The sequence below is a fragment of the Saccostrea echinata genome, unplaced genomic scaffold (genome assembly GCF_033153115.1).
Source record: "Saccostrea echinata isolate AGI-Se365-2 ecotype Australia unplaced genomic scaffold, CSIRO_AGI_Sech_v1 ptg000043l, whole genome shotgun sequence".
Classification (NCBI taxonomy): Eukaryota; Metazoa; Mollusca; class Bivalvia; order Ostreida; family Ostreidae; genus Saccostrea; species Saccostrea echinata.
The window spans coordinates 1,103,245-1,175,333 of NW_026889792.1; the positions used below are offsets into that span (position 1 = coordinate 1,103,245).

At 33.5% G+C, this 72,089-nt stretch overlaps 6 protein-coding genes and 1 long non-coding RNA gene across 11 annotated transcripts in view; 1 reads left to right on the forward strand and 6 right to left on the reverse strand.

The window, feature by feature from the left end:
* Positions 1–528: 528 nt before the first annotated feature.
* LOC133201319 (methylmalonic aciduria type A homolog, mitochondrial-like) lies at positions 529–11,216 on the reverse strand. Of its 2 annotated transcripts, none has more exons than XM_061337116.1 (7): positions 11,125–11,216; positions 9,055–9,543; positions 7,952–8,074; positions 5,764–5,934; positions 3,575–3,661; positions 3,188–3,336; positions 529–1,720 (listed from the first exon to the last, which is right to left on the reverse strand). In XM_061337116.1, exons 2-7 carry the CDS (start codon positions 9,476–9,478, stop codon positions 1,412–1,414), a joined length of 1,263 nt encoding a protein of 420 aa, XP_061193100.1. In that variant the 5' UTR covers positions 9,479–9,543; positions 11,125–11,216; the 3' UTR covers positions 529–1,411. The 2 variants fall into 2 exon arrangements, with proteins under 2 accessions (XP_061193100.1, XP_061193101.1); XM_061337117.1 differs by having other exon boundaries at positions 10,996–11,186.
* A 3,266-nt stretch (positions 11,217–14,482) lies between these two features.
* Positions 14,483–18,109, reverse strand: LOC133201252 (vacuolar ATPase assembly integral membrane protein VMA21-like). Its single transcript, XM_061337047.1, has 3 exons — positions 18,073–18,109; positions 16,871–16,989; positions 14,483–16,652 (listed from the first exon to the last, which is right to left on the reverse strand). Exons 1-3 carry the CDS (start codon positions 18,093–18,095, stop codon positions 16,510–16,512), a joined length of 285 nt encoding a protein of 94 aa, XP_061193031.1. The 5' UTR covers positions 18,096–18,109; the 3' UTR covers positions 14,483–16,509.
* Positions 18,110–20,677: 2,568 nt separating this feature from the next.
* LOC133201253 (uncharacterized) lies at positions 20,678–23,944 on the reverse strand. The gene is made up of 4 exons (XM_061337048.1): positions 23,914–23,944; positions 22,986–23,045; positions 21,674–21,871; positions 20,678–20,907 (listed from the first exon to the last, which is right to left on the reverse strand). The coding sequence occupies exons 2-4, from the start codon at positions 23,041–23,043 to the stop codon at positions 20,747–20,749; spliced, it is 417 nt and encodes a 138-aa protein (XP_061193032.1). The 5' UTR covers positions 23,044–23,045; positions 23,914–23,944; the 3' UTR covers positions 20,678–20,746.
* A 12,046-nt stretch (positions 23,945–35,990) lies between these two features.
* Positions 35,991–50,314, reverse strand: LOC133201320 (N-acetylglucosamine-6-phosphate deacetylase-like). 3 transcript variants are annotated; one of them, XM_061337118.1, is made up of 10 exons: positions 49,831–50,314; positions 45,591–45,801; positions 44,838–44,974; positions 43,952–44,006; positions 43,110–43,322; positions 38,634–38,722; positions 38,306–38,433; positions 37,421–37,564; positions 37,216–37,262; positions 35,991–37,012 (listed from the first exon to the last, which is right to left on the reverse strand). In XM_061337118.1, the coding sequence occupies exons 1-10, from the start codon at positions 50,293–50,295 to the stop codon at positions 36,825–36,827; spliced, it is 1,677 nt and encodes a 558-aa protein (XP_061193102.1). In that variant the 5' UTR covers positions 50,296–50,314; the 3' UTR covers positions 35,991–36,824. The 3 variants fall into 3 exon arrangements, with proteins under 3 accessions (XP_061193102.1, XP_061193103.1, XP_061193104.1); XM_061337119.1 differs by lacking the exon at positions 49,831–50,314 and adding an exon at positions 46,204–46,271; XM_061337120.1 differs by lacking the exon at positions 49,831–50,314 and adding an exon at positions 46,210–46,231.
* LOC133201313 (uncharacterized) lies at positions 39,696–41,251 on the reverse strand. Of its 2 annotated transcripts, none has more exons than XR_009723074.1 (3): positions 41,046–41,251; positions 40,111–40,207; positions 39,696–40,004 (listed from the first exon to the last, which is right to left on the reverse strand). It is a non-coding gene; the product is annotated as an uncharacterized LOC133201313 (long non-coding RNA). The 2 variants fall into 2 exon arrangements; XR_009723073.1 differs by lacking the exon at positions 41,046–41,251 and adding an exon at positions 40,994–41,041.
* A 10,252-nt stretch (positions 50,315–60,566) lies between the features above and the next one.
* On the forward strand, positions 60,567–63,497 carry LOC133201255 (uncharacterized). Its single transcript, XM_061337049.1, has 2 exons — positions 60,567–60,762; positions 62,042–63,497. The coding sequence occupies exon 2, from the start codon at positions 62,097–62,099 to the stop codon at positions 63,381–63,383; it is 1,287 nt and encodes a 428-aa protein (XP_061193033.1). The 5' UTR covers positions 60,567–60,762; positions 62,042–62,096; the 3' UTR covers positions 63,384–63,497.
* Positions 63,498–71,738: 8,241 nt separating this feature from the next.
* LOC133201256 (fatty acid-binding protein, adipocyte-like) overlaps positions 71,739–72,089 on the reverse strand; it is a 13,977-nt gene continuing 13,626 nt past the window's right edge. Inside the window, exon 4 of the mRNA XM_061337050.1 lies at positions 71,739–72,054. Within this exon, the coding sequence (XP_061193034.1) occupies positions 72,001–72,054 (54 nt within the window). The 3' untranslated portion in view covers positions 71,739–72,000. The remainder of the gene's footprint in view (positions 72,055–72,089) is intronic.

A 72,089-nucleotide genomic window follows, 5' to 3' on the forward strand; every position in this document is an offset into this window, starting at 1 on the left:
CGCACTCCTGAAAAATGTTCTCAGAAATTTTACAGTAACAAAACATAATATACTTCCAGAGCTTTTCAAAAATTATAGTGATCTGTAAAGTTATATGTTCTCTTTTTTCACCAGATTATGTGGCTTGGCCAAACATAAAGTTGTTTAACTATACGGTATCACTTCTTTAGTGAGAGAGGCACCTATTTAAGAAAAGATATTTGAATTTTGAAAGAAAAAGTGTGTGCTATTCTGTCAACCTATTCTGTGCTATTCTATCCTCAGCTGTCATTTTCCCTGGCTGACCCCCTCTTTGAAAAGCTATGCTACGTGCCAATGTTCAAGTAGTGTCACATCTTAAGAACAAACATGTCCTTGATTAAAATACTGACCTGGTTTTTAAATGCATGAAAACAGACCTATTTTGGTGAACAAGCTTTGTAGTGTAAAGCATTAAAGTATTAAAAAAAAAATACTGTATACTGCAATAGAAGATGGGCGAACAAGGCGAGCAAAATGCCTCTTAAGCAACAAGTAAGAGCTTAAATCTTAATTATAACAAAATTTTATTAAATATCAACGTATACTTTATGTGAAGTCTCCATAAATCGCAACAATCTCAAAAAGATTGAAATTATTTGTCTATGAAAGAGCATAAATATACCAAAGAGGACAAAAACACAAATTTTCTTTTTTGGAAAGGTTGTATTCAAGTACAAAAACATGGAGCAAAGACCCACTATGCCTTAAAAATACACTTTTATGACACATTTCTTTCTGAGAAATATTTTAGGTCCATTTTAGTTAACAGTCATATCACAAACATGATTTATGACTATATTTGTTACCTGATGTAAGATTTTCCGTTTTTGTTCCGTTCCACGTTTTTAGCAACATCCTCTATATGCCACCTCAACTGGCTTCATGATCACAAATATGAGTGTTTATGATATATCTTTTTCTTACATATCTTCAGAATATTTTATCCAAAATAATTAGTAATATGCAAGGAACATTTTCTTCATAAAAATTACATATCATGAAAATTACATTTCATGGCAAAAGCTCAAATAATACTTAAGTTATCATCTGGAAACCATTTTTTACAATATATTAATTTCTGACCTTGACTTTTGACCTCAAATTCAATAGTGGTCTTCTTTAAGTCATCTGAAGTCTCAAGATAATATTTCACTGCAAAAGCTCAAGGACTTTTTGCGATATTATCTGGTATCTAAAGCATTACACACAGAGTGACAGACAGAACCAAATTTATATTCACCATTTTCAATGAAAACGTTTAAATGGGAAGCAAAAATCAGCATATTTGATAAGCTTGATAATGATTCACACTTCAGATATACACACACATGCTTGACCAGGGATTATCAAATAAATTTTCAAGGCAAAAATCAGGAAAAAATTTTAAAACTTATGAAGCTGTATCTTCCACAACATATTCTTTTATAAAGTCCTTCATTAACAAGTCTGCTGCATCCCCAGGGGTGAGGACACCATGTGATACTCTCTCCTCCATCAGGGCAATCTTCTCCTTGACCACAGGGTGGGAGCGGAACAAGTCCATAATATTGTCTCGGATGTAATTCCACATCCAAATTTTCTTCTGATCAGCTCGCTTTCTGTCCAAGTCACCTGTACCTGAAACTATCTGTCTGAATTCACACATTTTGTCCCACAGAGCTGGAATTCCCTCTTTAGTTAATGACGATATTCTTAAAACCTGCAAAGACCAAATCCCTGTTGTACAGAAAAAAACTCCCCCATTGCAAAGAATACCCTAGGTGAATTGCTATATAGCTAATTCTCTACCATGGGGGAAGTTCTGCTATAAGCAAATATTCCAAATTGAAGACTTCTTACATTTATGTTTAAAATGATTCTTATTTTACATGTAACATTAAATGAACAAAATAACAAACCATTTCAATTTTAATTTCTTTCCATTTTCATAATGCATAGTATTGTGTTTCAAACACAGTCATCCAAACTCTGAGTATAAGTAGTCAATTAACAAATGAACTAAAAATCTGACCAGTCAGCAAGGGCCCCGCCGAGGGGTAGAAATATAAGGGTGCAGATTAGGGGATGAGAATTTTACTTGATTACAAAAAATTTTTAAATATATAAAGAATAAGCAACAGCAACTGCTAAATATCCAACAATCTTAAATAGTATCCTTGTATTTACATAAGGCAGTAAAAAACATCATATCTATAATAACTCAATTAAATGTATATTTAAAGAAGAATGAAGCATGTTTTTTCTAAAATGCCAGCCTTCAGTGAATGCAAATATCACCCAGGCTTGACCTTAACTTCAAAACAAATATCAGTTGCAGACAAAGGTGTTAATTAATCTTAAAGTGACAGAAAGATAACCCTCTAAAATTTTCTGCAAACCAGCAAGATAATCAAACCCACGAGATTAATTATACTGCTCTCTCAACCATTTCTTCAAAATTTACAATAAGAACTTTTTCAGCAATGATAGAATGGGGTTATTATCTGAATACCTGTTAAAATAAATAGTATTCTTGAATTTACATAAGGCAGAAAAAAAGAAAAAAAAAGAAGATAATAATAAAAAAGATATCTTTATCCTGTTTTTAGAATTCAATAAAATCATAACTCATTGTGTATTTTACCAAAATAAAGTATGAACATTATTTTAAATCCACATTTCAGAGAATGTAAACATCATTCAGAATTGACCTTAACTTCAAAACAAACTTCTTTTGCAGACAGAGGTGTTAATTAATCTCAATGTGGCAGATAAATATAAATGCTTTGGATTTTCTTCAAGAGGAAAGTTAATTAATCCCAAGAGACTCATTGCAGCCTTTCATAGTTTACAATAGGAACATTCTCAGCAGTTATCTCGCTTTGCCCATTCATTCTTATATAAAGTTAAGGAATCTACCCCACCACCCCAGCTCCAAACCGGATGACATAGAGAACCAAACTTAGCATCAAAATATGTCTAACTGCCTATTCAACCAACATACCAAATTTGAACTTAAAATTGGTCAACCCTAAAAAAAAAGTTATTAGAAAAAAACAGAAAATTTGTGGACGGAAGAATGACAGACGGACAGACGGACAGACAGAGTGATTACTATAGGGCACCCGCAAATCCTTGCCAGGCCCTAATTAAGATCTTAAACAATTCTCATTTTTAAAACAACTACCTCTGGACTCCAGTTCAGATTAACCTTCCTGATAAACTTCAAGGCACTCATGTATTCACTCTGAATATTGCGTGCAGCATTGACCAGGTCACCATCACACTTGTTGACCACCACAAGGTCAGCTACTTCCACAATGCCCTTCTTTATACCTGTCAATAGGACACAGCAATTAAAGTGTACCTAGTAAGTAAATTTATGTCACTGGTTCTCAATGAACTTAATACAGTGAAATAAGTACACGTACTGAAATGTTAACTTGTAAAAGACGCATACACAGAAGTGACCTTTTTTATATCACCAAGTATCATTAAGATCCTAGGTGTTACTGTATATATACATTATACTTATACATTATATATGTACATGTATGTGTGATTGTATACAGACCTTGCAGTTCATCCCCACCTGCAGGGGGAATTAATAAACAGAACATATCCACCATATCAGCTACAACAAACTCTGTCTGTCCAACACCTAGAAACAAAGTGAATTTAAAATATCAGAAACATGGTAAACTTAGAACAAACTTAGATCATCAGAAACATGGTAAACTTAGAATATCAGAAACATGGCAAACATAGAACATCAGAAACATGGAAAACATAGAACATCAGAAACATCTTAACTTAAAACATCAGAAACATGGTAAACTTAAAACATCAGAAACATGGTAAACTTAGAACATCAGAAACATGGTAAACTTAGAACATCAGAAACATGGTAAACTTAGAACATCAGAAACAAGGTAAACTTAGAACATCAGAAACATGGTAAACTTAGAACATCAGAAACATGGTAAACTTAGAATATCAGAAACATCGTAAACTTAAAACATCAGAAACATGGTAAACTTAGAACATCAGAAACATGGTAAACTTAGAACATCAGAAACATGGTAAACTTAAAACATCAGAAACATGGTAAACTTAGAACATCAGAAACATGGTAAACTTAGAATATCAGAAACATGGTAAACTTAGAATATCAGAAACATGGTACAACTTAGATCAGAAACATGGTAAACTTAGAATATCAGAAACATGGTAAACTTAAAACATCAGAAACATGGTAAACTTAGAACATCAGAAACATGGTAAACTTAGAATATCAGAAACATGGTAAACTTAGATCAGAAACATGGTAAAACTTAGATCAGAAACATGGTAAACTTAGAATATCAGAAACATGGTAAACTTAGAATATCAGAAACATGGTAAACTTAAAACATCAGAAACATGGTAAACTTAGATCAGAAAATCTGCCTTTGACTAATTCACAGCATTACTGTATTACAGCATTATTACATATTTTTTTTTATAAAATCATTATCTTTTTTTAATAAGTACTACAAAGTTTTATATTGTTGACAGCTTAAAATATCTGATCATTCAAATAAATACACATACAGCTGATAAACAATTTGATGATGACATTTTCTTGAAATTTCTACAAGTTAACAAAGGTAAATCAGACTAAAGCATCTGGCATCATAAAAGAGGAATTGGTTTTATGTAGTACATATATATTAAAAGAACAAAGAAACACATAATTGCCTTGATTTATGTTACTGTGAAATCACTTATTTTCATGGGATCAAATTTTCATTGTTTGAGGGAAAATTAACATGATTAATGGTTCATGGGGATTTGATTTTGTGGTTAAAGGAGAAAAATCATATCGAAGTATGGAATATTAAAATTTCATGGGGAACATGAATTCATGGGTATTTCCTTATACCAAGAAAACAACAAAAATTAAACCTCCACAAAAATTAGTGATTTAACAGTAAATTAGAGAAAATGAACAGTGAGTGATCAATTTACACTAGCTATCTGAACAGAGTGAATGCAAAGTGAACTATGAGCAACAAAGAGTTACTGGTGCACGGTGTAGTACCTAAACGGTTGCTATCAGAACAAAAAAGCGTTCATTGTTTCTATTCGTAAATTTTACATGGAAAGTACAGAGAGCCAGCTGTGAGGTGAGCGAATGTTTAAGATCGGGTTATAGAATGTTTCAGAGACTGTAGGACATAGCGGGATCCAATGCAAACATTACGTAACATACATGTAACTACAAAACAGATAACAGTCGTGATACTGTAAACATACCGGTAATTAATTTAGCAGTAATCATATTTTAGCAAATTCAGTCCTGCTTCTTTCTGCTAATTCAAGTACAATAAATATAGGATTAAGGACATACGCAACGTAGTTTGAACTTTATTGTCTTTTTCCCTGGAGTTGAAGAGTTCCAATACTTAAAAGAACTGTGTGCTACATTTTAATGTCTATATAGTCTGTACACTTCTTCTTAAACAAGTTTGGATAAACAAAACATCTTGAAAATATGTTTAGTAATTTTCATATATTTTTCTTTGAATTATACAAGAATTTTCAACAATTGGTATCTTTTTAAAATCCCTGGTTATGCATGCTGATTTTTTATCTATGAACATCTGATGGCACTATAATCTTAAATTAAGAATATCTTGAAAAATTATCAGTAGGTATGGTACGTTGCATATGTCCTTAAAGCAAAAACATATAGAAGCTTGGCTACAAATTCTTACTGACCTATTGTTTCAATCAGGATGATGTCATATCCTGCTGCCTCACAAACCAGTATAGCTTCATTAGTTGTCCTGGTAACACCTCCCAGGGTTCCTCTGGATGGAGAGGCTCGAATATAAGCGTTCATATCTTTTGAAAGTTCAGGCATCCTTGTTTTGTCACCAAGCAGAGAACCTGATTGGAACATTTATGAAATGTGGATAATGAAAGATTATAAAGCTCACATTGACAAATGTTACCAGTAAATGAAGGCAAAGTCTAACACTAAATGATCATTCTGGTAATGTGCATGCATCCCTAGATTCACATCCATGCAAGCTTGGTATTCGTAGAATTTATAGATTCTTGGGAATGAACCTGCTAAAAATCTTTGTTTCTGGAAAATGTAGGTCAGAGCATTCAGGTTGTTCAGATGCTGTGTCTGAAGAATGTCTGGTAAATATACATCCTTAGTTACATCATCTATGCAAGTTTGGTCCAAGTAGACTTTTTAGCTACTTTGGAATGGACCTGCTCCAAAAACTTCAATTTAAATCAATGGAAATGCAGGTCAGATACAGTATCTGAAACAAGTCTGGTAGGATTCATCCCTAGATGCATCATCATTGCAAGTTTGGTCACCATGGGGCCAAAACTTGTAGTAACTTGGACCAGCTCTAAAAATTTTACATGTAACCCATCCCAAAATTGTAGGTCAGATCAGCATTTTCTGATAGTATGCATCCCTAGCTGCATCTCCCATGCTAGTTTGGTCACCATAGTTCTATTAGTAACTTAGAAATGGACCTGTCCTAAAAACTTTAACCTGTTCAGTCATCCAGATCACTCATCAAGAAAATGTATGTCAGATCTAGCATCCGAAGCAAGTCTGTAGTGTGCATCCATAGGCACATCATCCATGCAAGTTTGGTCTATGTAGGGCTTATGATTACTTGGGCACTGAATTGTTCCTAAAACTTTAGTCAAGACCCCAATGTTGATGCAGGGGGTACAGCATAAGCTCATCTAGACTGTCAAGGTAATTAAGCTAAAAAAAAATATTTAAATATATTTTTAAAGAACAAGTCATAAAAGTCCAAAATGAAAACATGTCTACAATAGGACTTTTAAGTTACATAGTAAATCTTTTATCAACTTAAGATAAATGATAACCCACAAAGTCCAACAAACCTACATATAGCCCCAGCCACGTCAAAGAAGCTTAATCTGTACAGGTAATGAGGGGTACTTCTAAAGTCAAACAAGCCAACTAAGTATTCCCACTATAAAATGAAAAGTAAAGTCAAACAAGCCAACTATGTATTCCCACTATATAATGAAAAGTAAAGTCAAACAAGCCAACTATGTATTCCCACTATAAAATGAAAGTAAAGTCAAACAAGCCAACTATGTATTCCCACTATATAATGAAAAGTAAAGTCAAACAAGCCAACTATGTATTCCCACTATAAAATGAAAAGTAAAGTCAAACAAGCCAACTATGTATTCCCACTATAAAATGAAAAGTAAAGTCAAACAAGCCAACTATGTATTCCCACTATAAAATGAAAAGTAAAGTCAAACAAGCCAACTATGTATTCCCACTATATAATGAAAAGTAAAGTCAAACAAGCCAACTATGTATTCCCACTATATAATGAAAAGTAAAGTCAAACAAGCCAACTATGTATTCCCACTATATAATGAAAAGTAAAGTCAAACAAGCCAACTATGTATTCCCACTATATAATGAAAAGTAAAGTCAAACAAGCCAACTATGTATTCCCACTATAAAATGAAAAGTAAAGTCAAACAAGCCAACTATGTATTCCCACTATATAATGAAAAGTAAAGCTCTATTAAGTCAAACAAGCCTAGCCACAGAATGCAAAGAAGACTGCATACCAAGTCAAAAGGCTTACCTAAAGAAATCACATAAGCGTAACCTTGGTGTGTGAGACAGACTGCTAAAACAGCAACTCTTTGATGGCTATAAATGAACCTAACCCAACTTCATGATGAGGAGGGATCAACTGCTAAAACACAACTCTGTGATGGATATAAATAAACTCATCCCCACTACATGATGAGGAGGGATCAACTGACAAGATAGCGACTCTGTGATGGATATAAATAAACTCATAACCACTACGTGATGAGGAGGGATCAACTGATAAGATAGTGACTCTGTGATGGCTATAAATGAACTCACCCCCACTACGTGATGAGGAGGGATCAACGGCTAAAACAGCAACTCTGTGATCCCTCTCTGTGAGAAACTTTCCAAATGTTTCAATAAATGTGCTCTTCCCAGCCCCAGGTGGTCCAGAGAGTCCTGGAAAATAAAGAAATTACTGAGTGCTCAACAATGCCTAGTTACTGTTTTACATATATATATTCCATCAATTCAACAAAGTTTTTCTTTTTGTATTCCTACAAATTCGGAGGAAACTCGGAACATAATGGTTCTCACACTTATTCATCTATGCCATCACTCTGTACAACAAAATTTATGAATGTATCAAAGTAATATGTACTCTTTGATAACAATACATTACATGAACATAATATTGAAAGGGGGGGGGGGGGGCTGTCCCCTTCCCCTTTTTCCAAACATAACCTTTTACTCTTGACAGTGTTCATTGGAAGACTGGTTCCCACTCCCACTTTCTGTTGTAGCATAGCTAATTCATGGTAATTTGGTAATGTATTAATAAAATTTGGTTGTGAAAGGAAGTTGAAACTTAACATCCCCCCCCCCCAAAAAAAAGGATTTTCAAGTTCGAACAATTGCTGGCTCCCCCCCCCCCTTTCAAAAATGATGCTATGTGCCTGCATTACATAGACAATATCAATAAATTTACTGTCAAGAAAAGAGAGAAACTGGTTTTATTATTTACAATCATGAGAAATTTCCAACTTTTCCTATTTTTTTAAATGCTTGTAATCAAAAGACATGATACAAGACTTGAGTATTTTGAAGGATTTTTTTAGAGAAAATTTGCAGGTTATGGAATTATACATGTAAACTATTTATTTTGTGAGTTAATAATTCATAATTTATCATTGTGTGCATGGAGTTTTGTTTTTAGTTTTAAATTCCTGTTCAAATACACAACATTTTTGAAACAATAGAATTATAATGTATGAGTAAAGATTCATATTTTTGAAATAAAATGTTGTTACTTTCCAAAATTTATATCATCAAGAATAATGATATGCCTGTGCATCGATCTTTATTTTATCAAGAGAGTTTGCTTAACTAAACAAATAATGGAAGAAATACTCAGATTAAAAACAACAGAAATTACCAACCTATTCTGAAAGTTGGTGGACCTTTCATTGAATGAACAGCAACCATCTTCTGATCATGTAAAGTTAGGTTCAGTAATGCTTTGGCTTGAACCTTCTTCCTTGGGTTGCTAGTCTCTATAAGAGTTATTGCTCTTGCTAAACTCCCCCTATTCTGACTTTTCAGTCCTTTGAAAATGTTTTGAACATATTCATCAGGTTCTAAAATCAAGCCCTTTTCCACAGACTCTGTTTGTAGTAAAGATGAACATGAAATAAATATGTTTCTTGAACTGTTTTTGAAACACATTAAAGAAATACTTCTATCATTTCCTCTGTAGCTTTTGCTAAAAGCATGCCTATTAACATTTGTGAGAGAGTGTTTCCATCTTATGGTAGTCAATGCAGGCATCCAATTTTTATTAAGATACTTCCATTTTAACATCATGGATCACTTCTAACACCTGTCATCTACATCAACAAGCTCATCGAAACATCACGTTTCTGACCCACCTGTAAATGGAATAAAGTTTTACTCTTTTGTCACATTTCATTTTTTCATAGTTAAACACACATATCTTAATTCTTTTTGTTACTTTTGGTATTCTCATAATTAAAATAACAAACCAGCTAGTATCAACATGCCCAGCACAATCTTTGATTTAGCTATATAGCTTGAATTAGCTACATATCTTTATTAAGCTATTCAGAATAGCTTGGTTTAGCTATTTCATCACACTTGTTTCTTAAATATGTTATTTTTTCAGCATGTACAAAAAGTCACAGTCACCTTGGTGCAGTGATAGCATTCAACTTTGAACTCTTCTGAAAACAATGTATGTAAAAATCGTTTTCAAATTGCGCCATGAGAGACTTCGTAATCAAAATTCTAAAAGTTTTGGGGCTATATAAAGCAAGTGATTTGTGACCACACAGTTACTTCTTGAATTAATTTACAAAGGTGGTCATTTCTGGTCAACAAGATAAATGATTGTATATATTTCAGCACAATATGAAGCAATCATACTTATCCATGCCTCGACACACACAAGGTGGTGTGCAGTTATCCAAACAATGGAAAAACATCTTTTGCTTAAAAGTATTCAAAAGCTGCAATGTTAGAACTATTTTATATATGGGTTGCTTTTTTGATAGTCCATAGTACATATATATGAATAGTCAAATACTTGCGACTTTTTGGCTATTTCTTACAAAAAACTTGTATGTGAAAACTGCACATAAATAGCTTTATTGAGCTATTCTGAATGGCTTTATAAAGCTATTTGTAGCCAATTCAAGCTATATAGCTAAATCACATGCCTCTGAATTTCTATCACTAATCTGTTATAGCGAGCGCAGCAAGTGGCGCAAAGCGCACTCGTCAATCCGAGCTCTTAAAGCAATGCCTGGGTGAAGAAGAATTTCAGACTTTGCACATTGATCCAAATGATTTTTTTCCGCAATAACCTGTGGTCCCATAATGCTTTGCGAATTGCATCTCGCCACAAACTATGTTCTTGCGGTACCCAGAAGCCCCCCCCCCCCCAAATACTCAGCTTGATTTAATGGATATTGAGCAGATAAATAGTAGATTAAACCGAACGTTCTTTATTTAAAGAACCTTTAGCACTGTTCAGAGTTTGTTTTGGTAAATAAATACAAATTACATCTGACGTCAGAATCTTGATGTACCAAACGTCACATGCGGTTTGAAGACCCAATCTAAATTAAAACTGGAAAGGTATATATATATATATATATATATATATATATATATATATATATATATATATATATATATATATATATATATATATATATATATATATATATATACTCCCTCTATAATTATTATAGAGTCTATATATACAGAGGGGGTATATATATATCACTCTGATCAATCATATAACGGCTTATTGATTGAAATTCAGAGGCCTGTGGCTAAATCAAGAGATTGTGCTGGACCTGATCAAGGGTAGAGATTCAACAGCTTAACAGTTCAAAGGGTAAATGACTGTTTTCGCATCTCATGACCTTCCAAAGTCTTTCCTAAACAATCAAGGGAATTTTACAAATTTTTATCACAACGATTACCATTCACTCCTTTTATTATTTATATTTGTTCGTGATTTATTCTATAATAATAACCCTTCGGCCCTCCACTGCCTCCAGTCTGAGAGTCCTTTGTCAAATGAACCGGATACCGAGATAAGAACGCTAAGCTTTAAAGTGATATAGTCAACATTGACGACACTGCGAATCCCGATTAGGCATTACTGGGTACATAAGGGGATGGTTCCAGAATATAAACTCTTATAGTGGTGCAGAAAATTCACACCCCAAGAAATAATAATAATTAAAATAAATTAAAAAAACTCATAAGAGCAACACCATTTGACTCGGTGTGGGGAGTATTTATTTTCAAACAGGACAAAATTTCCAATTTGACCAAAAACAGATCACATGCATATACATGAATTTTAGGCCCGTAGGAAACAATGTCAGTTGGGGGGAACCAAACATTTTCCTTTTGGGGACACTCCGAAAAATTCAAAATTTTCTTAACAAGCGAAAAAAAGGGGAGGGGTCATCAGATGTTCTTACTGAGGGGCCAAAAGCTTATAGCAGCTATGTTTTCTAATAGTATACTATCTATCGGCAATATATTATTGGGGGCAACCCCCCCCCCCCCCGTTTCTTACGGCCATGTACATTGTATTTCTTTCCTTCCAAAAAAAATCTGCTGAAATCGACTAAAAAAGGTCACACACTGCTGGGTAGTTCGAAATATCTGACGTTTTCCAGGCTTTTTTCACGATTTTGATATTTTACGTGCCAGGTTTTCCTGTAAATATAAAAATAGTAAAAAAAAGCCAGGAAAACGTCAGGTATTTCGGACTAACTGCTGGGATATTTTTAAATATTGTACTATATAAGAAATAAGGTTAGATTTTATTTATATTTATTTGGTTTTTTCGCGATTTGTCAGTTTGAAAGCTTCCCGCGAAGGCTAATTTTTGCAACTGATGATTATATACAATGAAAAAAATATTTCGCTTCAAGAATTATTCGCGAGGAGAAGGTCCCGAAACTAACGAATATTTCTCGCACGCGAATACAGCTAGATTACAGTATTTTTCTGTGAACGCTATAGTAAATTACCTATATTTTCTTATTACTGGCAAAATTATTGAGAGGGCTCATCATCACCAGAATTAACTTTTTTTTCTATAGTAACGCATCTACTGGAAAAACACGGGCACCCCCTCCTACTGGCCTGATATGGTTGGTTTTCTCTTGAAGAATTTTTCACTTTCACAGAGACGCCACTAGTTGCCGGTAGAATGCTGCAAAGAAGGTTGTTGAACAAACCTAGAAAATTCCTAGAGTTCGATTGATTGATTTTATGCTGTTTTACGTCCCTTTCGAGAATTTTTCACTCATATAGAGACGTCGCCTTATACCGGTGTAGGGCTTCAAAGCTTTACGTATATACTTGGCACTCAGGGCCATTGGGCAGCGAGGGTTCTTTATCGTTCCAACGCCTATACCGTGAAACGGAATCTCGGTTTTTAAGGTCTCATTCGAAGGATCCGCAACTTCAAAATGCCGAGCGCTTGGCGAAGGAACAGTTGCTACCTATACTTTTTATCGACTTAGTTCAGTCGCGGCCATGATTCGAACACATGACCTTCCGATCACGGAGAAAGCCCTCTACCGACTGAGCTACCGTGACGGTACCTAGAATTCGACAAATAAGAAAGTGAAAATTTGTATCTCAATTACAACACATTTTCTTTGATATTTCAGTTAACAATAAAATATACTTTATGTAAAACCTGCACAATATGCACTGAACAATCTCAAAAGTGAAATGGTATGCACACACCAAAGATAGCAAATAATTATAATTTCTTTATACTTTGCCAAAATTTTTCTATATAAGTGAGTCTTCTATCCATTTTTTTTTTTTCAAAGAGCATGTGTGTGTTTAGATATACACACGTTCTGTATCTTTTTCAAAGATATTCATTTTCTTTTAAGTTTTTGCTTAAACAAACCATGGATCAAGGACCCACTCCAACTTAAATATACACTTTTATAACACAAAATCCGTATCTTTCCGAGAAATATTTAAGTCCAGTTATTCAACGGTCATATCACAAACAAGATTTAAATGCCTTTACGTTATGCGGGCAGCATGGTGTAGTGGGTAGCGTAGCAGTCTCTAAGACAAAAGAAACTGATACTCAGAATTTTCATCGCTAAAATTGGGTTCAAATCTAAAGAAATTATTAATTTTCCTTCACCGTAGAATAAGAGAATTTTTTCACAGAAAAATATTGTCAAAATATCATACATGTACTTTTCAATAATTAGAGATTTGCTCTAAATGCTAAGCTCTAATTGAATTTGATTTTTAGACATATGAAGATAAAGGCTTCTTCTTACTAGATTCATATTCGGTAATGATGGCAAATGGGCAACGAGGCTCGATTTTTTTTTTTCCTGTCAGCATCTACTGTGACACGGAACCAAGGTTTATTTGGATAACTGGTCTCCAAGTACTTCATATTCTTGTAAAAACATGCAGGTCTGCAGAAAGCTATTTGTTTGGGGAGGGGCAACACCTAACAAACAAGAGATGTTTGTAAAACATGCACTTATCCCCCCCCCCCCCCCAATAATTGGAATTTTTCTAAGTCCAAGGGGCATAACTCTGTCAAAAATTGCTCGACTGTACCCAACACAGAACTTGACATAGATATTTTTAACATAAATTTGTTTCATTTCAGTATGTGCAACCTCTGTGAAGAAAATGAATGGAAACTGTTGGTGGACTGACAGACAAAAACAAAGGCCATCAGACATTATTTTTGAGGGGGAACAACAATAAAATAACCTTTTTTACTGTATTGTATTTACTGGCAAAATTAGCAATGGGACAAAACCATAAATATTGCTTTGTTTTCTATTGTAAAGTATTAACTGTGACAATTGGGGGTGGAGGAGGGGGAGCACAGCCCCATCCTATAGACCTGACATAGAACTGTGATCATTGCTCAAATACAATACAATAAAAAAGGTTATTTTATTGTTGTTCCCCCTCAAAAGTAATGTCTGATGGCCTTTGTTTTTGTCTGTCAGTCCACCAACAGTTTCCATTCATTTTCTTCGCAGAGGTTGCACATACTGGAATGAAATTAGGTAATCAAATTTATGTTAAAAATATCTAGGTCAAGTTCTGTGTTGGGTACAATCGAGCAATTTTTGACAGAGTTATGCCCCTTGGACTTAGAAAAATTCCAATTATTGGGGGGGGGGGGGGGGATAAGTGCATGTTTTACAAACATCTCTTGTTTGTTAGGTCTGAAATTTCAGACTTGCCAAAATGTCCTGGGGTATGTATAGCCAAGTTGTGGTGTTATCAAAGAAATAATGAAGATAAGACTTCTATTTTGCATACTGGATTTTCTTTGATTTTTTTTTTAAATCATTAAACATTTACAAATAATAGTCAATACAAATGATAGAAAATGTACTTTAAAACTTATTGGTGTAACAATTATAGCAATGCCTTATGACATCATTGCCATGGAAATGGAACCATAAAAAGAAACAGATAAGTTTGGATGCAAACATCAAGAAATGAATAATGATTTCTTGAAAATCATCACTGTTTTATAAAGGATACATATTGGTATAAAATATAGTCATACTTGCATGTATGAAAATTTCATTAACAGGAAATCAAAGTTAGTAATAATATACATGTATCTCTCATTTAAAACATTGTAAGGCAAAAATCTTCATTTTATGGAATGTACATGTGAAAAAACCGATGAAGCAGCAAATCAAGTGTATTCAATAGTGAAGTTTCATTAGAATCACACAAACAAATCAAGAGACAGAGATGCTCATATATTAATAAAAGTACTATCACCAAACACCAATCTTAACAAGCCATTAATAACTGTTCTGTCCACATATCTAATACGAAGCAAATATAAACAATGTCTGGTTTTCAATGATAACTTGTAAACAAGGTAGTAAGATTTAAACTGTACCTGGTTTTCTTTAGGCCAAAAAAAAATTACATTGTAAATTTGTAATGAATATAAGTTTCTCAGGTCAAAAATTTCAAAATTCAATGCGGCAGGCAGTTTTTTTTGTTGTTGTTGTTGTTTTTTTTTTAAGCAAGTGTTTTATCTTTTTTTGTCAGTCGTTCAACAAAATGATGATTTCAACTGATTCTTACTTTTTTGTTCTCTTACATTTATCATATGTATTCAACTTTATATAATGTTATTCCAAACATTTGTTTAAAAGTTAATTAAAAAAATATTGTATTAACAAGAAATACCATATATACTCGCCTATAAGTCGGTTGTAATTTTTGAGGTTATTTTGGAGGGATTTGCAATTTACCCGCATATAAGTCAGTACAACTTTTTGCAAGAACCAACTGACAATTTCAAATCAATGTTTTAATGATGTTTTAACCTGGTTTAAGTTTTTTTTTTTTAGAAATGATGCCAATATTTAATTTTAAATCATTACAAAAAAATAACTAACGCACACTTAAGAGAAAAATTATATTATTGAAATATGTAAATACTTGTACTTCATGCATAATCTTAGAATACAAAAAATGATATAATATATCCAGACTTTATTCAATGATTATCGTCGGACAGGTTTATAAAATACTACATGTTGCCGTTCAAAATAATGCCAATTTTTTATGACTTGCCTATAAGTCGGACATAGAGTTTTGGACCAAAATTCAACTCCCAAAAAACCGACTTATAGGCGAGTATATACGGTATATTGTTTATCTAATAAAAACGTCTATCTATAAGCATTTATGACAAGGGGAATAACTCGATTTTCTTTCTCAACCTGGAAAATTAGAAAATTGAGTTATTTCCCTTTTCAATATTTCAATAAAATTGATCAATGGGGCAGTTTTTGACCTGACGCGGCGGTGCCTGAGAAACTATTAAATTTTTTGGCCTTATCAATCAGTCTGAACTTGTACATGGATAGATAACCATACATAAAACTGATATAATTATCATAAACTGTAATGACATGTATGTGTATGATGATACAAAGGAATTTAACATTGTATTTTATGACTTCTTTAAAATTTAAAACTTCAGACATTATGTTATGTTAATCCTCAATCTGTTTTCAATTTACTAATGATGAAATTGGACTGTCTAGCACACATCTGCTTTAGAAAGTACAAGGTTCCTGAACGTTATTTACACTATTAACCCTTATGATTGATATTTATAATCAAAAATGTACAACTGTATTCAAATACTTAATCAATATTGCACATACACTAATTGTTCAATCACCCATTTTCATCTACATGTATACATGTACATGTATACCCCTAATACATAGAAATCTACCCCTTTTATATTCAATCATACAGATGTATGATAGCTTGTAAGCACAATCTTCCTAGTCTGCCTTTAGATCTGAAGGCCTTGTAGTGTCCTCTGTAAATGCTGTGTACAAAAAAAGTCCTAGTATGATATGTACTGTTCCTATAGCAACAAATGCTGCATAGAAAGAGCTGTCTTGACTGGAAATCCCCATGACTCCTGAAATCAGACAGGTCAAAATACAGAATATTTTCTGTTTCATCCTGCATTTAAAATTAGTAGAAAATATAAAATAAGCTCAAAATCTATGTTTGATTTTTCATTCAATATTATTCCATTCATAACCATGAATAGGTTACTAGTACATTTAGATGATCTCATTTACCAATGTTAAAGGCTGATTTATTTGAAAATAAAACATTTGCCCATGATTTTACCTTGAAAGAACATGCTTTTGGAAAAGAAATACAAGAAAACTGGGAAGAAGATCATGGACAAGCTAAAGAGGATCATCGTCTTCATCACACTGTTTGTCCGTGCTTCATCACCCATTATTCTGTAGAAGAAATGAAAACTATTGAATTAAGGTATTAAAAGTTGTACATTATTGACAAATACATGTGATAGCTTAATTTAAAGAAACAAATTTTAAAAAAAAATACTATTAAAGTTCAACAATAATGGATAAAAGCATATATGATAACTTTTAAGTAAACTATTACATTTCACAATCTGTACTACCATGTGTACAGAAATTACTTAGTAGATCCTCTGTATGTATGATTCATAATTAACCTCTAAATAAGTGACCACCTAATAAATGATTATAAATAGTTAATGATTGTGATTTTAAAGATGACTTTTACAGAAAGAAGGGGAATACTTCTCCATTTTGAATATGTGTATTTTGAATGTCATTTGTCCGGTAAACTGAGATTCCTCAGACTCTAATTTCTACTTTTATAATTGTAACTTGTCTCAGCACACATTGTAATATGAAAGCAGGGGTTAGACTCGGAGAAATCTCAGATGTCCATGCTTTGTACCTTTACTTCCAAAATGTATTTTTATTACTTTTTTTTAATTTTACTGCAACCAGACATCTCTTTCTTTCTGCATTACCAGGAGTCATGATCCATATAATATCTTAAATTGGTTGTGACCTAATTCTGATACAACACATATACTGTCCTTTATATCTATATCAAACTATTTGTTAGAAATAGTAAACAGTATATAGTATACCACTGTATACACATCCAGGAGACACACTGATAATTTCATAATCAGATAATGATAATTTGATGGAGTTGCTTTTCCAATTGTGAAATCGTTTTCTGTTCAAAATGAGGAAAAAGTTTATTACTTCTCAGTTTGATCGACATGAACTCTTCTCGAAACTTTTCTCTAAAAACTGTGGCTCAATCACTGTAATGATTACTATTACACCAAAAAGGTAAACATTCTTATCGCCCTATAATTCCGAATTTCCTCATTTATCTTTTTATTTTCTCAAGGCTTTCTTCGTCTCTACCTTTTACATGCTGATATAACTTATGATATAGGTGTGCTATTAGAGAAACCATAATTTTTAGCACGATAAACTCGTAAAAATATTTTTAAATTGATTCATCAGCACCTGCTTCGAAGATCGTCCGCCATGTCTTAGCTATCTCGTACAACGAATGGGTTTCCGGTTCCTTCGCCCCATGGATATCCAAGTGCCCCTCTAAACTTCTTAAAACTATATATTGCAAGGGAATATATTTACAAGTGAAAAAGTGTTTTTAACAAATTAATCCGTATCATTTAGAGAAAAATAATATAACTGTTTGTGTATCAGTAATATAATGATATAACATAGTATTTACACTAACGTTAGGCATGGACTGACTGGTAATATTCCATATGTTGCAAGGGGAATGCACAGAAAGTACTATCCATCCACCCCTAAGCAACAAGTAAAGAGGGCCGGGTCACTCTCTTATACTTGATACTAAGACTATATGTTAAAGTCATATATGGCGTATTTTTTTTATAAGTTCAGACTAACTAAAATTAAAAAAATCTTTCCAGTTATTTTATTACTCAAATAAAGATAGGACTTTTCTGTAAATTACATAATTTAAATCAATCACGTTTCAAAGATATTAGAAATTTAAAACAATAACCGATTTATTTACCGACTCTGCATTTAATTAATAGACAGTTTAAAATCAATTTAACTATGGAAAAATGAGGTTATTCAAGCTCAAAATCGGTGAAATTTTTAATTTGAACGTAAATAACATATATCATGTTTATCTACAGTCAATCTCGCATTTTTAATTTTTAATTATACTGACATGTGCAAGCCCGTAGCAACGGTTTCAATCAAACAATAAAGTGCTTTCTTTGGTTGTTAGTATACGGGAATTAATGTCGCATGCAGCTGTTACATGTAAGTGGATGTAGATATTAGCTACAGAACTGTAGCGTTATGGTTTTATATTTTAGTCTTTGACAACAACAGACTAAAATATAAACCATAACGCTAGTACAGTTCTGCAGCTACGGTTTCAAGGGGGGGGGGGGGGGCAACTTTTCAAAATTATCTAACAAGCAAAACAAAAACAAAAAAACCCCTAATTTACTGTCCAAATCCGGGAATTTCTAAGTGCTCCATCTTACAACAACAAAAAGTGAGGGGGGGGAGCAACCAGCATCTAAAGGAAAATTTACTACAGCAAAATACTATACTCGGAAAAAAGTGGGGACCCCCCCCCCCATATGTTTAAGGAAAAAAGATCTCATAATGTAACGTGAACACCGTGCACGGGATGTATGCTTTCGAAGCGATTGAAAGGGGCCGGGTCGAGGTACGTTTTCTGTCCAATTTCTCAATTTATGGATATATTTCGCCTGAAAGCATACGCTTACGGAAGAAAGCTAGGAGCATACGTTTTCGTCAACCGCTTCACTAGAAAAGCTAGCTAGCGAGACAGCATTAATTTCTCCATATATTGTTCGCTACACTACCATGAAAATTTACGTGTAATGCTTCGAGATCGTTTGTTCATTAAATATAGACAGACTTTTTCTGAGAGCGTTTTTCGAAAAAAAAATCAGCATATCTTTAAATTTCGTCGTTCTCTGTAAAAGTTACGTAAAACATTAATTTTATCGTTGATATATATATACAGGCACATAGGAATTAATTTCAGTTTGCTTGGAAGGGGGGGGGGCATTTTCAGTTTGGATGCATGGGCACTACCATGCAAAATTCCAAACAGAAATAGCTTTGTTTTCTGTAGCATAATATATATCGGCAAAATTATTGGGGAGGCAGGCATGTACCCCGAACCCTCCCAATTCCTGCGCCCTTGTTATATACCTTCGTTATTCAAAACTGTCAGCATTATAATGGTTCGGCAGGCTTTTTGTGGTTACATTCAGTTGTAAATACGAGAGTGTCACTAAATATAAGGTTGATATAGTATCCCCTGATATTTCTATTGAAAAACTTCCTCTTTGTTCTCGGTCATTTGTCTATTCAAACTTCGATATATTTAACACAACACCCCCTTCTAACCAAGAAGTTTAATTTATACAGAGTTGTGTTAAATAGGAAAAAAATAGTGAACAGAAAGAATAATTTATCAAAATAAACTAATTCGTATTTAGTATTTGAGTATATAAGGCTATTATGACGTCATTTCAATTATGCACAATCTCCCTTGCAGAGTTGTCGTTCGTTACCCTCTCAGACACGTGGATGTATGAGCCGATGGTAGAGAATTAAACTAATTCGCATTAAATTCTCAGGTGAACCCATATCAAATTTAATTCGCAGTAAATTACGTTTAATTCGAATTAAACTCTCTGTGTGAACAGGGCATAAGTTTAAAGTTTTATCAACGTTCGCGAGGCGCAATGGCTAGATCGTTGTACTCTAGAGTCGGAGTATAAGATGATCTTTACGCATTCCACTATGGGATGTGTTGGGTCCTTTCGATGAGATCGTATAAACCAAGGTCCTGTGTCGATCGAGGTAGAATTTGGTAAAAAAAAAAAAGATCCCTCATTGCTTAACGACTGTAAGTGCCAAATACGGTTTAAATTTGCAACCTTCCATCGGTTAAATCCCAATACATGCAATATGAGTGAAAAATTCTCAAAGGGACGTAAAGCAAACAAACACCTGAATACTAAAGAATATGGTCTCCTCTATAAACTAACGCATTCAAATAAAGTACAAGACAAACTTCATGCTACATACTTTTAATTATTTAATAATATATCCAAGCACATGATCATGAAAAAATGTTCTACATTCAGCTGTTATTGTCATCAACACCACAGAGCGCATATTTGTTGGTTAACATTCGTGTAGAGATGACCACTCCGGTACCGATACACCAACACCTGTTGACACCATCAGCACACGCGACCGTTTTGCCGACGCTGATGATTCGTCCCTCCACGGTGCATGTACCTTGATTAATGCTTACAATAGTCAACCAAACACGCTGCATTTCATTTCCGGAATTTCGAATAGCATTTCCGACAATTTTTTTTAAATTTCATTTCCTAATTTTTATTTTCATTTCCGACATTTATTTTTTTCATTTCCGGAATTTTTGCAGGGTACCTCTCCGGCAATTTAATGTTTACCAAGTACTAGTAGATGGAAATGAAATTTTAAGAATTAATTTCAAACCACATTTTCAAAATATGCCTTATAATTTCCTCCTAACATATCTGATTTCAAACTTAAACTGAACATTTGAAAAGGAGATGAGCGAAAAAGTTCACAACACTTACAAGTGCCTCAGAGAAAGAAAAAAAAATCTTTACTATTTTCATTGCTAAGCAAAACTCATTAATTGAGGTTCAATGATTCATTCATGATTTATTCTTTAAAAATTTCATAAGTGAAGTCTTCAATCTTGCTTTCATTGCCGAAAGTACTACCAGAAAAATGTCGGAGATGAAAACTTGAAAATGTCGGAAATGAAAACTAAAAAAAAATGTCGGAAATGAAAAATTGAAAATTTCAAAAAATTCCGGAAATGAAATGCAGCCGCCAAACACAAATTATATACTTGTTTTACATGTGTTTTTACAGCTCAATAAGTTTTATCTCTTACTGAAAAAGTTTGCATTATTAATTTGTATGGATTTTTTTTTGTACAAATTTATACTTAAGTAAGTATTCTTTACTTTTAACAAGATGAAATGCTATCTTATGTGGTACCCACCATCACAAATGGGACAGGAGTCACCCATTTGGGTCCTTTGAAGGTCAGGGGAACAAGGCGGAGATTGGCATGTCCAGGTCTTACAATAAAAGTTGTCATCATTCATGTCCTTGAAACAGTAAGCATTCTTCTTTGGGGTGCTATCCTCATTCGAGAAGACGTCGCAATCGTAGAATTTTTCATCTTTCCCCACTCCAGCTATTAAAAATGTAGTTGACACAATTTATCTCTTTTCATACATTTACGTATTTTTAAATACATTTATTTATATAGATTTATTGGATTAACATTTTGGCGCTTTACACACTCTCTTAAGTGCGACAATACAGTCATGGCACCGCCAGTGTATAAACTCACATGTATAGAACGGATATTATATTATTAATTAATAGTATATACATTCTAAAAAGCAGCAAACTAGTCCACGATGTTATTGATATGCAAAAGTTTGTTGAATATGCTGAGTTTTAAAGTAGACACAAAGAACGCTAAAACGATTTTTATCTGCATTTATAAACCAATTTTAAATATGAAAAACAAGATATTTTTATGAAACATTAAATAATGCCCCCGTATGGCAGCTCTTGGCAAATGAAAGTTTCTCAAATGCAAGTCAAACTATAAGGTGAAGGTCAAGAGATCGAAAATACTCGTATTGGTACCCATGCAAAGAAAGGTCTTGTCACACAGAATACACCTGTGAAATATGATTTTTCCAGTCCTAGCACCAACCGTTAACGGTTACCAAAAGTTATGGCCAAGGTTAATTTTTTTCAAAAGTAGGTCAAACTCCAAGGTCAAAGGGTGAAATTTGTTGGAACCTAAAGGGAGGTTTTGTCACGAGTAACATACGTGTGAAATAATAAAGCCCTAGCAAAAGTTACATCAATTTGTACGACCAAGACGATTTCTCATACGTACATGTATGTCTTTAAATTGTTGTTACCCGCGGGAAGGTCTTTATACTAGAAATACACGTGAAGTTTGAAAGCCCTAGCACCAACTGTTCAAAAGTTAGGGCCAAAGTTAAAGTTTGGTAAAATTTTGCAAAAGTTGGTAAAAGGTCAAATATGTTGGTACCCAAGGAAATTTCTTGTCACATCGAATACTCATGCGAAATGTGAAAGCCATAGCTCCAATCAAAATTCCGTCTTTGACATTAGTGTGCAGGTACAGTGATGGATATCCGATACCAGCATTGACGAGTACAGCCGTGGATGTTAGCTGAAAGACACTGATGCCCGAATATTCGATTACGGGGACATAAAGACTACTAGTATCAGTAAGTATATAACACAGTGGTTAAACTCACCTGTTACTAAACACAGTGAAAACAGCCAGCTGGTGAAAACAGCCACGTGAAAAATCATTTCTGAAAAATAAGTGTGAGAAATGAATTATAGAAGATTGTAAATCTCAGGCAAGGAGTTTATTACGAAATATCGTCATTTAATATCTTCAGCGTGGAAATATAAATTTTCATCACACCGTGTAGATCAATTACGAGAGTGATTTAACCTACCCGTGACGTCACATCCTATGTCACTGCGTAATAATATAGAGAAAGCTAGGTGGTAGAGATAAAGGGAAAAACCAAAGTAAACTCATCTATATCCCCCTAAAGTTTTCAAAGATTCCATTTTCTTTTGATCTTCATTTTCTTTTTTAAAAAAAAAATGTAACTACAGTAAAACCTCGCTACCAAGTCGATGGGTCAGGCACGTAATTTTATTTCTGAAAGGGGGGGGGGGGCATAAAAAAGATTTTGACAACTTACCTGAAAAAACTTCAACAAGCGAAAAAAGGTAGAGACATGTTGAATATTATAATTCACCACGTGATTTCTCAATTCACCACGTGATTTTTCAACTCACGTAACTTTTGTGAATAAAACTAAATTCCGTCATGTGACTTGTAAGGTAGCATGTTATGTGCTAACTTGGTCGTTTCGAACACGTTAAATTGTCAGATCATTGTAAATTCTCTATATGTATTTGGGAAGCATTAAGGACAAAACATTGAGTTACTTTATTGTATCACAGTCTACAATCATTTTAACAATTAAATTTAGTTTCAAACTGACAAGAATCTTTAATAAATAAACACATATGAAATTAGGTTGAGATATAAAAACAACAGGAGCGACTGAAAAAGACCCAAAACCCGGCTGTAATTGCAGTCATCTTTTACAACATGTATTACAGAAAGCGAAGAACAATGAACAACAATGATATACTTACTGTATAAGATAATCAACAACTGCTAAAGTTGTGTAGACAGCACACACCCAAAGCTTCTTTATATTTAACACCGTCAGTCATATAAAGCGTTTTATTGGTATTTACAAAATGTGGGTGTTACTTAAATGTTCAATGAAACGACAAGGTCAAAATTTATTTATTAAAAAAAATTTAATCGATAACTCTTTCGAGAAGCTTCTACATACTCACAGTTTTCGTGTTTTCAGGTATTTTCCACGCAGACTACATTGAAAAACATATATAATATACAATATTTTACATAATGTCCTTTCATGCTAAGAATGATTTAGAATCATTTTTCGCAAACTTTGGTATAGTATAATAATGATTTATGCCACGTTTTCCCTTCCCCGCCAAAACCTAAAAATCACCAAGATATACATGAACACTTTATGATCATGTCTTTATCAATGTATATTTTGATGAACCATAGATATAAAAGTCAAAAGAAGTGAAAAAAAGGCTTTTTTAACCTCAGATTTTAACGCCAAGGATAATCTGAGAACACTCCTTGCAATTCTCCGATATTTTGATATCTTCAAGCTTCCATTTTTTTCCAGATTTTCAAGCTTCATTTTATAAATTGTTTTCCTTAGATTTTTAAGCTTCACTTATTCTTTTTTTTTCTCAGATGTTCAATTATTTAAATTTGTGGTGTTTTTTTTTTTCTTTTTTTTTTTTTTTTTTTGCTTATATGTTCAAGCTTCACTTTTTTTCCTTGTACAGTAATTTGTTTTACTCAAATATTCGAGCTTTAAAAATGAAAAAAAAAATAGAACTTCAACAGAAATATATAACCCTTGATCATTTCTCTTAAAATCAAACTTATTAATCATGATGGAAACATATCCGATAGTATTTTGTTTTTATAAGATTAAATTCATCTGAAAATTCAAAAGTATGTTGATAATTAAAGATAAAAAAATTTTGGTTTGTTTCACAAAAGTATTAACTACTGTGAAGGAGAAACTTCAGACAAACTGTTCTACAGCATATTTAAGAAGTGGTGTCAATCAAATGCCGATTCGCAAAATCTCCAAAGATCTTTTAGAAAAATTTAAACTCACATTTTTTTTTTTTTTTTTTTTTTTTTTTTGGTAAAAAGCCAGTAACATAAAAAAGTCTGACTTCTCTACACTTTATGCAATCATTAATCACGATGAAGTGTAAAAGACTTTTTGCTATCGTAGACAAATACCGACTTTGAACGAGGTTTTGAAACCCCTGTAACAAAAACTTATCTGTCAGTAGCCTGCCTCTATTAAAAAGAGCATGACTGTTCTTGAGTATTGAATAACTTGGGAGATGTAAACGCTATATGCAGGTGATAGCGGAATATTACTACAAAATTAAGGAATTTTGGCAATGAAAAAGCTGAAGTCGTCATCTCGTTTGTCATACAATTTACATGTAGTTGTTAGCTGGTCCTTATCGTTTATAGTCAGTAAAACATCCAAATATGAAACAGAAATGTGGCAGACTCTGTGGTGTCTTTTATTTCAAGTTCAGTGGCCTTTTTTTGTCGACAAGAGGAACCTCTCACCATGAAATTATCACGGTGTTATTTGTGATACAGACAATTTTAGGGACACGCTAAGTTTTAGCTCATTTAGGCATATACTTCAAAACATCTACATGTATAAATGGTATGTATCGAGTCGACATATAAATGGATGCTAGAGTTTCCTATTTACAACATCTTTACAGTCTTTGGAGACCAGGTCCTCCAACAATCTGTTGGAATTTTGCTGAACTTCGCCCCATTATTAGCCGACATATTTTTAACTTTTTTTTTTTTTGCAGTCAAGACCCAGTTATTGAATTGGTGAAAATGGCAGGCGGTTGGCTGCTAAAAGGGTACATCATTTGTCCGGATAACTACTCCAATATTTTCAAGATAGGATGTTTTTATTTGCAGATTAATCGTACATATATCAGTGATGTGCATAGTACTTGGATTTTGAAGGGTTTTTTTAATAATGTATGAGAAAAAATACCACTTGTTGAACTTAGTCATTTTTAAGCAAAATACACATTGTATATACTTAGTATATTGCTTTTAAGGTATATCCTTTGTCCGCCATTATTTTTACACTAAATTTGTCCATGCACGGATTATTCCGTCTATCTATCAATACATAGGGCTCACGATGGGTGTACCAGGGTAATGCTTCCTCGATCCTGCTAGGCGCCTCAATAAAAAAATAAAATACTCTATGTAATCTTGAATGTTTTAAAATACTTGTAGTGACTGAACTAACAACTATGTTAATACCGCGATATTAAATTAAATTTTAAGAAGCATCCTTCAGAGTTTAACCTGTTATCTTGAATTCTTAAGATGAATAATAACAAACCAAGTGGAAACTATAGCAGGCCCGTAGGAAGCAATTTCAGTTTGGGGGGGGGGGGGGGCACAGCCATACATTTTCAGATTTTTCAGATGAGGGGGCACTAACACCTACCAAAAATTCCTTGACAAGCAAAAAAAAAAAAATAAATAAATAAATAAATAAAAGGTCATCAGACGTTTTTATAGAGGGGGGATGCAGAAGCATATTACGAAAGCCTATTAGGATCAAACTACAGTTAAAAAAAAAATTAAAAGGCGTTATAACGTCTTTTTAAAAGGCGTTATAACGCTAAAAAAGGCGTAATAACGCAAATAAAAGCGTAATTACGCCTTTCCAAAAGGCGTTATAACGCGAAAAAAAGGCGTTATTACGCCTTCCAAAAGGCGTTATAACACCTTTCCAAAAGGCGTTATTACGCCTTTCCAAAAGGCGTTATTACGCCTTTTTAAAAGATGTTATTACGCCTTTCTAAAAGGCATTAATACGCCTTTCAAAAAGGCGTTATTATGCCTTTTGAAGGGCCATTATTATGTCTTTGACAGGCCCGTGCTTTTAAAGTGGGGGGGGGGGGGGGTCCCATAAAATTGACAAGCAAACAAAAACACAAGAAACAACCCACCCCCACCCCCCACCCCCGAAAAAAATAAACTGCCTAAACTTGAGGGGAAACTTATTCTAATTTTTCGGTAAAACTTTTTTTAAATGCAATGACTTGCCCGAGTTTAACCATACTGCAACAAAATGTTAAGGTACCAAGCAATCAATAAATGATTTTTTTATATTTAAACTATAGCAAGACTATTCTCTCAAAAAGTGGGGTCGGGGAGCCCCCCCCCCCCCCTTCACTCGCATTCGTACTACCAGCCTGTTTGAAAAGGAGTTATATCCAGAAATGGAAAGGCGTTATTTTAAAATAGTAAATATGTGAAAGATTGAACCAAAGCCATCTTTATTTATGCAATATTTAGATTATAGTTTTCATATTATAAATTATATTATAAAATATAGATATATCTATATATCTATATATATATATATATATCTATATATATCTATATATATATATATATATATATATATATATATATATATATATATATATATATATATATATATATATATATATATATATATATATATATATATATAAAAGATGCAACAAAACAGTTTGTGAATTTGGTTACCATTCGAACCAGGTTAGAATTATAAGTTTATTGCGTATTACTTTAAAATATTCCGGAATAAGTGTCTCGATTTCTTTTTTTATAAAATATCAAAATTCCTATCTAGCGTTTAGTTTACTATTAAATTATGCAATATAACAATAAAAACAAATCGGTTGCTTGGTGATACAACTTTGTTTTCTGAGTGTACTACAAAATTATATCAATCATTGGACAACAGATGGGAAGATGAAACAGCTGAACTTTGAAAAAAAATAAAGATCCGTTTATCTATCAGGCCATAAATATAGCCAAGTAAATGATCACTCAAATGACTATAATATTAATACATATAATTTTAAATTAAAGAGTCTTCCTGAAAAATCCTTACAATTATTTTTTAATGCAGTCTGTATAGTTAAAGACCACACGATGTCCGAGTATATTTTCAAGTGATTACAATAAATAAAAGATGTCTGATCTTTTGTGTTTTCGCTTGTAATAAATATATGTAACAACTAACCCTGACTATATTTTCTAATTGAAGAAATTTTATATAAGAAAGAAATTTTCATATTTTTTCTTCTTTTCTTCTGGGAAATTTTAGCTTGTGATATTTTTCAGAGTGATAAGGGTGTAACACGTGACCAAATATGGCGTAGCTGGGTGGGTTTTTTTTTTTAGCTCCGCAAATTTTGCTTGAAATCAAGAGAAAAATGTAGATAACAGCTTCAGATCTTCATCGATAAGGTAACCAGTACACTTCTATCAGTGTTTAGTACTTTGTGTGTACTTTGTATGAAAAAATGCATAACAATCTTGTGGAGTTTGTGCAATAATCAACCATTGAGTACTGAGTACTATTCACCCATACAGCTGTACAGCTATAAGCAGCTAAGTACCGATTATAGAACTGGGTGCTTTAAACTTTCAATGTTAACATTATTTGTATGTATATAAACTGTGATCTCAGAATTCAACACAATGGGTGGTAGAGGTAATGCACATTAAAAAAAAACATTCGGATCCTTTAACATGTAACGGGAGAGGAGAAAAATGCAGCGGACCAGACCGGGATTCCAACCCGGGCCCCCTGAATCTCCAGTCAGGTGCTCTACCAACTGAGCTACATGTATCTGGCCACCGGCGATCGAACCCGTCTGACCGCCACATTCCTCCCTCCTTAAACGTCTTCGGCCCCCGAAGACACCAACCCAGGCTCTTCCATGGAAGGTCTTTCACCTGTCACTTCCAGGGCATGGCACGACACCAAATGTAACGAGAGAGGAGAAAAATGCAGCTGACCAGACCGGGATTCGAACCTGGGCCCCTGAATCTCCAGTCAGGTGCTCTGCCGACTGAACTATCTGGCCACCGGCGATCGAACCCGTCTGACCGCCACATTCCTCCCTCCTTAAAGGTCTTCGGCCCCCGAAGACACCAACCCAGGCTCTTCCCTGAGTGAGGCACCATAGGTTTCCTCTCTGTCTGTCTGTCAGTCAGACTGTCCCTCTTGGTTTTCCGGGCATTTTTTCTACACGCTTGTAGATATTGAGCTGACTTTTTTTTGGTATGCGATTCTACCAAGATGAGTTACAGATTGTATGAATTTTTTCCCTTTTAGATGATTTTTGACAGAATATTTGCCTTTGGTAATTTTTAAGGAGAAGCAGAATACACTTGCCGCCAGGGGACCAAATTTGCTTAAATGAGTATTTTCCGAATGTTTGTTTTCTTTGAAGATTTATATTTTCACTGATTTTACGGCAGATGAAAGCGACAGGGAATAGAAGTATTTATAATTATAGCAGCAAAGGGAAAGGCTGTTAATGCAGATCTATTTCTAAGAAAACAAATCCGACCCCGTCCAAACTTCCATAGATGTACATGTATATTGGTATTCACACTATCAGAAAGGGGGACTTTCTGAGTTTTAAGAACTTGTAAAGAATAAAATATGTTCAAACTGAAATTTCAGAACATTCATTTAATGTGAGACTTTGCCTTCTCATATAGATAATATTTGTAAGGTCTTAAAAGATTTTGAATGACAAGATTGATTGATGGATTGTTTAACGCCGAGTCGGCAATATTTCAGCCATATTAATGACAAGAAGCTTTTGAGGGGATGCTTACTTTTCCTAGGCACCTGATCCCACCACTGGAATTTCCAAAGAATCCGTGTTTTATGCCCATTCACATTTCTTTTTAGATCGCTCTCTATTCGTTATTTTCAACCTTTGAAAGAAAAAAAGATCCCAAAAGAGTTTCTTGACTTAGAGAAAATATTTTTAGAAGATTTTGATGGACAAGGAGGAAGTGTTTCTCAACAAAGCATGTGATGATGTTAACAAATAGAACCTACCCTTTTAATTGCTCATTAAAGACACTTTATATCTGACCTCCAATAACGACACACAGAACTCAGATTATCACACTGGCATTATCAGTAAAGCGGTGGATATCTTGCCTACCACTGTATGATAAAAAAAAATTGCTGAATTATTTGAAAAATCATGCAAGTTTTCAAATAGCTACAACTAGCCAATTACTGGTAATCCGTGTCAAACCACGCTCGGCAAAGATGGATTTTCCAATGTCGTCTGTCCGTATATATGTCGTCTGTTAACAGCCACTGGGCAAGAAAATGCTTATCTTACATGAGTGTATATTCATAGGTTCTAATCATGGTCCAGGGTGAGTCCATAATATAGGCAATTTCCATAGGAATGTATACGAAACATTTCTCAAAATCTTCTCAAAATCAGCTGGGCCAGGATTAGTCATATTAATATGTAAGCATCATCTTGTAGTGAAGATTCAGTTTGTTCAAATCATGCCCCCCTGGGGGGGGGGGGGGGGTACTAGTATATGTCAGTAAAAAAAAAAGCTCAAATTTCTACAGGGACTTTTTTTCTACGTGAAGGGAGTCGTCGAATTATGAACATTTTGTAGTTTGAATTTTTTTTCTATGGTTAAAAATTACCGTGTCTGTCAGAGAATTTAGACCTTGGATCATTTTTTTTCTATGACGAAAATCCCCCCTTCCGGTCATCTTTCCAAGGGGTCAATATTCGGCGATACAGTCCGAGTAAATGCAGTACCCTGTAATATAAAGTTCTCTGATACATGTATCAAACAAACAAAAAAAAAACACCAAACACACACACACACACACACAAAACAAAAAAACAAAACAAAAACCGAATCCCTATCTTAAAAACTGTAGCAGTATAGTTCTCCGAACAAACCATATGTACCCTATATGCAATATGTTGCAAGTTCAACAACTGGTATTTTTCTCGTAAATTATCAAAATTTAATATCTAAGTAATATATGCACATCTCTGATATTTGTACGATCGATCTGAAAAATAATAAAGTTCCTTTCTTGAAACTGTAGGGGGGGTTGTCCGGACTTATGAAGTACTGCATGTGCAATATTTTGCACAAAAAAGACACCCCCCCCATCCCCCCACCCCCTATATATATATATATATATATATATATATATATATATATATATATATATATATATATATATATATATATATATATATATATATATATATATATATATACAAAACAAAAATGTTCTATCATGAAAACTGGGAGGAGGAGTCTGGACAAATGATATACCCTTTTTTTCTTGCGGAAAACCGGTTAAAAATTGGTGAATTCAAACTAAATGTCCATGAATAAAATCACAGCTTTATACATCATATTGGAATAAAATGTATTTAGTGATTCATGGTTACACGCACGTCACGTGCAAATATGTATCAAATACGTATCAAAATATATGTATACTCAATATTATAATCAATATTTAATATATATATATATATATATATATATATATATATATATATGAATTATATAATGTTAAAAAGAACCAAATAAATGCAAACGAGTAATAATATTAATAGTACAAGTATACATGCGGCAAATTCTTTGTACGTATGCTAATTATATATATCTTCTTGTAAGCATTTATTATAGGTAATTCCCATCTGCTATAATCATCATGATCTTCTTCAGGCTTGGATCCAGGAATTGTTTCCAGGAGGGGAGGTCCATCCCAGTTGAAAAATTTCCACCCCAGAAATTTCTTGACCAAAAAAAAAACAAAACAAAACAAAAAACAGAGAACCCAGAATGAAAAACTCGTCTCTGGTTTTATCCTTCATTTATAACCCCAAACCGAAAGTTTTTATCCCGTCTATAAAGTCTTAAAATTTATCGAGGTAATTTTCGAGGAATAAATGAGTAAATTACAATAAAGAGGCTCAACCAGAATGTTTGAAACGATTTATTTGACAAGGAAAAAGTCTTTCACGATGTCATTTTAAAGTAGGTTGAGTTTGAAGCGGGGTGCCTGAAATTGAGTTACATGTAGGTACCTTTTGGAAAGAAAAAGAGGGGTTGACCCCATAAACGAAAAAAGTGTCTGTGGAAAGAAAAAAGAGGGGTGACACCTCATATACGAAACAAGTGCCTGTGTTACAAACCCTAGCTTTGTTAAAAAGGCGAAACACACACACACTTCTTGTATAAAGATACTTGTAACACGCGATTTTACAACTCTCCTAATGCAAAAACATTTTCCGTAAAATACCAAAAAAATACGACTAAATATCTACAGTCTCAGTGGCATAACCAATCGACATGCAATGTGTATATGCAAATTAGGCATGGGTGTGGGGTCAATGAGTCCAGGCAAAACCTGGGGGAGGGGGTGTCAACGGACAAAGCCCTCGAAAGTTATTTTTTTGGTTCTGGAAATGTTTTATTTACTACAAAACGCAGAAAAATTTAGATTGCATCGTTATATTTCAATATAATTTTAAATTTGAATCACAACCTTGATTAGGAATACAATATGGGATATCAAAGGGATTAAATGAACACTGTAATCTTTAAAAATTGGGGGAAATTATGATAACCTTTTTTAGTTGTCTAATTTTAATATTACATCTTCAATATACTCGTGTACTTTCAAATCAATATTTACCTTTTATCTATTTCCTTGTTGAAATGGACCACTATAACACTATATACCAAAGTTATTTTTCAATCCGTCAATTCTATATATATAATGTATATCATTCTGTGCAATTGGTTTGTACTTTTGTTAAGGTTTAAAAATTGGCCATATACGGTATAATAAAATTTTTATTATACCGTATATGGCTAATTTTTAAACCTTAACACAAGAGGCCCATGGGCCACATCGCTCACCTGAGCACATTGGCTAGGGAAAAAAGCAAAAATCAGTTCAGTATTGCAAAGTTTATGGGGGGGTGGGGGTTGAATTTTAAACTACCTAATGATGCTTTCATATCAATATAACAAATGGCTTTGCCTGTTCTTGAGCAGCAGATTTTTTCCCCATATATTCGTTTGTAAAACTTTGATCCCCCATTGTGGCCCTACCCTACCCCCAGGGGTCATGATTTGAACAAACTTGAATCTACACTACCTGAGGATGTTTCCATATAAATATGACCAATCATGACTTTGCTGTTCTTAAGATGAAGATTTTTTAAGATCTTTTCCTATATATTTCTATGTAAAACTTTGATCCCCCATTGTGGCCCCACCCTACCCCTGGGGGTCATGATTTGAACAAACTTGAATCTACACTACCTGAGGATGCTTCCATATAAATATGACCAATCATGGCTTTGCTGTTCTTAAGAAGAAGATTTTTTTAAGATATTTTCCTATATATTTCTATGTAAAACTTTGATCCCTCATTGTGGCCCCACCCTACCCCCGGGGGTCATGATTTGAACAAACTTGAATCTACACTACCTGAGGATGCTTGCAAATAAATATGACCAATCATGACTTTGCTGTTCTTAAGAAGATTTTTTAAGATCTTTTCCTATATATTTCTATGTAAACCTTTGATCCCTCATTGTGGCCCCACCCTACCCCCGGGGGTCATGATTTGAACAAACTTGAATCTACACTACCTGAGGATGTTTCCAAATAAATATGACCAATCATGGCTTTGCTGTTCTTAAGAAGAAGATTTTTAAAGATCTTTTCCTATATATTTCTATGTAAAACTTTGATCCCCCATTGTGGCCCCACCCTACCCCTGGGGGTCATGATTTGAACAAACTTGAATCTACACTACCTGAGGATGCTTCCATATAAATATGACCAATCATGGCTTTGCTGTTCTTAAGAAGAAGATTTTTTTAAGATATTTTCCTATATATTTCTATGTAAAACTTTGATCCCCCATTGTGGCCCCACCCTACCCCCGGGGGTCATGATTTGAACAAACTTGAATCTACACTACCTGAGGATGCTTCCATATAAATATGACCAATCATGGCTTTGCTGTTCTTAAGAAGAAGATTTTTAAAGATCTTTTCCTATACATTTCTATGTAAAACTTTGATCCCCCATTGTGGCCCCACCCTACCCCCGGGGGTCATGATTTGAACAAACTTGAATCTACACTACCTGAGGATGTTTCCAAATAAGTTTCAACTTTCCTGGCCTAGTGGTTCTTGAGAAGAAGATTTTTAAATGATGCCACTATTTTTTCAGTAATTCCTAATTATCTCCCCTTGAAAGAGGGCATGGCCCCTCATTTGAACAAACTTGAATCCCCTTTACCCAAGGATGCTTCATGGCAAGTTTGGTTGAAATTGGCCCAGTGGTTCTGGAGAAGAAGTCAAAAATGTGAAAAGTTTACAGACGGACGGACAGACAGACAGACAGACGGACAGACGGACGACGGACAAAAAGTGATCAGAAAAGCTCACTTGAGCTTTCAGCTCAGGTGAGCTAAAAAGTACAAACCAATTGCACAGAATGATATGCAGATAGAATTGAGGGAGAAATAACATATTTTCGAGAAAATAAAGACACCTTATATTTTATTAGTTACTTGGGGGGGGGGGGGGGGGGGGGGGATTCAGGTGCCTGTGCTCAATGAATATCTGAAATGCAAATGAATATTAAATCAGATGGATAATTTGATTGCATGTACATCATTATGTCCCTTTAGCTGTATATTATATGAATATTGCATGTAGTTGAGGGTTACATTGAAAATTTACACACCATGAAAACCATCGTCAACCGAGGCAGCGCCTCGGTTGAAAATGGTTTTCATGAGGTGAAAATTTTATTATATTAGATCTATATTGCATATTTTAAACAAATACATATAACAGTAAATCATAAGGTCATTAATTTTGTGCAGTCGACGTTTTCTGGAATATCACCCGTCGTCCACCAATACTGACCATCTGTCGACTGATGTTAAGTTCTATCACGCTAGAGGGGTGGTTTCGTCATTCAGAGGGTAAAAGTGTTTTTAAACAAATGTTTTCGACAAATCAGATTCGATGCATTTACATGAATGTATAATAACAATTGGAAAATAAATATTGTCTATTGTCTATAAATACGACATCTATACAGTCCATTCTAGTCGGACTGTTACAGTAGTTACCTACAAAATGAGCTAGATTACGTAGTGAGATGTGCATGTGACATCAAATGAAATGTTAGAGGTACACTCAGTAACTACAGAGGGACAGAAAGCCCTGCATTCTTCTGTAACATTCCCTCTGCAACGGTTGCTTTTTGGTAAACAAGATACCAGATATTTTATTGACCAATCAAGGGCCCGGAAGGTGTTGTAACACATCAATGTACAATTTAAACATTATCTTGTATGGTATATTTCATAATCATTTGTTATCATAAATTCAAATGCATATTTTTACTTTTTTTATTCTGGTAAATTCTAGCTTGTGTATATTTTTCAGAGTAATAAGCTATGTTTTAGCACTTAAAACCGTATTCAGACTAGTATTATATTGCGTAATACATACATAATTATGGACTATTTATTAACAGTTATATTACAACTGGCCAGTACATATTTACTTGCAAGTTCATCAAGATTACACTACAATCATTCTCTCTCTCTTTCTCTCTCTCTCTCTCTCAGAGACAAAATTAGTAGAATCTAAAATCATGTTCTTATTACATTTGTCTACTTAGTCTTGCATTTTACTCTTAATACAGAAAATATCCTATTAAAAAAGAAACAAAAAGAAAATGTAAATACATACTGAGTAGTAAGCAATAATTCCAAAATAGACATAAATCAGAAGGAAACAATAATGCTCAAAAAGTGAAAACATATAGTTCCTATCTCCCCCATTCTAGATATTCATCAGGTTCAAAATTATAAAATTAATGACACATGTTTGGTAAGGTTTAGATTTATTGGCCAAAAAACCATCAACAATAACTCCAAGCTTTGAATTTTATAAGTAAATTTAAAGAAAACATCAGTACTGGCATTAAAGATTAAACAATTACTGATTTGTATTCATAAGGATTCTCTAAATGCTAAATGAAAAATGGTTTGTTTTTCTTTTTCGTACATTAAAAAAAAAATATTGTGTAAGTGTAAATATTGAATTCATCTATTCATTTTCAACATAGGGTACTAGTCACTCCCTTCTCCCCCCCCCCCCCCCCCCCCCCCCCACTTTCCCTCGAGAAAAAATGTCAGTGAATGAACCACTGAGAAACAAAAATTAATGATACTTACTTAAATAAAATGGGGGAAATATATGCTAATAAATTGCCTAATACAATGTTAGGAATGCTTGAATTGATCATAAATTGAGAAATACACCATTGGCTTTAATTACCGGTATTGTATTTTAGATCTAAGGGCAGATAACTCTAACTGTATAAATATTTATAGTTCTAACTCTATAGTTTGCAGTGTTTAGAGGGTCCTTAGTTGTAAGGGCAATATTCACCTGAACAAAGGGGTGAGGAGAATATTTTTCTATAAAGGATATTGTTAACCAAATAAAATCAAAAATTGTTTTGTTTATAAACATACATGGACATGTCTTTTTCTCATGTGAACAGTATACATTCTACTCAGATAAATCAGACAGTAATGCTTAAAGTGGCATACCAAAATTATAATGACCACAATAAAATCAGGAATAAGAATCACAATTACATATAGGTGTTTTGACTTCCATGAATGTCTTTCACGTTACATACATGTATACATGTACATATATGAGGTATTATAGAAAATAGCAAAAACACTTCCCAATTTTTGGTTTGCCTTTTCTAAGAATACTAATGCATATACTTATTTGTTTTGACAAATATGATTTTTAAAACAAAATCCTAGTTTAAAGCACCAACAAAATAATAAACATCTCAAAATATATTCAAAAAATATAGTAGGCAGTGCAGACCTGTACTCTTTACAAACCATAAAAAAAATAATATTATAGCTATTATAATGAGATAACTGAAATAAAAGTATAGCCTATAGATATATTTTTTGTAGACATCATTCCAATTCCTGTCTGCTCCATACACATTCCCCTCCTATGTAGGTGGCTAGAACTTTGAGATCGTCATCTAATAATATAAAGTCAGCATCAGTCCCAAAGTCCAGAGTTCCTTTCCTGTCAGTGATTCCTAGGAAGTGGGCGGGGTGGAAGGTGGCAGCCTCCAGAGCCTTAACTGTCCCACAAGCTGTCATAAAGAAGAGCTTGAGATAAATGTACATGCACAAACACACTGTCATCTTTATATGTGCTGTTAAAAGCTGGAGTTGTTTGTATTCAACAGAAGCTGTTGCTATATATGCATACAAGTAGAATTTCAGATTATATATTAACTTTGTAAATATGAAATATTTATCCTTAATAAATAAATATATATTATAATGCTCATACTTGTGGATTTTCTGAGGTGCTGAACACACATATCCATTGTTGCTATGCTGGAATGACATAAATAACAATTCATGTGAACTTTGATTGCCATGTTCTGTACACAGTCTTTTTACAAAAACAACTTTTATATTTATCCGAAAAAGTTCTCCAAAATGTATATATTGACTTGTTAGTAAGACATGTGGTCAGTGAAATGATAGTTAACCTGCCACATAGTGTTTGGGTGCCCTTGATGACAGCTCTTCGTCCCTTTATTTCCATTGTCTGGGAGCCAAACCTGTGTTCCCCCTCTGGGAGCCCCATCGCTGAAATAGCATCTGTCACAAGCACCATACCTCGCTGGTCAACCCTGCAATAATGACTTGTGATTACAGTGCTAAATGCACTGAACTTGAGCTGACGCAAACAATTAACTTTATATACATGTACCGGTAGTTTGCTTTGGTTTTCAAAAAAAAAAAATTACATCTGTTTCATTAAATGCATGTTCAGAAACAAAACATATTTTTAAATCATATATCTGTACATTAAAAAAATATAATTTTCAATAATTAAAAAAAAAATTTGCTTTTAACAAAAATATTTTGACAAAGCACTACAAAGTAAACAATTTTAGTTGGATATAATGATGTAAAGATCCAACAATGTAAAGTGTAATACATGCATATATGTCCATAGCAGTTTACTATAACTTGGATTTACTGCACGAACCCCTGCCAAGTCTGATACTAACAAATAAAGGGTTTTCAAGATAAATTCATTGTTTTATAATAACAACTTTCTTAAGAAATTAAAATGGTCATGTCACGAGTTCTGTAAACCAACTTTTATTCCTGTGCGAGAAATATTCGCAAGTTTCGCGACCTACTTGAACTTGCGAATATTAATCGCAGCGAACCATTAATTTTGCTTTGTATTTGTAGAGAATGTTTCCTCAGTGGCGAAAATTAATCGTCGCAGATTGATTTCAAACTGATGAATCGCGAATAAAAGTTGACACGAATAATAGTTGCTTTACAGTATATTATAATGAGGAATATTTCAATGCCAAAAGAACAACAATTTTAAATTTCTTCAAAATGTGACACACCTGTACGCAATTCTGAGAGCTGCTGGATGTGTGTGGATGCCATCTGATATCACACCATAGAACGGAACATCACTGGGGACCCTTTTACTGGTCAACAGGCCAATCAAACCAGGGTCACGATGGTGGAACTACAAAGAAGAGAGAGGAAAGGGTCAAGATAGCACTAAGATAGCACTAAGTATATTGCCTAACAAATGTGCTGTTTTTACAGTAAGCATTTGACACTGTGTAAAACACACAAAAAGAGTTTCCACATTAAATTCTTCTCAAAGCATTACATTTAATCACACTGATTTAAAATTCTTGATTAAATGTAAAGTTTGCTCACTGGTAGCATAGCGTTAAACAAATGGGTGATAAATGTAGCACCACTGTTAACTGCCTCTTCTCCCTGAATCAGGTTTGCAACAGAATGTCCTGAAATCAGTTCAATACATATACCTAATATGTATTACTGAAGTTTTCAAAAGCTAGAGTACTGTAAAAGACGATTACAATGTACATTGCAGTGGCTTTAATTTCACTGTGTTCATGAAAAAAGATTTTTCCCCAACATCAAGCCATCGTGAACATTATTTATCAGTAGTAAATGATAAAAAAAAAATCATTCACTTAAGATAGCTGAGGTAAATAACATAGCGGGTTATAGTTATATAATACTAGATATGTTTGTTATAAATAATTTACCGTAACTCTGTTTTTAAGGCAGTACGAGTGTGAGATCAAAGTAATGGAAAACAAATGATTTTGGTATCAATGGATGCACATATGTATAAAGGATGCTTGATTATAAAATAAAGAAAAAGAGTGTAGCCATTTGCCATCTAGGGGTTGTCAAACTAAGGGAGGTAACTCTGTGTAATTTTTTTCCTTAAAAATATAGTCCGTATATCAATTTAAATAAATAAGTCAAAGATGATGTAAAATTTTAAAATATTTATTTTTAGTAAACATCTAACATCTGTTCTAACATTTAAAACAATAAAAAAAATTATAACAATTTCTACACTTTACTCGCAGCGCCACCTATGATGTCTAATTTTGAACAGCAAAATACATAAATTGTGGATCTTAATCAAATTGTAAAGCACAGACAGAGTAATGGAAATAGAAAAAGCAACTTATTTTCATAAAATATAATAACAATCAATCAATGTGTCCGAATTTCAGAAAAAAGAGTGGAGCCATTTTGAAAATATTCAGCCCGAATTTCCTCTGAACAGCTTTTCTCTGCAAAATTTTCATGTTTACGATTTACAGTAAAATGATTCCATTTACATTTCCAGATTATACATATATGTATTGAAAATGAACATGGAACAAATTGTATCAAATATATATTATACCTGAACTTTCATTTCAAGCAATATAACAATTATTTCATGTTGTTTGATGAGCTTAGGCAGCATTAACTTTTTTTGAGCATATTTCACAGCAAAATATTACAAGTGTGAGTCAAAACCAAGTTTGACAACAGAGTAGTGGAAACATTAAAAATAACTAATATCAGCAATGTCACATATGATTCCATAGCTCAGTTGGTAGAACGTTAGTTCGGTAAGTGAGAGGCCTGGGTTTGATCCCTGGAACGTGACGTACATAAGGCATGTATTAGGTAGCAACTGTTCCTTCTGCAAACACTCAGCAATTGAAGTGAAAGTTGTGGGGTTGTTCGGATGAGACCATTATCCTCGAACATCTACATTATAAAAATAGGTCATGTGTCACAGTATATGCTGGCTCAAAGAAGAATTCGAAGAATATTTCACTCTAATGGAGATGTCACTGAATTAATTAATACACACCAGCAGCAAGCTTTACGTTTGCAGCCCAAATTCTGTCACACCTCTTCCCGGTTGGTATATTGTTTACCAGCTTGCAGGATGTATTACTGCAAGGTATCTGCAATTGAACAAAATTGCATTCAATATTACACCATGAGTACTCAATGAATGGAAATTATATATATATATATATATATATATATATATATAATTATGTGTGTGTGTGTGTGTGATTTTATTTCTCATATCAATATTTTATACTAAAACCATAATAATAACAAGAGGCCCAACTGGCCTCCTCGGTCACCTGTCACATAGTTTTGGAGAAGTTATGAATGGATGACGCACACACGTACAGAAATAGGTTACCTGTGTAACACAGGTGACCTAAAAATTCTAGATTCTTATCTATGCCCACATTTATTTGCCTTTGCTCTAGTTTTTATTTATATGTTTTCAAATAACTAGAAATAGCGTTGAACTAAAATTAGGCATCTTCGCTAGCCAAGGGTTTACTTGGGTTGTAGAGTAGATTTCAGATCGGAAACCCTTGGCTAGCGAAGGGTTGTAGAGTAGATTTCAGATCAGAAACCCTTGGCTAGTGAAGATGAAATTAGGAGATATCCATATTCTGTGGGCTATTGGTTTCATGATGAACATTCTTTGCTCACTGCTAGTTATGCTGTTGTTCGGTGTTTCACATAGTACATTATTAAATAAAATGTACATTCAATTCCCATTAATTACAATAATGGCCAAATGCTAGAGCAATCTTTGTAAGACTATATACAGACTTGTAAGGCAAACTAAACAGCCAATTTGTTTTAACTTGTAATGTAAGGCAAGCCTTACTACATGTATGTGTACCGGCTTATATGGATAAATATAAACAAAATAAAAATACCTCTAAAATGACAGAGAGATCGTATGTTTGAATTGTGGTTGAAAGCACCTACTGAAGAGGAGACCACACTTCTGGCAGGCTTGTAAGACACCAAGCTCCACAATTCTCCGACCCTCTGTCCATCCAATGCCTTTGCATGAGCTGGTACAATCTCTTCATGATCCACAACTTGAAAACTGGGAGTGCCACACCCTTCATCTATTGGATATTTATTTAAAAACAAACTTGAAAGTACTTTTTAAGATTTGAGATATATTTTCAAATGTAATTTGTATATAAAACAAAAACTGTATGCATTCCATTAGCTCAAGATTTGATACTTAACCGATACTGATACAGAACTGGTTATCTTTTTTCATACTTGTATGTATAAAAATTTTCTGTAATGAATTTAATATATAAATATTTCTACATTAAGTTTCTTGCCGTTTGACCCAAAGTATACTGATATGACCTCGAATGTGATCCTGACTTTCACTATGAATTGACTTTGAATTTTTTTTGACTTTCCATTCAAACTTTCTATGGAAGTTATTAATAAATCACAAGAAATTGCGTTATCAAGTGATCTTGAAATAAGACCCCTTAACATAAAAAAAAATATGTTAACTTTATGCAGACCAACATTTTTTTTCCACACCATAACCCTAACATTACTTCTTTCATATGTACATTTGTATCCCTTATCAATCCTCACAGTGTATATAAATAAAGATAAAGGAATTAATCTGAAATAGAATTACAGTATTAAAATCCTTTTGCATTGCAAGTTTAACTTTGATGGTCAATTAAAGTTTAACATTTGACTTGTCTACCAATTCTGCACTGCACTAAATGCCCATGGTGGTGACCCATGCAGTATTGACATGTTTTTGTTCGAAGTTCCTACACAATTTGAATTAGTATTATGAATCAAATTCATTCAATTTTAAAGACATATTTTCCAACAGAAAATCTCTCCTATTCATACCTGGGTCTGAACTTACAAGTGTATGAGTTGACCGCTAGTGCTACCCACATGGGGGGGGGGGGGGGGGGGGCAGATGGCTCAACGAAGAATCATGGTTGCTGATGATATCACTTGGCGTTTAAAAGTTTATCAACTTGCTCAAATATTTTATTAATTTAATAAAATATCTCCGAACTTTACAGATTAGTTTCCTTGCAATCTCCGAGCATTTTGTTTACATAACGTACTTTCTATTTCACAACGGGGAATAACTCTAATCAAAAGAAAGGACTTCTTGAAGAAAAATGTTATCATCAAAAGCAACATGAATCACTTAATCGCTCAAAATATCTTGATACGGCTGATTCCTTGTTAATATATGAATTCCAACAACATTTTTATTATGGCTAGTAACATTTACATGTACACATGGTCTGAGATCGATTAGGGATATGCAATTTTTAGCCTTCGTAACCGTCGTTTGATGGACTAAGCCTACATTATGATTTGCCGCTTTTCTTACCGGTTATTGAACACATATGGTCACTATGACACCGCATCTACCTCTGCCTCTGGGCTTCTGACTGGTTTTTGTACAAAAAATTCCGTTTGCGGGTGACAAAGCCGCCCTTTGCATGTCCCATTTTCTCTCGTCTGTCAGTTCGGGAAATCGCGCGTTGTAGTTGCTATGGAGATCGGAAACGGGTCAGTTGTCGTAATAAAAAGAAGACGTACTCGTTGACAATCCAGATAATTTTAATTCGTATTTTTATCGAAAAAATATATGCAGGAAAGGTAGATGCACAGCATAATTAATTATTTAATGTTTCATACACTTCAACTGACGTTACATTGAATGCAACTTTCATTCCACTTTGTGTTAACATTCAACCTTAAGAAATATTTTTAAAAATAAATATTTAGTGATGAGAAATTCAATGACCATTAAATTATTACCACTGTGAAATGTGTCTACATATAAAATCGTGAAATATTAAACACATGGAATTAAAGACACTTACAATAATCAATGTACATAAGTAAAAAACTCTTTGAAAAAAAAATAATTGTATTATTCTTGGAAAAAACAAGCTAGCAATTTTAAATTCACGCTTACATTGTACGTCACTTGAAAAATTTTGGCACTCATACAATGAATGAACAAACCAACAGAGACTTTGATCCCTCTGGACACTAGTTCCCTGATAACTTCTGCAGATCTCTCCAGCTCTGGAGCCAGTGTTACTATAGCAACATTACTCAGATCTTCTCCGTAGATTTTTGTTACATCAGACATTCCGTTGTTAAATGTCTGGATTAAATCCACATCATGTGCACCTCTCTTCTCCTTGCTGATAAATGGACCCTCCAAATGCAAACCTTCAAGCATTGAGATTTAATCAACAACATAAATATATAACATTACCGTATATAAATACTGCAGGTAGTTGAGTGTAACATTGAAGATTTTCACCCCAAGAAAACCACTGTTAACCGAGGCATAGCCAGGTTGATAATGGTTTTCGAGGGGTGAAAATTTTCAATGTTACACTCAACTGCATGCAGTACTTATTATATTATACTGAATGTTTTATACAAATACATATTACAGTGAGCGTTTAACGCATCAATTCTACGCTGTCAATATTTTTTTTAATATCAAGCAATGTTGACTGTTGCTATGCTGGAGGGCATGACTTCATTATACAGCGGATAATACTGTTTTTTAACAAATGTTTCTCGACGAATAAGATTCAACTAATCTACATAAAAGTATAATATAAAATAATATAGTTGAATCATACACATAAAGGTGTACTGGATATTAATAAATGTTTCCTTCTACTAGTATTAAGTGTCATCATAGATATTTTCAAATACATGTATCATGCATTTGACAACGAGTAATAAATGAATATCACATGTTACATGGAGTATTCTATCTTTTGGGTATTGAACATATGTACAACTACATGTATCATCTAAAGGATGTATTTTTATCAAATCACCTAAAATGCCTGCCCCTTCTTCACTGCCATTCCTCTTCTTTACTCTTGGTACAACCTGAAATACAATCTTCATGTAATTACACTTGAATATAATAAAACATTTTTTTGAATACATTTTATGCACTGATAAGAAATAACAATTTTCCTTTTAATCGAAACATATATTTCAGTGTTCCAGTAAATGTTATTTTTGAAGCTGTACATGTTTATATGCAAGCATACATGTCAGAATATAATTTTTAGACAAAGTGGTCCAACCTTTGAAGATGAGTGAAAACACCTGATGAATTAAAAATTTATATTACTCGTTTGTATGTAGATCCTACCTGTTTGTATGTAGATCCTACCTGTTTGTATATAGATCCTACCTGTTTGTATGTAGACCCCCTACCTGTTTGTATATAGATCCTACCTGTTTGTATATAGATCCTACCTGTTTGTATGTAGTTCCTACCTTTTTTTATGCAGATCCTGCCTGTTTATATGTAGATCCTACCTGTTTGTATCTAGATCTACCTGTTTGTATGTAGATCATACCTGTTTGTATGCAGATCCTACCTGTTTGTATCTAGATCTACCTGTTTGTATCTAGATCTACCTGTTTGTTTATAGATCCTACCTGTTTGTATGTAGATCCTACCTGTTTGTATCTAGATCTACCTGTTTGTTTATAGATCCTACCTGTTTGTATGTAGATCCTACCTGTTTGTATCTAGATATACCTGTTTGTATCTAGATTTACCTGTTTGTTTATAGATCCTACCTGTTTGTATGTAGATCCTACCTGTTTGTATCTAGATCTACCTGTTTATATCTAGATCTACCTGTTTGTTTATAGATTCTACCTGTTTGTATCTAGATCTACCTGTTTGTTTATAGATCCTACCTGTTTGTATGTGGATCCACTCGATGTGACAATAGTGGGACAGAAAGAGGTTACTCCATGTGCTAGAATTCCAAATGCAACTTTTGACACACAGTCCTCAATGTTGTCTGTATTTGAAAAATCTTCACCAAATGCTCCTTAGAGAAAATCAAAATAATGTGTATTGTCTATATATCGCTCTAACTATCAGTAAATAGCTCCTCAGAACTAATGTTTTATTTGTTAAAAATATACTAGATTTAAATAAAGAATAATCTACTCTTTTAAGTCAAACCTTATTGTATGCACAATTTAGAAAATACAATTAAGATACATCAATTTGTCAAATAAAATCAAATATATCATTGATTATAATGAGGTCTGCTGTAGACGGATGTGATAAGCCCAACAGTTTTTCTTTCAGCATTCTATTTGAAGACTATGACACACTTTACTATCCATTTACATTAACTGCTTCCTATAACAATTTAAGGTAATACAATTTTATTACAGTAAGTATGTGTGCATTCTATAACAATTTACATGACTCAGTAGTCAGTACAGTTCAATTCCATTAAACCAAAATGTTTAAAATAAAATTAAAATCAAGTTAGCATGCATTTCTGTCTTCACCTCTGGTACTGATTAGTGCTCAGATACAGTATTGCAGTACTGTCATATATTTGAAGTTTAAAACCAAACCAGACATTAGATATTGGCATTAGAATTTTTAAAAAAAAATATACAGAAAATGTTGCTAACAACATAATTTACCATTAATCTGTACATCTATAAATCCTGCACATATGATGGCTCCTTTGCAGTCTACAACAACATCTGCAGAGACTTTCTCCTGGAAGAAGATCTCCTCTGGGTTGACAATGATTCCATCTCTGACCCAGAGGTCATCTGTAATCAGGTCACCACCTCTGATAAGGCGACAGTTTGTGTACTTGAATATGCGCCCCAGATTACTCATTTTTACCTAAATAAGAGATGACACTTTTTTAATCTGTCAATCTTCATATTGGCTTTTATTATAAACTTAAATTCACTTCTGAAAAACCTATCTTGGGTCCACTTTAATGTTTACTTTGTTTTTTTTAACTATTACATCTTCAAAAATACTAACAAACGATACTTTACCTGAAAATGAAAAAAAATCCACATCGATAATTAACTCTACATTAATTGATTAAGCACTGATTAAAACAGTCAGTGTAAGCCAAGTCAAGTTTGGCGAAAAAAAAAATTCTTGATCTAGAAATTGGCACTCTTTACATAATGTTTTACTTTGTTTACTGACATCATTTACTGAATAGAGTATCATAGATCACATTCTTATTCATTAGTACTATTAATATTATAAACGAGAAGTAAGAGTAACCTTTACGTTTAAATTAGCTGCATATTTCTGTCACATGAGTCTAAAAATGTTATTCTTTTACCAGCTGATCGTCGACAGTCGTTGTTAATGCATACTATATAAATTCGAGTACACTATTAACATTGAAAATTATTTCGAAGAATTAAAAAAAGATATGTGTTAATATAATGACATTTTAATTTTCACTTATCAGCAAAACAAATGATTTTCATGTTAATATTCGAAAATGGTTCCTTAACTACTGAAAATATTAATTTTCTTTCGATTGGGTCTTTTTCAGTAATTAGCAAAATATCTGAAGTGAAAGTAAAAGTTAAACTATGCCAAAAGCAAAGGTGCCTGATTCGTTACTAGGTAAATGGAGGGGTTATTGGTTGCCAGCGGCAGTTGCCCTTGGATTTCTAGGATTAAACAGAATACTAGCTAATAAGTATGTAAAACTTTACAAAAAAGTTTTATACTTGAATCAGTTATCACCTATGTAGTATGTGTACATGTGTACACATGATCATGATGACGAAACTTTGTAAGGGATAAACCACAGGAGCTTGTCCTCTTACACTATAAGATACACAAGGGAGGAATCATTCTTCTCGTTTTAATTTTTCTCAAATGTGAATTTCACATTATAGGTATCAAGTTTTTAAAAATACTTGCGAACTGTACTAGCTGCATAGCCTAAATGTAGCATTATTGTTTTATATTAGTCTTTGACCATGGTTTTATATATTTATATTAGTCTTTGACCATAACGCTACAGATCCCGAAATGCAAATATGGTGCAATTTACGGCGCAAGATTTTTTGCGAACGGTTGGGGAGAATTTCACCACTTTCCAGCATTCAATCTGATTAAAATCAGATCCTCGATGCTCCTTTTTTAACGGTATGTTACGGAAGCGTAATAGGGCCGCAGCAGTATCTTTTATTAATTTGTTTTAACAAATTACTAATTTGTTATAACAAATTATCAATTTGTTATAACAAATTATTAATTTGTTATAACAGATTACTAATTTGATATAACAAATTATTATTTTGTTATAACAAATTATTAATTTGTTATAACAGATTAGTAATTTCTTATAACAAATATATAAATTTGATATAACAAATTATTAATTTGATATAACAAATTAGTAATTTGTTATAACAAATTAGTAATTTGATTTAAAAAATCATTATTTTATTACGAACGGGGATGCAATGACCTGGTAGATGGGAGTCAAGGACGGAGCCCTGGTGGGGGAGGAGGACAAAATTCAAATAGAGCTCCTAAGAATAAGTAAATAGGAACCAAAGAATTTGATGCATTGTATCTTTATAACAATAATGTTTGACAGTGAAAACTCTAAATGCTAAAAGATGTAAATCCAGATTAACATATTGGTCAAAAGCTGTAGCTGCAGAGCTTGTACATTTATTATTTTCACAAATCCAACTTATAAAAAGATTTCTGATCTCATCTGGCTTCCATAGATCTGTATACACTTTCACTTTATCAAAATTATTAATTTGTTATAACAAATTACCAATTTGTTATAACAAATTACCAATTTGTTATAACAAATTATTAATTTGTTATAACAAATTAGTAATTAGTTATATCAAATTGATAATTTGTTATATCAAATTAGTAATCTGTTATAACAAATTAGTAATCTGTTATAACAAATTAGTAATCTGTTGTAACAAATTACTAATTTGTTAAAACAAATTAATAAAAGATACTGCTGCGGCCCTAATACGCTTCCGTAGTATGTCGCTTACGAGGTTAAGCGACATATCGTTAAAAAAGGAGCATCGAGGATCTGATTTTAATCAGATTGTTCCAGCATTGGTCATTCAACTACCTTTCACTCCCTAATACTAGACACATTCTTTCACCAATTTGTTTATTTTATCCACTTCCTAACCCTGTAAAGTCCTCTCTAAAGACCAATAAACCAGTTTGTTTTGAGTTTTCTGTCGTTCGACAAAAAAATTCAAAACGAGAGAGTTTCAAGTATTGCTCTGTAGAGACCTACAAATGTATAATACGTTAGTATATAGGTCCCTGGGAAGACCAAACGTTATATACTGTAAACGAATATTACATATGGCTGTGTATTCTTTTTAGCGCCTTTGGGGGAAAGCAACTTCCGCTAATTCAAGTACAACGCTAAATGTCTTGCATATATGCATATAAATAAGAACATTAACAAATGCGCTAAATCAAATCTTCGCTAACTTGTTCAAAAATCAATTTCCGCCAAATATCGTACACGCTAAATATAATACATTTACAGTATGTGATTGAAATGTAACTTAGTCGTGTGAATCGACTTTAAAACCATTTAAAGAGGTATTTGAATTAATTTTTCAGTTAGGCATAATGTTACCCTTTCACTTCTCAAAAAAGAAAATAAATTAATAAATAGCTCTAAGCTACAGGTATGCTTTTTGTCAAAATTTAAAATTTAATACACACTGACTGTACAAATACAGCCAATATCTTACTATCCTCCGTACAATCTGGCCTCACTAAATTCTCCTACCACATTATTTTATGTTCAATATGACAGACTTGCTTTATTATTATTTATTTTTAGCAATAACTAATTTTGTTACCTTATAGGATATGAGGTTTTAAAATTTACAATTTTCAAAATTACCATAAATATTAAGATGGTAAACATACACTTGCATGCTAAGTATTCTCTCTAGAAAGGTTGACCATTATATTTAACCTCTTTTACGTGTTTTAAAAATCAAGAAGTAATATTAAGATTTTTTGGTGATTCATCCCCTAGTTCACAATGTAGGGGACCGTATTATTCAGGGGCTTAGTATCACAGGCACCCGACGTGGATGGTGTATACCCCCCCCTTCCCCATTTTTAAAGACACCATAACCTTTCAAAAAAAATATGTGAATTTCCATCCACGGAATCGCAGTCATTTACGCTTTCAGATATATAATAGCATACTTGTCTAATTTCTTTTGTCTCCGTAAACAGCGTCCAAACTCTTAAAAAAATTCTCGCCGACTGCAAAATTCGTTCCACACCACCAAGTGTTAAGTACTCGCGTCTCTTGCGGAATATCTAGTTGGATTGGATAAAAGACTGTTTCTAAAATTGCATTGAATAAATGTCGATTTTATGGAAATAAAAAGAAAAATCATTATATTTATTAACTGCAACATTTAATCATTGAAATTTAATTTTAATTTTTAAATCCTAATGATTTTTAAATTTTGATTTCTGCCCGAGACTTAGTACATATAGTAGTCCTTGTACTTGCAGTTAAACCGTATTCCAGTCGCTGAGCAGATTTTGGACGTATACTTTACGGAGATAAATTAAAGAGAGACATCCATCAGATATTTATGCTTTTGAAGATAAATTATCCTAGAAGAGAATGGCAATAAACAGTTTTCCATTGCGTTTTTTCCGAAAGTGTAAATGACTGGGATTCAGGGGTCCATGTATATTCGGACTTAGATACCTTGTGTTTTATTATACTGTGGGGTAAAAAAAATTACAAAAGAAGTGCCTGTGTCTTTTACTGTTTTATGCACTGTAGTTGTGTACTTAATTTTTTATTAAAATTATGCAGCAAACGACATGTTTGTAGTATTATTTTACCTCTCCGCTTTGCGAGGTTGTAAGTACTCTCTCAAGTGGTGCTTGGGGAGGGGCTATGCTTTCTAACACTGTTATCAAGTTCTTCCGACGATGTCTATACAAGGCCATCGAAGCATTTCGAATGTCTCTATCCTGCAGATTGCTGTCTTCAATTCTTGTTAATTCCGATTTGACCACTGCAGCAGGGCTTTTTATGTAGTCCTGGGTTTGCTTTTTAAGACGAACTCGGAGTTGTCTCGCTTCGGCTTTTCTTTCGTTAGGTTCGTTTTTACAGCTGTGTTGGTTCCTTGATTTCACTACATTAACACCGTCAGAATCTGTCGTCAATGACTTTTTACAATTTTTGGACACACTACAAATGTATACAATATTACCATTTTTCAGGGTATTGATTTTCCTGTAGACGTAGCCATCAACGATAATAGCTTTATTCCCTCTGTTTGTTTCCGTATGTTTAACCTCCATTAGATGCAGAATGTAGAATAATGTTTACAAGTTATTCTTCCTCACTGCTATACAATCATAACAAAACGAATGAAAAAAGGCGATTCAATGTTCGTTTCTTTTCTTCTAAGGTTTTAAAAAAATTTCCGGAAATGTATTAATTCCGGAAATCATACAAAGGTTTTCGGGAAATATGGGATTATTTTGGCATCGTGTAACCTATGGAGTAAAACATGGATTGGAATCTTCTAATGGGCCAATGACTGGTTTTAGCGTCACAGGCACCAAACATTATTTATTTTTCTTATAATGAAAAAATATACCACCTACCTAATAAATAATGTGATTTATTAGGTAGGGAGTATAATTTTGTTGATATTAAGAAAAATAACGTTCAGCTAGGTCCCTGTGACTATAGGTTGCCAAGTGTATACATAAAGCTTCTTGCGGCATTGCTATAAGTACTGAATTTTGTCAGCATTTTCTATTACTATATATCTTTTTCATTCATGTCTTACATAGTGAGGAATAATTTTCTTAAGAAAAGAAATTTCTTTTGTATGAACTGAAGGTATTCGGAAACAGGACATGCTTAAAAAAATTCGGATGAAGCACAGGCCTTCAGATTGCTTTGGTCTCTGACAAACATGAATATAAAAAAAAATATATACGTCTGTCACATCAAAAGGATTTGAAGGCCTGTGCTGGGATGAAGGAAGAGATGAGTTTATTTTATATATATATATATATATATATATATATATATATATATATATATATATATATATATATAAGCTTAGTTGTTGATCTACTGACATTGATTGTATGTTTGCAGGGATTCTATTTTACGACCAATGTTTCCCGAACTTTTTGAGGAGCGCGCCAAAACTGACGAGAAGGGAACAAAAACTTTACAGGAGGGACATCTAGTGAGGATGAGGAAACAAGTTATAGAGGAAAAACTGAATGAAAGAAAGGACTGAGGAAACAAGTTATAGAGGAAAAACTGAATGAAAGAAAGGACTGAGGAAAAAAGTTACAGAGGAAAAACTGAATGAAAGAAAGGACTGAGGAAACAAGTTATAGAGGAAAAACTGAATGAAAGAAAGGACTGAAGAAACAAGTTATAGAGGAAAAACTGAATGAAAGAAAGGACTGAGGAAACAAGTTATAGAGAAAAAACTGAATGAAAGAAAGGACTGAGGAAACAAGTTATAGAGGAAAAACTGAATGAAAGAAAGGACTGAGGAAAAAAGTTACAGAGGAAAAACTGAATGAAAGAAAGGACTGAGGAAACAAGTTATAGAGGAAAAACTGAATGAAAGAAAGGACTGAAGAAACAAGTTATAGAAGAAAAACTGAATGAAAGAAAGGACTGAGGAAACAAGTTACAGAGGATAAACTGAATGAAAGAAAGGACTGAAGAAACAAGTCACCGAAGAAAAACATAAAGAATCAAGTGTATATTTGTCATTGTATCTGAAGACTTGAAAGGTGCGTGTGTGTGTGTGTGTGTGAGTGAGTGTGCGTGAGGGTGGCTGTTAGTGTAGGTGTGTGTGTGAGGGTGGCTGTATGTTTGTGTGTGTGACAAAGATGATAACACCGTAAATCTGATTAATGTTTCAAAAGTGAAAAAGACGCATATGTGTGATAGGATTGTAAGTAACAGAATTTCAGAATGGTCGTCAATTCATATGTTTTGCGACATTTTCTCAGGGTGTGTATTTAAAGTTTTCTTATGTTTTATCTGAATTCAAAACTTCAAACAATATAATTTCAAAAAAACTTGTTTTCCTTGCTAGCTTATGCTAAGGTTAAAAAAAAAAATCATGACCCTGAATTTGATGCCATCGACAATCTCACACAAAATTTCAGTATAATAGACGGAATTTCAATAGTCCAGGAAAACTATTAATCACGGTTATGTTGAATGGTGTTTTGTTGTATAGAACTGGTTAAAGAATATGTTAAATATATTTAAATTATATAAGACCTTGCAAGAAGTAAAAAGTAAATAACAGTAAATAAAAATGGGGGAAAATACTTATAATGGTAACCAGGAAAATTTATTTGATAAAAGTAAATTTATTCTTGTCTTCAGTTTGGTTGTCAATTTGCATCATAGGATATCATGATCATCTGCAAGACTACAGATTTCAACAAAATAAATACTATAGAAATATTGCTTCATTTAACCCAATCGTGAAGAATTTGTAATCTGTAATCATGAAAACAGGTTCGAATCACACCACTTACCTTATCCTCTGATGTGAGGAAAGATAATGACCAGTGAGTTGCATGTATTTCGATTTCTTTTACATGTAATGTGAGAGATGAAATATGGGTTCCTTCCTGTTTATAGCTTTACTCAGGAAAAGAAAAGCTTATCATCTTTATTAAACTTGAGCAGATAAGGGATAAGACGAAAATATAAAAATAGCCCTCAGCGATTTCATCTTTAAGTCTGTAAAATTATTTATCAAAATCTTCCTTATGCCTTTTTTTAACCTAGACAGTTATATTGATTTTCTTTGACTACATCTTTATTCTAGTCTTCTAGAACAGAATGAGATATAGGTAGCTTTTAAGGAGCCGCAGCTATTGAAGGTAAATACGTATACAACTACATTTGTATAAATAGTAATTGTATATCGAGTGTACGCAGCTATTTAAGGTAAATACGTATACAACTACATTTGAAGGTAAATACGTATACAACTACATTTGTATAAATAGTAGTGTATCGAGGTATTGACAATGTATCGATATGTAATCTCTCTTGGTCCTTCCATGTACAGTTTTGTGTCAACAGTGCAAAACTATAGGTGCATAAAATCGCAAACCCTGACGCTAACGCGCTTCATGAAATCTGGTGTGAAGCGTCATAGTTCATGTCCTCATGAATTTTTAACAATAAATGTTGTTGAAATATTGAAATTTGTACATGTATTACATTTGACCCATGTACATTTGACACTGACAATACAGATTTTAGTCTCAGATAGTGGAAGTACATGTACAAAATTTCAAATTTGCAAATGAGGTACGGATTAAATCAACACCCGTCAAGCAGGTATTTCTTTTTCATGTTATTAATTTTAAGTTTCAAGTGTCCGTTTATAATTGATATTCATTTTATAACTTACTGAGATTTTGGCCCTGGGACCTGAATATCCTTTGTGTCATTTGACATTTTGTACACAATTTGAGACTGAAAGTACAATTGTTACTTTCAAATGTACATGCAAAACTTACATTTTAAAGGTACAGATTTCAAAAACAGTATAAAAATGTGCTTCGAGAATGTGAAATGCATATGGCAAGTGAACAGATTTCAGAGGCATTTTAAAAAAAATGTGGATGTACGAAGGCATTATACTGTGGTCATTCTTCACTTTATCAATAAAATATTCTTTTCGGTTTAAAAATCATATCCTGACCAGGAACCATGTTTGAATGAACGAATCTGACAATGTATTTTGATAATTTTATTCGGAAGATTTTCTAAAAAAGTATTTTATCAATCATTCATAGCTTAACATGGGGAAACCAAAAAATAATGGTGTAAGTTTATTAATGTAAATCTAAAGAATACGAACCATGATTTTAAGGTCACCTGAGTCACTCAGGTGACCTATTGCTATCCGTTTTTGTCCGTCGTCGTGCGATGTGCGTTAACATTTGAACATTTTCAGCTTCTTCTCTGAAACCACTCAACCAATTTCAACCAAAAATGGCATATAGCATCTATGGGTAAAGGGGAACAAATATTGTGAATTTCATAGTCCCTGCCCCCTCCCCCCCCCCCGGGGCCTGAGGGGTGGGGCTAAAACCACCAAAATTAATGCAATCTTTAAAAATCTTCTTCTTTACTCCTGGACATCAAGCAGTCAAACTGTTGGCATGATTGTAATAAGCATTGAGCCTTCTACCAAAATTGTGAAATTCATGGCCCCAGGATCAGGGGTTCTGGTGCTAGGGTGGGGCTATATAGATCATATAGTGAAAATGCATTATTTCTTTGAAAATCTTCTTCTCTGCTCCTGGGTATTAAATAAACTAAGTACATAGTTATGAAGAGCAAGAGTGCCTTATCAAAAATTGTGAATTTCATGGCCCCAGGATCAGGGGTTCTGGTGTTAGGGTGGGGCTCTATTGAATATATAGTGCAAATGCATTATTTCTTTGAAAATCTTCTTCTCTGCTCCTGGGTATTGAATAAACTAAGTACATAGTTATGAAGAGCAAGAGTGCCTTATCCAAAATTGTGAATTTCATGGCCCCAGGATCAGGGGTTCTGGTGTTAGGGTGGGCCTCTATTGAATATATAGTGCAAATGCATTATTTCTTTGAAAATCTTCTTCTCTGCTCCTGGGTATTAAATAAACTAATTAAGTACATAGTTATGAAGAGCAAGAGTGCCTTATCCAAAAGTGTGAATTGCATGGCCCCAGGGTCAGTGGTTCTGGTGTTGGCGGGGCTCTATTGATTATATAGTGAAAATGCATTATTTCTTTGGAAATCTTCTCTGCTCCTGGGATTTAAATAAACTAAGTAAGTACATAGTTATGATGAGCAAGAATGCCTTTTCCAAAATTGTGAAAATTCATGGCCCCAGGGTCAGGGGTTCTGGTGTTAAGGCGGGGCTCTATTGATTATATAGTGAAAATGCATTATTTCTTTGGAAATCTTCTTCTCTGCTCCTGGATATTAAATAAACTAACTAAGTACATAGTTATGATGAGCAAGAATGCCTTTTCCAAAATTGTGAATTTCATGGCCCCAGGGTCAGGAGTTCTGGTGTTAAGGTGGGGCTCTATTGATTATATAGTGAAAATGCATTATTTCTTTGAAAATCTTCTTCTCTGCTCCTGGGTATTACATAAACTAACTAAGTACATAGTTATGAAGAGCAAGAGTGCCTTATCCAAAAGTGTGAATTGCATGGCCCCAGGGTCAGTGGTTCTGGTGTTGGCGGGGCTCTATTGATTATATAGTGAAAATACATTATTTCTTTGGAAATCTTCTTCTCTGCTCCTGGGTATCAAATAAACTAACTAAGTACATAGTTATGATGAGCAAGAATGCCTTTTCCAAAATTGTGAAAATTCATGGCCCCAGGGTCAGGAGTTCTGGTGTTAAGGCGGGGCTCTATTGATTATATAGTGAAAATGCATTATTTCTTTGAAAATCTTCTTCTCTGCTCCTGGGTATTGAATAAACTAACTAAGTACATAGTTATGAAGAGCAAGAGTGCCTTATCCAAAAGTGTGAATTGCATGGCCCCAGGGTTAGTGGTTCTGGTGTTGGCGGGGCTCTATTGATTATATAGTGAAAATGCATTATTTCTTTGGAAATCTTCTTCTCTGCTCCTGGGTATTAAATAAACTAAGTAAGTACATAGTTATGATGAGCAAGAATGCCTTTTCCAAAATTGTGAATTTCATGGCCCCAGGGTCAGGAGTTCTGGTGTTAAGGCGGGGCTCTATTGATTATATAGTGAAAATGCATTATTTCTTTGAAAATCTTCTTCTCTGCTCCTGGGTATTGAATAAACTAAGTACATAGTTATGAAGAGCAAGAGTGCCTTATCCAAAATTGTGAATTTCATGGCCCCAGGATCAGGGGTTCTGGTGTTAGGGTGGGCCTCTATTGAATATATAGTGCAAATGCATTATTTCTTTGAAAATCTTCTTCTCTGCTCCTGGGTATTAAATAAACTAATTAAGTACATAGTTATGATGAGCAAGAATGCCTTTTCCAAAATTGTGAAAATTCATGGCCCCAGGGTCAGGGGTTCTGGTGTTAGGGCGGGGCCATATAGATCATATAGTGAAAATGCATTATTTCTTTGAAAGTCTTCTTCTCTTCTCCTGGGCATTATTTAAACACTAAATATAAGTTATGATAAGCAAGAATGCCTCTTACAAAATTGTGAATTTCATGGCCCCTGGATTAGGGGTTCTGGTGTTTGGGTGGGGCCCTATTTATTATATAGTGAAAATGCATTATTTCTTTGAAAATCTTCTTCTCTGCTCCTGGGTATTATTTAAACAAACTAAGTACATTGTTTTGATAAGCAAGGATGCCTCTTCCAAAATTGTGAAATTCATGGCCCCAGGGACAGGGGTTCTGGTGCTAGTGTGGGGTTATATAGATCCTATAGTGAAGGTGATTTATTTCTTTGAAAATCTTCTTCTCTGCCCCTGGGTATTATTTAAACAAACTAAGTGCATTGTTATGATACGCAAGGATGCTTCTTCCAAAATTGTGAATTTCATGGCCCCAGGGTCAAGGGCTCTGGTGAAAGGGGGGGGGGGGCTCTATTGATTATATAGTGAAAAGCAAAATTTCTTTGAAAATATTCCTTTTTGCTTCTGGTTAAAAAGCAAAGAAGCTATGTGTATAGTTATGATGAGCAAGAGTGCTTCTTCCAGAGTAGTGAATTGCATGAGCCCTGGGTCAGATGTGCTGGTGTGAGGATGGGGCTTTCGATAATATAGTGAAAATGCATTAATTCTATTAAATAATCCTGTCTGCTCCTTAGTGTTAAGCAGATAAACAAAGTGATTACTTATAATGAGCAAACTCTGGTCCCAGGGTCAGAGGCTCTGGTGTTTCTTGGTGGGAAAGGGGTGGGCTCTATTTATAATATAGTGAATCTGTAGTAAAAATGCATTATTTCTTTAAAAATCTTCTCTGCACCTGGGCATATCAGAGGCAAAAAGAGTAAATGTTTTAATAAGGAAGGGCATTTTTTTTTTACCAGATTTTTGAACATCTGGACCATCTGGTCAAGTGTTCTGGTCCTGGCAAGGGCTCTATTAATTTTTATTCTACTGAGAGGAGTTATTCCCCTTTGCCATTTACTTTTGATAATTAATCACTGTAAATAATGTATTTGAAAGGTTAATAGAATAGGAGAATTATGCAAGAATTCTTATTGTATAATACAAAAAGTACTTTCGTACTTTTAATGATCAGTTAGACTTGTAAGTAATAGATAAATAAAAATGGGACAAAAATAACTTGTCTTATTAAATGTTCATCAAAGACCAAGAGAGGCCAATATAAGAGTTTTCAACAAGGAATTAAAATATATATAGTATAGAAGCACTGATAGCTTGTTAATATACTGTATGGTGATGGTGATAAATGGGGAACAGATCAGAACCTGTTTTATGGAACTGTTACTGAATGCTAGACTAATAATTTTGTTGATCCTGGTCATTCTATTTTTCTTGCTTTTGGGCAACAAAGCTTCACCTTTCAGTTCATTTTATACTCTATGGATCCTCTAAATTGTTGTATTATACCCAGGTGACCGTTAAGGCCCTTGGGCCTCTTGTTTCATTTTCAAGGCCATAGCTCAAAGGTCACTACAGTAAAAAATGATTATGGCAAAACGCCAGGAACAAACAATTTTGATTCTTCATAAACATGATTCATTATATTTAATAAGTTTGAAATGCATTTTGAAACTACAAGAAATGAAAATTACTTATCTGTAAGCATGAATCCAAATGTGTATGCTCTAACTGTGTTTTACTGTAATGCAGATAGAATATACGGTATTTGAATGTTAAAATTGCAGGAAAATGGATAGTATGATACGAAGTCAATACTCACAAAATACATTTCAATATGAAGGTAAAAAGTTTAAGGTTTTATGAAATTCCATTAGTCAAATAGTTTTGTTTGCTTGTTTATTGTTAAACGTCCCTCTCGAGAATTTTTCACTCATATGGAGACGCCACCACTTGCCGCGGTGGAGAGCTACAAATTTTGACCTATACTCGGCACTTAGGGCCATTGAGCACTGAGGGATCTTTTTCATGCCAGCACCTACTGCGACACGGGGCCTCGGTTTATACGGTCTCGTCCGAAGGACCGGTCTCCACGTCCCACAGTGGGATTCGAACCCGTAAGGATCAACTCCTTACTCCGCGACTCTAGAGCGAACGCTCTAACCACTGCGCAACACGGGCGACGTCAAATAGTTTTAAAAGTTCTTAAAATTTTATTAGACTGAGATAAAGTAATTGAAAACATTATGTGCATGCATTTTTAGGTCACCTGAGTCACTCAGGTGACGTATTGCTATCTGTTTTCGCCCGTCGTCGTGCATCGTGCGGGTGTGCGTCGTGTGTAAACTTTTCACATTTTCGACTTCTCAAGAACCACTGGGCCAATTTCAACCAAACTTGCCACAAAGTATCCTTGGTTCATGTTGATTCCAGTTTGTTCAAATGAAGGGTCAAGCCTTTTTCCAAGGGGAGATAATTAATAAGAATTAGTGAAAAATTAATGGCATCTTTTAAAAATCTTCTTCTCAAGACCCACTGGGCCAAGAAAGATGAAACTTATATGGAAAAATCCTCGAATAGTGTAGATTTAAGTTTGTTCAAATCATGACCACAGGGGGTAGGGTGGGGCCACAATGTAGGATCAAAATTTTACATAGGAATATATAGGAAGAATCTTTAAAAATCTTCTTCTCCAGAACCACTGGGCCAAGAAAGATGAAACTTATGTGCAAACATCCTCAGGTAGTGTAGATTAAAAAAATCATGACCCCTGGGGTTAGGGTGGGGCCACAATGGAAGATCAAAGTTTTACGTAGGAATACATAGAAAAAATCTTTAAAAACCTTCTTCTCCAGAATCATTGTGGCCCCACCCTACCCCCGGTATATATATATATATATATATATATATATATATATATATATATATATATATATATATATATATATATATATATATATATATATATATATATATATATATATAATTGTGTATGTGTGTGTGTGTATAATTTATCTTGCATGTATAGGGGGCAAAAATGCCACCATAAATTTCACCATGTACTTAAAACAGGAACAAACCCTCGTCAACATCAGATAAGAGGAACTGTTTTGTGTGGAATATTTATAACAATCAGTTCCCCCTCCCCTTGTCAGTGACTTTACTCACAGAAGTGCCTCACACCACCGTGGAGGTTTTCTTTTAATGTTGTGTATTTTCTTTGTTTTGAAATGAAGATCTAGAGTCACTTACAAAACAATTAAATTGCTCAGTGAATTCTTCCCTGCTTGTAGATTCAAGATGGTCATTCAAATCTAACCTTGTTTAGAAATAAAGATTTGTCTGAAAGTGGTGGTTCAGTGGCGAATCCAGGATTCTTGAAAAGGGGGGATTCTTGAAAAGGGGGGAGGGACCAGTTTGGGGTCGGGGTGGGGACCAAGCAGCTCTCAGGTTTTAGGAGTTTTTTGAACATTTTTTTTAAATTTATTTTAGCGGTATTTTAGGTATAATTAATGGAATATCTCACACCAAAAAACTGAATGATTAATCTTATGTATATTTTTGGTCACAAAAGGGTGGGGGAAGGGATTTGCCATTGTGGTTTTATCTTCCTAAAGGGAAATACATATCAGCATATAACTGCATGAAGTAATATAAGTGTTAACATTTTGACTTTTGTCAAGATGTGAACACCGACTCTTCAATATTTCCGTGAATAGTTTAAAATCTCGTGATATTTGTTGAAAATTAAACCTTCCTCAAGACTTCTGGGATTTGAAAGTCATGCACAAAAGGCTCGTTAAGAATTTCGTGCAGGTTTAAGGCCATTGTATCTCAATTGTCACCCAATTCATAAATCTCGCGTCTGGTAATCATCAGCTATTGAATAAAACACGTCTAGAACATGTATTTTCCATCTAAATAATATCTTATTTAGACACTTCTTGGAAATATATAGTTGAAAATAGAAATTTTACTACTTGTTTCCTCATCTCCGAATGAATATGATGCATTTAATTGTCGATAGATTGATATTTTCATTCAAATGAACAATTCATTCGCATGAAGCTTTCAGCTTATTAGTATACATGTAAATGACTGCCTTAATTTATTCATATTCAAATTTATTTTCAACATTTATTAGGATGCTTTCCTTTTTTAAAATTTAGAGTCCATTTAAAGATGAAGACATGATTAGCAGCATCATCGCGATATATATGCATGGAGAATGTACAAAATATAGAAATATCACAATAATTATGAAATAATACTGTAACAGTGACACCTATCAGGGTAATCACGGTCAATACCCTGTCTTGACATCGTCACATTATAAAGAAAACATAATTTCCCAAGTAGCTCTGGAATGTCCTGAATAGATGTAGGAGCGCCTGTGAGATGGGCATAACCCACGGAGGGCCCCACATACACTGACACACTCGACTACTCATGTGGATTATAAACATCTTCGGTGTGAGGAAATGAATTAGATCTTAAGTTAAGAAATGTAGGGGAAGTTTTATATAATTTTTAACCTCGAAGACTCTTTTGTTTTGATGTTTTGCTACATCGACTGGCAGTGTTTATTTGATCGGACTATCGACCACGATGTGTAAATCTGCAGACAGTGCAGGGTGTAGTTGAATGCAGGACCTAAACTGTGGAGCGGATCAAAAGAAATGTACGTAGGTGATGATTCGAAGATTTACTACATAGCTAAATTCTATCTACGCTTCTCCAATTTTTATACTAGTTACATGTAAATTTACTATCATTTCAAAATAGTTTACCGTTACCAGTTTCAATAAATCATAACTAACAATGTCTGACAGCCCAATATGCAGGTTAATTTTCCCCTAGTACTTCCCTGAAGTTATTCATTCAGTTTATCGCGTTCTTCAACACACTTAGAAAAAAATGATAAACTCCTTTTTTGATGATCTGTTATACAACGTGGAAGAAATTTTAAAACGGACAATTCAATCAGGAAGCAATTTGATATATGATCAAAGTAGACCATCAATACTCAGGTTCACAAATTATCTTCATACAATGACTTCGTTTAATCTATTGCACAACATTCTGTTAAGTCAGGGGTATGGAAAGCAATATTTTCGGGATTCAAGAACTGTAATTTATCTTGACCCCATGACCGTTAGGGATTATCCACTGTTTACTGGTCATTTAAATTCTTTATTTTGTTCTCGTAACGCGTACCCTTTAAGGCCACAGACAGGTATTGGCACTTTTTGACATACAAAATTGAATCTACATGTATTATGTAAAGTTGCCAGTTTGGCTCCGCACATTTAAGCAAATACATTAATTGTTGTGACGTCAGTTCACGAAATTGAAGAAAATTTCAAAAGACCATCCTATTGTAATTTAAAAAAATTCCTCAAATGTAATTTAAATTGTACAGACATCAGTTTTGTAGTGATATTGTATTAAGTTGTAATTTCCTCAAGTATATTATGAAGCTAGTTTACTGTACCTCTGACTACAATTTATATGTGTCAGTTACAACTGACGGTAGACTATATACAGAAGCGTGATTGTTTTAATTATGTCTGTCAGGAACAAAGTGGGGCAGAACAGCTGATCGATACAGTGAAGATGTTACGAGACCGGAATGGTGTATTTGTAGTCAACTTCTCTCCACCAATACATTTGATATTCCGTTCTACCAAAATACCTGATTTCTGTAGTGTTACTGAAGCTCATCCATCAGCGACATGACAGTATGACCATGAATTTAAAATAAACCACCACGGAAGAAAAACAAATACGATAGATGTTAAATAAACTTGATAGGGAATATAGAAGAATTTAGTAATATTCACTAGAGGTATATATATATATATATATATATATATATATATATATATATATATATATATATATATATATATATATATATATATATATATATATGCGATAACTTTCTATTCTCTTAACAGGTGATGACATAGCTTTCCCTAAGCCTTTAGAGGAATTGGATAATTACAACTGAAGATGGAATCAGACAACACTGATTCCTTACAAAGTAGTGGCTCTGAAGAGGGACAAAGCGAGGGAAACCGGACTACAGATAAGAAATATTTAGCGAAAAGACCAGGCGACTTCAAGACCATATATAGCAAGACACGACAACCGGCTTTAACACAGCTCAACAAAGAGAAACAACACAAAGAGAAATGTGATTATATTTCCTGTGAAAAGAAAGAGAGCAGCACACAAACATTAGGGACTAAAGCCGTCTATCAGAAAATGAGCCCAGACTCAGCAAAGAAAAGAAATATGGAAGAAAGTTCAGATGACAAGGAGAATTCTGGCGGGGCAAAAAGTTGCAGAAGGAAGTTTGACTATACTCAAGCAGTGTACAAGAAGGGTGCAACACTGTTTTCAATTTTAGAATTAGACTGTACTGACTCAACAGAGCCACCGTCTCCAAAGCCTGAACCATTAACATTAAATAAAAACTTTAGCCAACTTGTGCCCTTCTCCAGAAAAAAGTCAACTTTTCACCAGTTTGAACAGACTATGTATTACTCGTGTACTCCGGAACAGTTGTCTCTACACAAATTAAGATGCTCAATCTATTCCAGTCTCGGCGCCAGCTGGAGTATAGTCAACCCGGAAGAGTGCAAACGTGTTTGTTTTCAATGCTTTAATAAACAAAAGGTGGAATCAATGTTCGAACTTACTCCTGGAGATCACATCTCCATCCATCGGTCAGTCGGATACGAACATCACGCCATTGTTGTCGATGTATCACCCGATAAAGATGACCCCACTTCCGGTTTTCTGAGAGTTATTCACCGCAGTGCAAATGCTGGCGAAGTCGCCAGGGGGATACTACTGTGTATGATCACTGTAGGACAGTACGGTAATTTAGCTTATCTGCGGGAGGAAGACGTGAAATTCGATCTGAAGAAACAGGATGTGTATATTATTCAGTACAAAAATAAACCTTTTACTCGTTCCAAAATCATCCGCCGAGCAAGGGCTGAGGTAGAGAATGACGAAACATTATACAGTATATCTTCTGATAACTGTGAACACTTTGCTAATTGGTGTGCTACCGGGGAGTACTACAGTCACCAGATTGGCTTACTGAAAGCAACACTCCAAATGTTGCTCTTCTCAGACAATGAGGGATATAATAGAATGTTAGATAATCTCGCAGAGAATGGTATAATGTGCGAAGAATGCTTCCAGGAAGCAAAAAGGGCACAGGAAGAAAGCAGATTGAATCAAGAGAAAGCAGAAAAGAATTCCGTGACACATATGCTTCCTTGAATGTTTTTACTGGGTTTTTTTTTAATTCTAGCGGTAATCATTTTAGCGCCTCTCTTGTCTGCAAACTCATGTAGACGCTAATCAAGATATTTGATTAAAATTAATACATCATAATGCTATTGTTTAAACTTAAGTTCGCTTATATATATATATATATATATATATATATATATATATATATATATATATATATATATATATATATATATATATATATAGTGAGAAAAAGTGCTCAAGCCAAGGTATAAAATATTGTCATTTCATGAAAAACACGTTTGCATGTATCATGTCATTGCTCATACAGACAAATGCATCTCAAAGAGGACCATGCAGAATCTTTACAATCTCAACAATTTACAGTGTATATACAGTCAAACCTCGTTATCTCAAACCCGATGGGACCGAGAAAATACTTCGAGATATCCGAGGGTTCGAGATATCCAGGGTAAAATACTTAAGAAATAAGCGATTGGGACTTGCAAACCATGGTATTCGAGATATCAGTGATCGAGATACCGAAGTTCAATGGTGAATGTATATTATCTTGTTGACATTTTTTGTTAAAATAAAATCAATTTTGGAAATATTTTCCATCTACATATACAGGTGAGCAATGCGGCCCATGGGCCTCTCCCTCCCCCCCCCCCCTCTCTCTCTCTCTCTCTCTTTGCTATTTATGAGGGTTTTTTTTGTATTTGAATTATGAAGCTGGTTTTCCAGAAGATTGACGTATCTTCTGATTTGAAGATATTCTATAGTATCAGTGTCCAGTATTCTTCAGCCTTAAGAAGCCCTGCAAGTATCTGGTCTAAGCTACCGCTTTTCCATTATTTTAATTGTGGGGTTATCCTTCTATCTCTTCTTTACTAGATGGATCAGTGTGAATGTCTAATGTGCCCAAAGCAGGTGTTATCGTTGACTCGTTTTCTTGATCACAGGCCTGTAGCAACGGTTTCAAAAGGGGGGGGGGGCAATTTCCCAAAAATCCTGACAAGCAAAATATTAAAAAAAAATAATTTACTTTGCAAATCCTACAATTTGCCAGCACTCGACCTTACAACGTCAAAAAGGGGGGGGGGGGCACCCAGCATCTAAAGGAAAAATTACTATAGCAAAATACCATACTCAGAAAAAACTGCCCCCCCCCCCCCTGCGTTCTACGGGAAAGGATCATTCGTATTGAACAGCTCCTCAGCATGGTATTGCCAGCGTTTCAGGATGCCTTCTTCTCATGATAATTCCTGCTAATAACTGGAATTTACCTGTTAGTTTTTTGTTATTCAGTAGAGTATACCTTAATTGTTCAGCTTCATCTGTTTGTTTTTAGTGTACCACTTCCTGACTAAATTTGCATTTTCATATCTTGTGATTGGTCATCTACAAAATTACTTTGTTAAAATCCTTCTGATTCTAGACACAAATACTCTGATATTTAAAAGGTCCTTGAGTTTCTCATTGACAATATCTATGTAGTCTTTGGAGACCTGGTCTTCCAACAATTTGTTCGTTTGAATTTGTTGGAATTCCCATATTCTGAACCTTTATTAGCAGACCTGTTTCTGTATTCATATGAAGCAGAATTTATTCAAAAACTTCTACATGAGAGGAAGTCTCTTGCTGTGGCCTTCAATTCAACATTTAGATATATCGACGACGTTTTATCAATTTACAATAATCATTTTCATTCCTACGTTGATTTGATATATCCCTCTGAACTCAAGATAAAAGAGTCTGACACATATATGTTTTATTGATATTTGGATATTTTACTAGAAAAAGACTTCAATCGTAACCTAACAACAAAACTTTATAATAAACGTGATTACTTCAACTTTTCTATCATCATTTCCCTTATTTAGGTAGCAATATATTCTTATCACCTGTATATGGAGTTTATGTCTCACAGTTGATTCGTTATGCAAGAAAATGCTCTACGAAAGAACAATTTCAAAAACGAGGCAAGATATTGACAAACAAGTTGATAAAACAATGATATCAACAGTCTCGTTTAAAGTCAACATTTCACAAAATCTATAGTCGATACAATGACCTAGTTAGTAAATACAATCTATCATTTAGTCGAATGCTGACTGACGTTTTTCATACACACTGTTATGTCATTATTTACACACTGAATTCAGAAGTTGACGGCTGAGCTGAAAAAAGTTGTTAGAGAAAATAAAGAAGTTAAGGGTAAGAAAGGAATAGAAGTACATGTATAAGAGTTATAAGCACCAGTGGCAAGTTATCCTAGGGGATTGATGTTAAGTTCTGGGTGTAGTAAATCTGAAGAAGGTTGAGACACCCTATTCTTTCCTACCAATAGGAACCTAGGGGAGAAACACGGTGCAAGAAGAACCATACCAAGTCCCCGTATCTAGATAAGAGATAAAATTTAGTACCGTGTGATTTACCCTCAGACAGAGCGGTCTTAATAATTATTGCAATCATTAACTCAGATAGAGTAAGAAGAAAACCTAATATATATATCCCTTGTAAGAACCTGATTATATAATTATACACGTTACAGAACTTATTCCCACCTCTGATTTTTCTAAGAGATTTGTGTTTGCTCTGCTCCAGATTTGTTTTGTTTCAGTGAACTTTTGATTTTGTTAATTCCATATTTCATAAAGTAAATATTTATCAGCAAGGGACTTCTTTGGGAGGTGTTCACACCTACAATGTTAGACATAGCTTTGAAAGTCAAAAAATGAAGAATAACAGCTGTTTTGAATGGAAAGTTTTTTTTCTTTATCTAAGCGATGCTTACAAAAGATTCAGTTATAATGGCAAAATTATCATATAATTTAATATCATACAATGAAGATGTTTTGGTATAAATATAACTAAAAATTAGATTCTCAGTCCGCTACCTTTCATATTGCTTTATAATGATATTTTAACATGTGCTGGCCGTAGCAAACTGCAATCCAGATTCCAACATCAGCATATCAATTTGTTTTTAAAACAGAGGCTAACATCCATGGAAATGTTAACATTTGATTAAAATTTTGTAATTTGGCACATCTAATTACGCTTTTGGAGTAAAGTGTCGGGGACAGTACCACACCTTTAAGGGGTCTTCTTAAACACTATCAATTATTCCTGGAGGATTCTACTCATCTTCGGTATTAGGTAAATGGTTAAAAATAAACATTAGGTGTACGTTCAAGGTTCGTGTCCCGCTGCTTTTATAATATCTAATTATGACAAATTGAGAAAGAATTTTGTTTAAATTGGTGCAAATCCAAGTTCATCGAAATTTGAGCAACTTCTGCATTATTCAATTTGCCTGCTTCGCAGTAAGCAAGCTATTACAAGGATGAAAAGAATATTCAATTTTATTCCTTATTTCCTCTAGCGTTTCGGGACGGAATTTATTGGTTCTCAGAAAACTAAAAGATTCAACTGACAATCGATTTGTAACGGTTTTCAAAATGACAATTTAGGAATGGGTAGAAATGGCTAAACGAAGATGAATATTGATTTTTTTTTTTTTTTAGTAATGAATGAATATTCCTAAATGGATTTCTTTTGGACTTGGTTGAAGAGGCTAAAGAAAGTTGAACCAGTTTTGCAGTGTCATTAATAAAAAAAAAATGAAAGCATTTGAATTGCATTTCAACAGAATGACGTATAATAGAAGAAGGTGAAAAAAGTATTTCAGCTATGAAAAGAAAAGATTCAAAGAACAAAATTCTAGTCGATATATTAGATTATATTATATCGAAAGTGTCGGCGTCTCTAACGTTTGAACAGTAACACAGTAACAAGTAGCTTTATCCGTTATAAAAGAATGTAGATGTTTATATCAATTTGATTGTTCTTGAACTTTTTGTACCCTATAGCTGTTGTCAAAAAATGACGATGCTCAATCCATTCCAGAGTCGGTGCACCAGCATCATCAATCCAAATGAGTACAAGCGAGTTGTTGGCAACAAATGAGTTAATATAATAGTTCGTATAATGGAATAAAATTGTTCAGTCTCCTTCCTTGAGATCAGCACAATACTGGCGTCGGATACGAATATCACGTCACAAACTGCTGGATTTTTCCCGATGAAAAAAAATAAACTTGCAGTATGTAGATATTTTCTGAGTGTATACTATCGTACACTGTAAAAAATAAGTGTTTTAAAAATAAACACCAAATTGCCACAGATAATAAACACTTTAACACGTTTAAAATTTAAACACTTCGTGAAGTGTTTAAGAAATAAACATGTTAGAATGTTTAAATTCTAAACACATGAGGTTTAATATTTAAATACTTCCTTCTCATTCTGTTTAAATACTAAACACTTCAAAAACACAAAACGTTTAAAGATTAAACATTGAATAAACACAAGGAGTTTACTAAATAAACACCGTACGTGTTTAAAATTTAAACATTTCATGTTTTATTAATAAACACGTTCAACCTAAACACTTAAACAAACAGATAATAATCACTTAAACATGTTTATACGTCATTTTTTAAACACTTCAACGTGTTTAATTTACAAAATAGATAAACACTTAAACGTGTTTATAAGTTTTCAACATTTTTATTTGAAAGAAACATAAAACAGTACAAAACACACTGTTCTTGATGATGAAACATGTACATAAAGCTTAATTAATAAATGATTTAATGTTGAATAGAGATTCAAACTTTATAAACAATTGTAACATTTATCAACATATTTGCTAACACACTCATGTAGATACATAATTCAATTCAAGTTGAAAGTTAGAATTATCAAAAAAAAAAAAAAACTTGCACGAACATGTAAAACCTGCATGTGAACTAAAATTCAATAAAATTGGTGGCGGTGGGGGGGAGGGGGGATAGGAAAATCGCTTAATAAAATGAAATATTATTTTTCATGAATAAAATTTTGAAACTTTATCTTAAAAAAGAGACAGGGCATCCATTACATCTTTTTTAATAAAATAAACAAATTCATAATTAAATATAATGCACAAAGACTGAAAATGTTATTTATTGCCTGGGTATATACATTGTGTATGTATTGCAGTTAACAAATCCAGTTGTACCTGTATAATTTTACTTTCACTAATATTCAGAGTTTTAACCAAATGAAGAAAATTTCCAGTTTTTACCTGTAAACGACTAATTCATTAAATATTCTTGCAACTTCACAAGAGCTGCCGGGGTATCACTCACTAAATTTCATATAATATTCTAACGGAGTTAAACAGTCTCCTCTGCTTGTGTGTAAAATTCAGGTTCTTCTGCCACGGATGATGATCTCCAGTTTTCCATTCTCCAAAATTTTATTCAACCTTAGTATTTCTAATTCCTTCTTCTTATCAGAAATATCCTGAAAAATAGATAGATAAAAAATATTCACTATGCAAATTCAGAAAATTATCTGTAAAAGAATACATTGAGATAAAAAAAATAAATTTGTTATCCTTCACGCCAGTTTTAATTATATAATACATACTGAGAAACAAGTTTGAAATAAAAATCTGCAATACAAATAAATCATATAAGCGTACAAACAGTGTATACACTAAAAAAATTAGGGCTGGGACGATACAACTTTTTCTATATCGATACGTATCCCGATATTTGAGCCACGATACGATATGTATCACGATATGTTTAATTGGTTATAGATTCTTTTTTTATATTGAAATGAACAAAACATTTCTTCACAAATAAGAAAAATTTATTCAAAGAAGTTGCATATCTGTTGTAAAACTTAATTATTTTGCACAAGTGGTCTTAATTATTATGTATTTCATATTTATATTTATATTAAGCATATTTATTTTATATATTAAACCCAAAATGTTAAGTAAACAAAGAAAAACATAAGTCAGATTTTTTTGGGCAATATGTCGATATTTCTTCATACGTATCGATATGCGTATCATCCTCACATTGAATCGATATTATCGATATCTCGATATATCGTCCCAGCCCTAAAAAAAATAAATATTAATGTACCTGCAGGAGCAGCCCATTAAGAGAAGGGGGGGGGGGGCTCCCCATGGCATTTTCTATCATGTGAACAACACTCCCCAAAAATGTAAAGTCTCCTTAAAGAATACATGCGCGAGCAGGGGATGAAAAGTGTTGTTGTTAACGCTTATGTGTTAAGTTATGTAGGGTCAGCAAATAATCATAATAATGCGTGATAGGGAGCATAAATTTTATCAAGGGCAGGTAATTGGATTACATTTACTTAAATTTCATGTTACTGGGAGACCCAAAACTAGTGTAGACTAGGAAACAATGATGTTTGTGTTTGTGTGTGTGTGAGGGTGTGTGTGTGTAAGGGAGTGACCCTTTGAAATGCCCTTTAAACTCACCTCTCAAGGTTAAGTGTGATCTTCGTTTAAAATCACTTTCCTTTATCAAGTAATGTATTCTTCTCAGGATTCACAATAAGAGAAGAACGTCCCTGCAAATTAATTGGATATCGCAATATACTTAAAGACTACAAATATTTTGTGCCGACCGCTGCACATGGCCGCATTTGCACTCAGACGATAGGCCTAACAATCCTGCATTTCATAAATGAAAAGCAGTATAAATCTCTAATGTATTAAGCATTCAATTTTTTTCAGATTTTATATAAAGAAATGTATAAATACCTCCTGTTTCCTTGTTGGATATGATGTTTTTGCCAGCATATCGTGATTCTGCATCTTCTGCGTTCAAATGGCATGTTATGACATAATCAATTGCGTCATTTTCTATCATAACGCATTAAACACAGGTGTTTATTTTGCACTTTCTATATATATACCATGTGTTTAATTTATAAATATATGATGGTTAAGAAATGAACACTCGTGTTAAACACCGGTGATTAAAATATTGATAAAATTATAGAAGTCATCATAATATATGTTTCTCTTTCCCCTTTAACAGTTTATGAAATTTATGAATTTTTGGCACAAAATTACCATAAATTAAAGTTAATTGTAATTGCTTTTGGTATGATCTGAAGTCAACGTATTGTCTGGCTATTCGTATTTTTTTCTGTGTCGAAAAATATCTACTACTATGTACGGAATTACTTCATAAATTAAGAAATTGTACAAATGGCAAATGCACACAGCAATACTGAGAAGCAACACCTAATTTAATCTTTTGATTTGATGCATATGAACATTGCGTGTTTAAGATGGATGATTAAACACCCTACTTATTGAACACCAATTTAAATAGTCGTGATTATATGTTAAACGCTAATGTTTTGTATTTAAACCCACCATGTTTAATTGTAAAACACGACTGTTTAAAAATTAAACACAAGTTAAACATCATTTTTTACAGTGTATTACACATACAGGAAAGTTGTCAAAGAGATATTGTGTGTTATCACTGTTTGACAATCAGATATGTATCTTAGGAATGGCAACCCACTCAGTCATTCTAAAAAAATCATAACAATTCCAACTTCAGTATTATTTTAGGCATTTTTTTTAAAAATAATGATCAACCGGGGAATATTAAAAAGGGCAATAATTGCTAAAGGCAATTCTCCAATTACTTGTTTAAACAGGCAATAAATGTACTTCAGAATGTTAAATTATCTTGCATAATAATGACAGAATACATTACTGCCTTCAAGAAAGGGAGTGGTAGCCAGAACAAATATCATTTATTTCATTTTAAAAAATGAATTTCATAATATAGTTGTGAACATCCATACGTAAAATTGAGGGAAAAAATCTTTTTCATAAATCAGTATTTCAGCGTACCATCGTGCTCAGGACATTTTGCTAAATATGAAATCAGTTTTAAGCTTTTAATTTCGAAAAAAAAAATCTTCAAAATCAATCCTTCAAAAACACAACAAATGTCAACTTACCTTCAAGGTTTACACTTAAACATACTAGTACTTAAAAAATACAGCACGTTTTTGTAAAAGTATTCATTTAAAATATTGTTGAAAGTATGCAAAATGCAGTTCATTATATTGGTGAAAGAATAATGAAATACTTTCATCACCTCAAATACTTACTAGTATTTCATATTTGGAGTCACAGATTGGCTTGTTCAAAAGTAAATTATTATTCATTGGTTCAGCATACAGCAACATAACTTTCATAAGAAATAAAGGAGAAAATATTCAGTGAAATATAACATTTTCAAATTTAGCTTCTTTTGATTAAATTATTTTATTTAAAAGTGATGGATATGCAATGAACGATAACTCATGCTAGTTCAGAAAGGGGTTATCAACAATATTCATGACTGTTATAAGAGGTTTCCAACGAAACAATCAAATTTTTCTTCACATTAAATAAAAATCCTTTGTACAGGGTTTATGAGATAAACGACTCGATTATTCACGGCCTTTTGTATGTTTTAATAAAAACACATTTAAACGGTATTATATACCATTTTATTTCAAAAGAATTACACGGACAATGAATGCAATGTGCTTTAAGCAGAGACTGAACCTAGATTATAAGGGATGCCTTGTCGACATCCTTGTATAAAGCAATGGACATTCAATGTTGCACAAAACACAACAGCTAATACAAACGGACTCGCTCGGAAAATTGTCCTATCATGACATGCGATATTTGTGCTTGGTCAGTTTTCACTTTCTCCTAGAGATGTGAACATATTTGAATTTGGTCAAGCAACTTTGTTGTACTTGGATAACATCGACAATCCATTACAGGTGGTTTGCTGGAAAAGAAAGAAGATTGATAGTTCAGTATGTG

Excerpts from the sequence above, each read along its gene's own strand:
- LOC133201319 (XM_061337116.1), bottom strand. The coding sequence starts at position 9,478 with ATGATGTTAAAATGGAAGTATCTTAATAAAAATTGGATGCCTGCATTG. Across the intron at positions 3,337-3,574 it reads AGGTGGGGATGAACTGCAAG|GTATAAAGAAGGGCATTGTG; the intron begins GTCTGTATACAA and ends TCCTATTGACAG. Across the intron at positions 1,721-3,187 it reads ATCTGAACTGGAGTCCAGAG|GTTTTAAGAATATCGTCATT; the intron begins GTAGTTGTTTTA and ends TGGTCTTTGCAG.
- LOC133201252 (XM_061337047.1), bottom strand. The coding sequence starts at position 18,095 with ATGGCGGACGATCTTCGAAGCAG. Across the intron at positions 16,990-18,072 it reads GCGGACGATCTTCGAAGCAG|AATAATGGGTGATGAAGCAC; the intron begins GTGCTGATGAAT and ends TTTCTTCTACAG. Across the intron at positions 16,653-16,870 it reads CAAAAGCATGTTCTTTCAAG|GAGTCATGGGGATTTCCAGT; the intron begins GTAAAATCATGG and ends GTCTGATTTCAG.
- LOC133201253 (XM_061337048.1), bottom strand. The coding sequence starts at position 23,043 with ATGATTTTTCACGTGGCTGTTTTCACCAGCTGGCTGTTTTCACTGTGT. Across the intron at positions 21,872-22,985 it reads TTCACTGTGTTTAGTAACAG|CTGGAGTGGGGAAAGATGAA; the intron begins GTGAGTTTAACC and ends CATTTTTAATAG. Across the intron at positions 20,908-21,673 it reads CTCCTGTCCCATTTGTGATG|GTACATGCACCGTGGAGGGA; the intron begins GTGGGTACCACA and ends GCATTAATCAAG.
- LOC133201255 (XM_061337049.1), top strand. The coding sequence starts at position 62,097 with ATGGAATCAGACAACACTGATTCCTTACAAAGTAGTGGCTCTGAAGAG.
- LOC133201320 (XM_061337118.1), bottom strand. The coding sequence starts at position 50,295 with ATGGAGGTTAAACATACGGAAACAAACAGAGGGAATAAAGCTATTATC. Across the intron at positions 44,975-45,590 it reads TATAGATGTACAGATTAATG|GAGCATTTGGTGAAGATTTT; the intron begins GTAAATTATGTT and ends ATTTTCTCTAAG. Across the intron at positions 37,013-37,215 it reads GCACCTCAGAAAATCCACAA|CTTGTGGGACAGTTAAGGCT; the intron begins GTATGAGCATTA and ends TCTTTATGACAG.